This window comes from Musca vetustissima, unplaced genomic scaffold (assembly GCF_032173495.1).
Source record: "Musca vetustissima isolate MV318-11 ecotype Yass unplaced genomic scaffold, APGP_CSIRO_Mvet_v1 utg8193, whole genome shotgun sequence".
Taxonomy (NCBI): Eukaryota; Metazoa; Arthropoda; class Insecta; order Diptera; family Muscidae; genus Musca; species Musca vetustissima.
In genome coordinates, this window is record NW_026882893.1 from 140,825 (window position 1) to 212,913 (window position 72,089).

Genomic DNA, 72,089 nt, shown 5'->3' on the forward strand with positions numbered 1-72,089 from the left:
CCTAAAAAAGAAAGGCATAAAAAACCGTAGCATGGAAAATGTAAAAGCAGAAGAAAACGAAAACATAAATTCTGTAAATGCAATTACGCTAGCAACAACTGACTGGTAATGCTTATTGCCACTGCCATTCCTGCTACTGCTGCCAGCCATGCCATGCCGTTCTTAACTGCCTGGTACTTCACAAAGTGCTTTGGAAGTTACCTTAACAACAACATAACAACGTTGAAGAAGAACACATTTTTGTAGGGTCTAAGTTTCGCGTATGTTCGTTTTTTGGGACCAGGTCCTTATGTAGAGGTGCCTTTAAGGCATAAAAGCTTTGTAGGTGTAGGTGGGCAGGCAATGTGTTTTCCTTTTTATTCATTCCATCCCCCTCCTTTCTCCCATGATTATTATGATTATTATTGCGCTGCCAATGATGATGATGGGGATGGTGGTTCTTGCTTTTTCACAACGTAAGCATGCAAATCTAATAAACGAAAATGTTATAACATACTGAAGTTTTTTTCGGTATATTCCCCTAATACCAGCCTTTTCTGGTTTGTATGTTCTGTCATGTATGTTCTACCACCCAGAGTTTTCGTACAGCAATAGAATTGCTTCTTGAAGTCTATTTGTTATTGTTTGTTCCAGTGCTCCCTATTTTGCAATAAACTCTGGCCTCATATTTTCCTAGTTTTAATATTCGTTTTTCCAAAACAAGGTAGTAAGGTAGCACCATAATACTGAAATGTATGGCTATAAAATATTCGAGTGGGGAGATGTTAAGGAGGTTATGATATAAACTGCAAAAATGTCGCTACTCAAATTGAAAATTTCAAAAGCTACCAAGTACATTCAAAATATATAAAATCGATCGGGATACACATGACTTCTATTTTTGAAATTTCCTGATAATTATTTTTTGTGGGGATTGTAAATCGACATAGGATTATTTCGAGGCGATACAAACGGAATAGCAAATTTAATATGCGCTCTCCACCATATTTTGGAGTTTATAATTCAGGCAATCAATCTAGTTAAAAAATTTTAAATTTGTTTAAATTATATATGAAATCCGAAAATTATACCCCTTGGTTCAATCCTTCAATTGTATATCCCACAAAATTCGATTGAGACACCGTCAAAACATGTTTTTTGAAGGCTTTGACAAAATTGTTTATACCCTCAGCCTTATGTGCCTCATCAAAATATTGGTTTAGAATCGATTTAAAAATGTACGTCTGTCTGTTAGGCCGGCTGGTGCGTACTTATCGTACGAAGGGAGTAACCGATTTCATGCAAACTTTACACATCGTAATATTTCTACCAAACTTAGTTAAAGTTCGATGTCTGTTTGGCCGGCTGGTCCGTACTTATCGTACGAAGGGAGTAACCCATTTCATCCAAACTTTACACATCGTAATATTTCTACCAAACTTAGTTTAAGTTCAATGATGGGGAATATCTAGAAATTAGTTTTATAATTTAATGCAAACGGACTCTCTAATTTGAACCAAACTTTGCATAACCTATTTTCTTTATCAAGCCCAGATCAAATCCGAAGATGGGTCCCATTTATCCACTCCTTGTGGTACCTCCCCCCATAAAGGTTGAAAATGTTGAATATTTAAAAGTCCAAAATCAGGCGAATGGAGTGTCCGATTTGAACCATACTTTTCACAACCTATTATCTTTACCAAGCCTACGTCAAGTCCGAACATGAAATCTATTGGACCACTCCTGGTACCTCTCCCACAAGTGGCCAAAATGGTCAACATTTATAAATTAAATATTTGGCAAATGGAGGGTCCGATTTCAACCAAACTTTGCACAACATATTATCATTACCAAGTCCGAAGTTGGAAGATGGACCATGGTACCGCCCCCCACAAAGGGTGAACATTTTCAATATTTTTAAATCAAATACCAGGCGAATGGAATGCCTGATTTGTACTAAACTTTGTACAACCTATTATTTTTACCAAGCCCCCCTCCTTCTGGTTGCAAGGCGGATGGCCCATCAATAAAGAAATAAAAGGTCGATTGATGTTATGTTTCGGGCCCCTACGCACACATGCATACTTCGATTGCCATGGCTGTTTAAAAAACGACTCATTAAGCACCGCGATTGTAACTATTCAAAATTTCTTTGCAACAATTGGCACGAACATAAAAAAAAAAAACAGTTTTATCAAAATACAAAGCCATAGGGCGGAGCAGTATGAAGGTGTCGACCATACAACCACCATTGAATATTCAGTAGATCTAAAATTTGGTTCTCTGCAAATGCTCGCGACTGTTGTCCCATATTTAAACCTCTAATAATCCTAAACAATGATAGAATATATAGAACCCTGTAAAATTTGTTTCAAAAATCGAGCTGAAATTAATTTAAAGTTCAAAATATTATCTTTTTTGTGTTGGCAACTTCTCTTAGACCTGTTGTCTTGAAGAAAAATTTTATCACTTTCCACACCTCCAATTCCGATCATAAATGTGGTATATTGAGATACGATAAGAAAAGGAGACAAAAATTATTTATTATTTTGGTATAGACCAATCCCTTTCCCAGTAAACAACTTCGGGATATTCAGGTCAAAATTGCAACTTCTAGATCGATTAGATAAAAAAAAAGAAAAATATAAAATTGTTGGCCTATTTGATTCTCTAAATATCAATCGGTCATTATCAAAAAATATAGGTTTCGTCCCTTATGCGGTCAAAAGCCATAGGTGAGTATATCATTGACCCAGAAAGACAAATTCGACATAGGTCAAGTTATTGAGTTATGGCGTGATGGATTTTTTGCTGGTAATTCTTTAAGAAGAATAAGCTTTCTATCTTCTTTGTGGCTATTGCAGGATATTTTTGGGATGACATGTCTTAAGTCAAATCGAATGAGGAATACCTTTGTAATGCATCATTCTTCTACCTTGAATCCTTGTGCGTATTTTTCGTCCTTATTTTAACTTTAAACGTTCACAAAATTCATGTTCTCTTCATTTTTCAAATTCAAATGTCGATACCTATTCGTTTATCACAAAGCAAATTTATCGTTTAACAGGCAAAGCAAATTTAAAATAAATAGAAGCAAGGACCACCCCCAACAAAAAAACTCCAACCTATAGCAACCTTCCCCCAGCAAAAAATAGAGTATTTAAGGATTTTAAACAAATGTTCACAATTGCCAACAAAAATTGCTGCCGGAAAGATATCGTTTGTGACGAAAATGATGGGTAAATTTGCTATTTTCTATTACAAAAAAACATGCCCACAACACATGAATGGGTGAATGGATAAATTGGTGGCTGGGGTGGTGGCAGGACACAATTACAAATGAAAATACAACAACATCAAAAACCTCTTTAACCATTAAGACCCATTGAATGTTGTTGAACGTTTTTGTGGTTAAGTACGGGTAATCGAGCTTTTCCTCCAGCATTTTCTGGACTCTGAGAGAGTGTAGAGATGATTGTTTCCTTTTTTTAATGTAAGAAGGCCATGTTGCTGAGTGTGTGTGTGTACTTGCATGTCCAACAAATTACAAACAGAGTACAATGTACACATCCATCCTCCTCACAGTTACAGTCAAAGGTCCTGGCAAAGCAACAAAAAGGGGTTTTAATGCTGTTCTTTGTGTGTTCATGGCGTAGTGTGGAGTATGTGTATGTGTGCCTTTGTGTTTTATGGAAAGCCTGTGATTTGTTCCTTAATTTCGTAAATGTCCCTGGCACATGTGTTGGAGTGTTTAGGCGTGGAGATTCTGTGGTTAAATGCTGATCCTCCATTGAGGCATTTCCCTTGCAGCATTTATGGTGCTCTGTCCAGTGGCATGATTGTTTCCGGCCTAGACATGATTGAACGTATTACTGCTATACATATGTATGGCATAGCTGGGGGTAATTGCAAAATGTGTTGTGGGGTTAAGGATACGGATGCAAGTAATGCCTGGAATTTCAAATGTTTCGTTAAGAAAGAAATTGTTCACAGATTTGCTGAAAGGGATATGTCGAAGGTATTTGTGTGATGGGAATATTAGCACATTTTTCTTAGAAATACACCCTCAGGTTGTTTTTATTCCTCATACCCATTTTGATAATCTAAGTGATGTTGTTGATGTGGACTTTTTAGAGGGATGGTTTTGTGGGTGGATAAATTAAACGAAGAGGAATCGATGTTTTTCTTTTTTGGTATACTTCATTATGTAGAACAAGGCTTCGGATCATTAGCGACCAAAATATCTACCTCAAGCCCGGCTTCGATTGTTAGACATGCCCCTTTTCCATATGGATCCCAACATTTTTGTGAAAAATATTTACTCTTGAAAGGGAAGAGAGAAAAAATTATTTAGGAAATTCACGCCTTATGTGGAGCTTAAAAAAATTATTTAGGAAATTCACGCCTTATGTGGACCTTAAAAAAATTATTTAGGAAATCCACGCCTTATGGTGGCCTTAAAAAATGATGTAAACCTTAAAAAAATTATTTAGGAAATCCACGCCTTATGTGGACCTTAAAAAATTATTTAAGAAATCCACTCCTTATGTGGACCTTAAAAAAATTATTTAGGAAATCCACGCCTTAAAATTATTTAAAAAATAGTCGGAAAAAATAATTTAAAAAAATCTATGATTATATAGAGTTCGGAAAAAATTATTTAAATAATCTACGCTCCAAAGCCTCCATATCAATATAATAAAAATTATGCTGCCTTCAATATAGATATATCCTCAAAAACCACTGCAGAGGGTCACAGGAAGTCTTAGTTTTCTTTGTATCTCTAATAGATTCATCCAAATCCACACTTATTTTTAAAAAAAGATTCGAGGTATTAGCTTCACGTTCTCCCAACATCTTTGAGAAATTACAAAAATAGTCATGTAAAGGATGAAAAAAATACTTGAATAACAGCTATGAGACATTTGAATCACAATATAATCTTGCTTAAGAAATTTAGTATATTTGGGTCCTGAAGTCCTCGGGAACAGCACCAATCGTACAGTAATCACTTCGAGACCTAAAACCAAATTAAATCTCTGGTCTATTGTGAGCACAAAAAATCCCCCAGTGAAAGCCAAAACTGAAATCAATTTCACCACGATTGGCCCTGACATTGTTTATTCAAAATATTTTTGCAAAAACAAAAAATCGAAAAAATCAAATTTGATGTTTCCTGGAACCAACTGATAAGGACAGTTAAAAGTTCATAATTTGAAAAGAAACACGGGCTAGCGGGAAATTTTCGAACGTCATATAAAACTATATGAAAAAACTAATGATAACACATAATATATTTTCTTTTCGCCCCAAAATAAATTTGAAATCACAAATCAGATTTATGAAATACAAAATTTTTTTTATGGAATATCACTAAAGTTTAGATGATTTCAATCTCTCGCGAAAAAAATCTCATAACTGCAAATGGCATCCGTTAAACTTGTGTTGGCCATAAAAGATTTTATTATTTATTATTTTTTTTGTTTTAAAATTATAAAAATTTTATTTTTTTCAATTCAAAAATAAACGTTTGCAATTATGTTTCTAATTTCAGCCGTGTATGTGGACCGTGTATTCACAATTTCTTATCACTGTATGAATATTCATTATCAATACACGGTATTGCTATTGACCTTTCTAGCGAACATCTCAATTTATTTATTTATTTTTTTCTTAATATTTGCACATTTTAATGAGATAAGCTTGACTAATACAATCACACGTGCACGCACACACACACTCACAGTCTGAATAAATATTTTCTCGAAACGTTTATTTTAAGATTTACGAGCAAATATTAAAATTTTATTTATTTTAGAGTGTGAAGAAAATATTTGCAAAGAACAGCTATTAAAGCTGAGATATTTAAATTCAAGCTGTTTAAACAATGTGTCCTTATATGGAAAGAATTTAAAGGATTATTTTTCCTAAACAAAAAATAAGGAATGGCTTTACAATTTTTAGTCCCTGAAATATGAAGTCTTCTCTTTCGAAATTATGAAAATTTAGAAAATTGTTAAATTTTATTCATTTTGTGGACATTGGAATAAATTAGATTTTTATAAAAAATCCACATTGGAAAAAATTATTTTTTAAAAATACACAGACCACCTGGGATATACATTGGAAAAAATTATTTACAAAATCTACGCCTTATGTGGACATTGGAAAAATTATTTAAAAAATCCACATTGGAAAAAATTATTTCCACGCCTTATAAAAACCTTGAAAAAAAATAATTAACAAATCTACGCCTTATATAGTCCTCGGAAAAAAATATTTAAAAAATCTAAGCCTTTAATAGTCCTTGGGAAAAACTATAAAAAATCTACACCTTATGTAGTCCTCGGGAAAAACTATAAAAAATCTACACCTTATATAGTCCTCGGATAATTTTATTTCAAAAATCTACACCTTATATAGTCCTTGGATTTAGAAAAGAATTATTTAAAAAATCGACGCCTTATGTGGACCTTGGAAAAGAATTGTTTAAAAAATTGACGTCTTATGTGGACCTTGGAAAAGAATTATTTAAAAAATCTACGCCTTATGTGGACCTTGGAAAATATTATTCAAAAAATGTGGATCTAGAAAATAATTATTTAAAAAATCTACCTCTTATGTGGACCTATGTAGACCTTGGACCTAGAAAATAATTATTTAAAAAATCTACGCCTTATGTGGACCTATGTAGACCTTGGACATAGAAAATAATTATTTAAAAAATCTACGCCTTATGTGGACCTATGTAGACCTTGGACCTAGAAAATAATTATTTAAAAAATCTACGCCTTATGTGGACCTATGTAGACCTTGGACCTAGAAAAAAATTATTTAAAAAATCTACCCCTTATGTGGACCTATGTAGACCTTGGACCTAGAAAATAATTATTTAAAAAATCTACGCCTTATGTGGACCTATATAGACCTTGGACCTAGAAAATAATTATTTAAAAAATTTATGCCTAAATCTAAAGAATTATTTAAAAAATCTATACCTAAATCTAAAGAATTATTTAAAAAATCTACGCCTTATGTGGATCTAGAAAAGAATTATTTAAAAAATCTACGCCTTATGTGGACCTTGAAAAAAATTATTTAAAAAATCTACGCCTTATGTGGCCCTTGGAAAAAGTTAAAAAAAAAAATACTATTTGAGCCAAATTTTTTTATGAATTTTAGGCACAAGCATGGGAATCAGGGAATAACTGAGCCTCAGGACTGAATTTGATGCATATTTTTTTCAAGGACTTTTTGAGCCACCTTCGTGGATCTTCTTAATTTTCTTTTCTTCAGGAGCTGACGCGGATTTGGCTTGAAATATTATATTGATTTATATGGTACTACAAATCATAAACAATTTTCAACATATTTAAAAAAATTCAAATAAGAACTTTGAGTACTTCTGGTACTATTATAATAGGGATCTCCCCATATTATCAAATTCACTTACACCAACGAAAATATTGGTGAAAAATACAGGATGTTGAGTTCGATTCTCATTTAGGTTTTTGTCTGTATAACTACCAAATTCACACAGCAGTTTTTTTGTTTTGTTCATTTAAAATTATTTTAAAAATTAAACACACAAAATCGTTCTTTTAAATTCCCCCTCTCCATCTAATTATTTTTGCCAAGATAATTTTCTTGCTTTTGGCATAGCTTTTCTAAAAAAAAATAAAATACATACTTCAACATAATCCGCAAAATACTCCACATCATCATTTTCGCATTTAATTGATAGTGGAATTATAATTTTTTCGCTCAAAAAATAAAATAAAAACTAAATGAGATAATGGCAAAGCAATGCATTATCAGTAATCGGATTAACCTCAAAAGCCTGAAGGGTCATCAGCGCGAAGGCGATAAGACATTAAGGCCTGCAAAAAAAGCTATTTGATTTGAAAATATGAACAAAAAAACACATAAACTCACACTATGAAAGAAAAATATGTTCAAAAGCCGGGAATATTTGCAAAGTACTTTTTAGACTTTGTATGTTAAAAGAGATATAATATTGTGTTCGAAAAAAAATTATGAAAAAAAATCGCATTAGAAAAAAAACATCCGGCATTTGTAATTCCACAGGGGAGCCATTATTAGCTGCCAACATCAAATTAACAAATTTTTATATTTAATGAAATTTTTAGTAAAAGTAAAAAAATATTTTATCCGTATCATGGGAGAAAATTTTTCCGACTCTGTCCTCCTTGTTTTGGTCTCACAACATGGTGTTGTTGTTCTTGTAATTCTTGCAATACCAAATGAGTCCTTTGAGTAAAAAAAACAATATTTCACATAAACATACACACAGTTGCACACTCACACAGTGAAAGATCTAAGAAATATGCTTTGACGTCGTTATGTTTTCATTCCAGTGGCTTTGCTGAATGGCTGAGTAGCTCGAATGGATGGATGGATGGCTGGCATGGCAGACTGGCTAGTTGAATGTTTGTAAGTCCGTATGTATGTCTGTCCGCCTGTCAGTTTCCTGATTCTTTGTAGTTCGCTTGAATTTGTCTAAGCGAAATTGTATCAACAATCATCTTTTATCATCTTAAAGGCAACATCAACGGTTTATGTACACTGTGGCTAGAGGGCGGGCGGTGGATATGATCTCTATAAACATTACTTGAAGGTATAAATAAATATTTCAATTGGTTATAAAATTGAAAAGTAACATTTTGCAAAGACGAATTACAAAATATTAAAAAATAAAATCTACGCCTTATGAGGACCTTGAAAAAAAATTTTAATAAATCCACGCCTTATGAGAACATTGTGCAAAATTATTTAAAAAATCCACGGTTTATGAGGACCTTGAGAAAAATGATTTAAAAAATCTACGCCTCATGAGGACATTGAGAAAAATGATTTAAAAAATCTACGCCTCATGAGGACATTGAGAAAAATGACTTAAAAAATCCACGCCTTATGAGGACCTTGAGAAAACTGATTTAAAAAATCCACGCCTTATGAGGACCTTGAGAAAAGTGATTTAAAAAATCTACGCCATATGAGGAGCTTGAAAACAATTATTTAAAAAATCTACGACTTATGAGGACCTTGAGAAAAGTGATTTAAAAAATCTACGCCATATAAGGACCTTGATAAAAGTTATTTAAAAAATCTACGCCTTATGAGGACCTTGAAAACAATTATTTAAAAAAATCTACGCCTTGTGAGGACCTTGGAAAAAATTATTTAAAAAATCTACACCTTATGAGGACCTTGAAAACAATTATTTAAAAAAATCTACGCCTTGTGAGGACCTTGAAAACAATTATTTAAAAAAATATATACGCCTAGGAAAAATTATTTTAAAAAATCTACGGACCTTGGAAAAAATTATTTTAGCACTCTGCGCCTTTTGAGGACCTTGAAAATCCACGCCATGGAAAAAAATTATTTAACCACTGTCTTTCCATCCAACCACCTTCATATAAAATTACATATCGAAAATGGTGGTTCTATGTATATAAAATATTTTCCTTACAAACCACATATATATATATTTATTGAGTATGTGGTGTTTGTCTGGTTGTCATATATGTCAATACCTTGATGGATTAGAGTACATACTTCAGATGTAGCAAGAGTATAAATAAAAATATATGAGAACAGATAGATGGGTGTCCAAGGAATCTAAAATATATCTACAAGACTTAAGTGGTATATTTCATATTTTTAAAGCTTCTTATTTTTTTTTTAAGAAAAAAAAAAAAGAATTTCAAATACAAAACATCTTGATGCCATTTCTAAACTACTTAAATGTCAGTTATACGAGTTTCAATTTCTTCCAAGAAAAGCAAAAAAAAATACCGGCAACAACAAAAATAAATAAATCCCTCCCAGATTGTGAAAGTAAAACTGTAATAAAAAATGGAAACAGATGATAAGCCAAAAGGAAACATTATCCATCAAAAGGGATACAGATAGAGAGATATGGTAGGGAAGTACCAAGGAGGGTTTGAGAAAGTGTGGAGACAACATGTTTACGTAAATGTTGTGCTTTTTTGGTTTTTTATTTTCTTATTCTTGTCGAAAAAATAGATGAGATTAAAGATAATAGTAGATTAGAGTAGCTTGAAAGGAAAAAATATATATTGTTAACAAAGTATTTATTTGTTGTTTATATGTCCTTTTTTCCGAGATAAGACACACGAGAGTATTTTCTTTTCAATAATCATCTGCAATATTAAGAGACAAATGTGTACATAAAAAAGCCACTCAAAAGGTTTCAGAGGGAAAGGAGACAAAAATGTGGGATCGGTCCCTGCATGCCATGCCAACTATGTGAAAGGTAAAACTTTTGCCTTTGGCTATAAATTAAAAATACTTTTGCAATTAAATCACAAAAACCCAACAACTTTTCACAGTTCCGTTTCATCACATTCACATCCATTGGCGGGCGATTCAGAGACGAGCGATCAAAGTGAATTTCAATTAATGGCTCCTTTGAGTATTTTGTATACAGCATGTAATGATGGTTGAAATGTTTGAAATCATCATCGAAGTATTTAATTAAACACAAAAATACAGAAATAAAATCACCAACCAAATGTCGCTGGCTTGTCAACGTAATGGTCATAGCAATGAAATATTCCAAATCAATGACCATAAAATTTGAAAGTGGAATATTTGATAACCAGCAAAACGACTGTGCACCACCACAGCTATTCTTCAATGTATTTTTTAATAATAAAAAATAAAAAAATTGAAAATAAAAATTTCCAAATTTAAATTTGAACATCAAGCGCCAGTATTCGTTTTCAAGCAATGTCCTTGTGCTACTGGCGGTGACAAGCTGGCGTTAAAATGCCAATAAACTCATAACGATTAAAAGCCCAGTGCAATGGAAAATATTGCTGAGCAGCAACAACGAAAAACCGAAAGCAAGAACACACGTTTGCCTGTCGAGCTGTTAATGCAGTTGTGACAGCACAAACGGCGGTAGGTATGGTATCAGCTACCGGTCATAAACTTAGAACAATATATACATATTTTCATTCAATAATTTTTCCAATATCAATATCACACCCAGAGTTCCATTGAATTGTATTGTATGTCTTATATAAAGCTGAATCATGAAAAATACACACATACACACACAACTTTAGGTACAAAGACGTACCAAGTAACAACCAGATCGTAATTGATAGGTTTGTTAGCTTAAAACGATTTGTTTTCTAAAAAGGGGATTTTGATGAATGAATGCTGGTTATAAAGTAATTAGGACAAACAATCTATGCCTAGTGAGGACCTTGGAAAAAATCATTCAAAAATCTACGCCTTATAAGGACCTCGAGAAAAATTATTTTAAAAATCTACGCCTTATGAGGACCTTGAGAAAAATTATTTTAAAAATCTACGCCTTATGAGGACCTTGAGAAAAATTATTTTAAAAATCTAAGCCTTATGAGGACCTTGAGAAAAATTATTTTAAAAATCTGCGCCTTATGAGGACCTCGAGAAAAATTATTTTAAAAATCTACGCCTTATGTGGACATTAAAAAAATTATAAAACATAAATAAAAAATCTACGCCTAATAAGGTACTATTTGAGTCACAGTCCTGGGTGTTTAAGACTTTTTAGGGACTATCTGAGTCACATACTTCGATCATTTTAATAGTTTTTAGGGACCAGCTGAGTCACTTGAGCCGAAAAAAGCCCGAACGATAAAATAAACAGTCGGATTTCCAATAGAATGTATTCTGCTTGGAGAATTGAATATATTATTCTTCATAGAAGAGCTGAAGGTCTTCTTCGCCATAGAAGAGCTGAAGGTCTTCTTCGCCATAGAAGAGCTGAAGGTCTTCTTCGCCATAGAAGAGCTGAAGGTCTTCTTCGCCATAGAAGAGCTGAAGGTCTTCTTCGCCATAGAAGAGCTGAAGGTCTTCTTCGCCATAGAAGAGCTGAAGGTCTTCTTCGCCATAGAAGAGCTGAAGGTCTTCTTCGCCATAGAAGAGCTGAAGGTCTTCTTCGCCATAGAAGAGCTGAAGGTCTTCTTCGCCATAGAAGAGCTGAAGGTCTTCTTCGCCATAGAAGAGCTGAAGGTCTTCTTCGCCATAGAAGAGCTGAAGGTATTCTTCGCCATAAAAGAGCTGAAGGTTTTCTTCGCCATAAAAGAGCTGAAGATCTTCTTCGCCATAGAAGAGCTGAAGGTCTTCTTTGCCATAGAAGAGCTGAAGGACTTCTTCGCCATAGATGAGCTGAAGGTCTTCCTTCCATAGATAAGCTGAAGTTCTTCGCCATAAAAGAGCCGAAGGTCTTCTTACCATAGAAGAGCTGGTCTTCTCAAAGAAGGCCATGAGTTCTTCTCATTGAAGATCATTTTTCCAGATTCTCATGGAAGACCGTGAGGTATTTTCATAGTAGACCATGAGGTATTCTCATAGAAGATCATGAGGTCTTCTCATAGAAGACCATGAGGTCTTCTCATAGAAGGCCATGAGGTCTTCTCATAGAAGGCCATGAGGTCTTCTCATAGAAGACCATAAGGTTTTTCCAAACCACTCCATGAGGTCTTCCCGTAGAAGACCACGAGGCCTTCTCAAAGATGACCATGAAATCTTCTTTAGAAGACCATGATTTCTTCTCTTAGAAGACCATGATTTCTTCTCTTAAGAAGACCATGACTTCTTCTCTTAGAAGACCATGAGTTCTTCTCTTAGAATACCATAAGGTCTTCTTAAAGAAGACAATGAGGTATTCTCAAAGAAGACTATGAAGTCTTTTCAGGAAGACCATAAAGTATTCTGACAATGGGTTATTTTTCAATGGGGTCTTTTCAATGAGGACCCGATACCATGAGGTCTTATTGAGAAAGTCCATGAAGTCTTCTGAAAGAAATTTATGAAATATTTTCATAGGAGTAGAGGACTATAGGATCTTCTCACAGAAGGTCATGTGGTCTTCGCAAAGGGGATATTGATTACTTCTCTTAGAAGCACAACACATCTTCACATACTCGTATAAGATCGTGAAGGCTTTTCATAGAAAAATGTACCTCTTGTTTATCTTTGAGAAGTTTTCATTATTTTCTTTTTCTAGAATACATTGATGCTTTCCCACAAAATAGAGGTATTGTTGTGACCATGAGGTCTTCTTATGAAAATGTTGAAGTCTTCTGAAGGATTTCAAAGTCTTTTCATAAAAGATTAAGTGGTCTTCCCACAGAAGACTATGAGATTTCTCATAGAAGATCATGTAGTCTTCTGTTGGGGGAAATAGGGAATTAGGACTTAGAAGTCCAAAATACATATCTCACATAGAGAACGATTTCACGTAGAAAGGCAAACGGACTTCTTGAAGAAGACCCTGATATCCAAGATAAAGAGTCCTACTCACATATGGCAAATGGGTCTTCTCATAGAAGGAAAAGAAATTATTTCATAGCTGTCTGGTTGGCCGATTGCTTCTTTCCAAAACGAAAATTTTGTTGTGCTGGTGTTATCAAGATACTGGTTTTTATTAAGCCCATTTTTCTTAATTTTATCAACTATTTGCACTTAATACAAATATTAATCAATCAATTTCTTTGAGATTGTGCCTTTAGATCTAACAGAACAAATATCCCAATCATTGATTTTGGAGTCGCAAATTAAGTAAATATTTGTGATTCCCAAAGGAGACACGAAACTCAGCGAACCCTTTTTTGTATCAACTCTTCTTCAATCGATCCCAAACAAATAAACTGGGATTATTTCAATCTTTATTTACGATTATCACAACAACTAATCTCTCTAGCTATATATGTATTTATCTCTTAGTGAATGTCTCTGTGTGTATGTATCTGTGTGTGACATATGTGCAGCAGTTATCTAATAACTGCTCCTAAATAAACTAACGTCCATTTCATAATCGCTACGCTTAGATGTTGAACAGCACAACACAAAAGCAACGTAAACGTTTTTGACTGATTGGGGGATACTCTCTGTTGAATGTGGACTGTTGCTTTGCTAGTTGACAGGCTAGCTGGCCAATGCTGGACAAACAAACTCAAACACACACACACGAACACACTCACTCGCATAGCCGGTCACCGTTTGACTGCTTTCACCCAAAACGATAAGAAACGGTGACTGCATATGAAAAGTCACTGATAACACAACATTTCAGTGAGTTTTTCAATTGAGCTGAGCGGTGCTGAGCTGTGACTACTGGAATGGAATATAGCTGACAGGGCTAATCAGGGACTTGTACATCTACTTCTTCATCATCATCTGCTTGTTCTACTGTATATTTGCTTTACTGTGGATGTTTGCTGAGTCTTTTTTCCTATTTTCATTTGTTTTTTGCTTAATGGACAAATTGTTTAACCTCCAGACTGTGAAAGTGAACACAGGCACACTCACAAACATATGTAGTTGTGTGTTTGTATGTGTGAGATTAATTCTATTTGAAGACAATCACAGACACAGAGGACATAATCTCTAAGTTCCGATTATAGATTTGCCCCGTGTTGTTGTTCTTGTTTGCCGCTGTTAATTTCCCCTGGAATTATCAGTTCAATTTCACTGCAAAGTCTTTGCTATTAAATAGCTCAAATAGAAAGTCTAGAGGTTCAGTTGCTAAACGCCAAGGTCCGTGAAAGGTCCGTTTTTTTCTGGAAAGGACAATTTCGTTTGGATTTGGAGCAGTAGCAAAAAAATTAATAAATTCCGAAGAAAAGTGAAAGGACTTCAAATAGTACGTATGGCGAGAGAGTGTGTGTGTGTGTGATATGAAACAGGATATGGCTATATTGAACGGTGTTTGGTCCTTTGTATTTCAAAGGAAAAAAAACTCAATGAAAAAAAAATAATAATAAAAACTCTAAGAAAATAAAATTCAAATAAAAAATCCAATTCAAATCAAATGGAAATTTTTAATGTGACCCCTTGACACCAAAGTGCAAGAATTGTTGAAGAGTGTGTGTGTGTGTTTTTGTGAAAAAGGACTTCTTTATGCAATGATATTAACGGAATCAGCATTTGTGTTTAACACAAATCCTTTTTAACCTTTTTCCTATAAAAGAGGAGAACCAAAAAAATTGAAAACATGAAACAGAATGGAAAGGAAATCACAAAGCATTGAGAGAGTGTGAATGCATCGAGTGGGATGTATGAGTGTGTGTGCTTGTTGTGTAATTTTAAAGGATCCAAAGGACGAATGTGTCCTTGCACTAAATCTCTGTGTTACAAAAAAAAAAAAAACAACAAAAGCAAACAAACACTGAACTGAAAACATTTAAACCCACTAAGTAGAGTACTATTCGATTAGTGAGTGAACGAACGAACGAACGAGCGAGTGAGTGTGTGACTGACAGAGCCAGTGAATGTTGTTGTTGTTGGTCGTGGTGTAAAAAAGATCAAAAGGCATTAAAAAGTGATTCAGTGAATGTGCAAAATGAAATCGTTTGCCCACACAAACACACACCACACTGCCAGTCAAAGGCAATTACAAAAAACAATTTGCCCATAAAACCCAAAAAATCCTGCTATTCCTGCTACCCCTTCTTCCACTGCCTTAGATAGCTTTTTTATATGGCTGACCAACAAAATTTTCAATTAAAATCCTCGCCGAAACATAGGAAAAAATTAAAGTATTATCCACAGGATAAAATTCACACTCACTCGCACACGCACACACACAAGAACAGCTTAAGTGTTAATACCATGTGTGTGTGCGTGTGTGCTTCTGACAGGATATTTGTATTTGAATTGTTTTAGAGAATGAATTTAAAACATATTACTTTTTTATTATTTGTCAGAAAAAAAAATTGACAGCAAAAAAATTAAATTGAACGCAAATGCATTACCGGAAAAAAATCCGATTGTGATTTTGGCATCTGCAACAAACATCAACCACTAAATGGGAATATTTATGGCACAGTGGGGGACATTTTTCAAAAATTCACTTTCGATTTTTTATAAGAAAAAATTCTCCGGACTTCGAAATATTTTCGAAAATATGTTTGTTTTAAATATTTTTAAGGATCCACACAAGGCGTGGATTTTTTAAAAAATATTTTTAGGCATCCGTACAAGGCGTGGATTTTTTAAAAAATATTTTTAGGCATCCGCACAAGGCGTGGATTTTTTAAAAAATATTTTTAGGCATCCGTACAAGGCGTGGATTTTTTAAAAAATATTTTTTAGGTATCCGCACAAGGCGTGGATTTTTTAAAAAATATTTTTAGGCATCCGCACAAGGCTTGGATTTTTTAAAAAATATTTTTAGGCATCCGCACAAGGCATGGATTTTTTAAAAAATATTTTTAGGCATCCGCACAAGGCATGGATTTTTTAAAAAACATTTTTAGGCATCCTCACAAGGCGTGGATTTTTTAAAAAATATTTTTAGGCATCCGCACAAGGCGTGGATTTTTAAAAAATATTTTTAGGCATCCGCACAAGGCGTGGATTTTTTAAAAAATATTTTTAGGCATCCGCAAAGGGCGTGGATTTTTTTAAAAAATATTTTTAGGCATCTGCACAAGGCTTGGATTTTTTAAAAAATATTTTTAGGCATCTGCACAAGGCTTGGATTTTTTAAAAAATATTTTTAGGCATCAGCACAAGGCATGGATTTTTTAAAAAATATTTTTAGGCATCCTCACAAGGCGTGGATTTTTTATAAAATATTTTTAGGCATCCGCACAAGGCGTGGATTTTTTAAAAAATATTTTTAGGCATCCGTACAAGGCGTGGATTTTTTAAAAAATATTTTTAGGCATCCGTACAAGGCGTGGATTTTTTAAAAAATATTTTTAGGCATCCGCACAGGGCGTGGATTTTTTTAAAAAATATTTTTAGGCATCCGCACAAGGTGTGTAGATGATACCTTAGGTCGCACTTCCGTAGATTTGATGACATATGTGGGAAGTAGATTATATTTCATAGGTTAAATTTCTGGATCCAAAGGTTATACGAACATATCGACAATATCTCCATTGATCTGTGACAATTAATATCCTTTGAAATTTTATTTTCGAAAGCCATTTCCTTGTTTCAAAATTTCATAGCCAATATTTTTTTCGCACACCCACTAACCTCTTATCTCGTTTTTTTCCTTACAGCTTACCTCCCCATTCATCTAATGGAATTACAATTTTAAAATTGTGAAACAAAGAAGAAAAGCCAATTCGACCAAACCAAATTTTAGCAACATGAAGCTCAAAGCGCTAAGAAGCGCCAGCTTCCTATTGTTAGTACTAGTAATCTCAACAGCCTCGGCTGCCAGACAAAGTAAGTTTCCTAGCCCTCGAAATTTTAACACGGAAATCCCTTACCAAAAACAAAAATATTTTTTTTTTCGTTACAGACCCCCTCAAGAATCCCAAAGTCTGTGGTCGTCCCCAGTGTGATAATCAAAACAATAAATTCGGCTACAGCGACAATATCTACAAATACGAATACAATGCCCAGGTGACCACTGAATTTGCCGGCACCGGTGACGATACCTCCGATTTAACGGTTAAGGCTGATGTTGAGCTCCTGTTCCCCAAGCCATGTGAAGGTTTCTTGCGCATTACCTCGGCCCATTTGTCGGATGACAAAAATGGTGCCGGTGAACATGCCAAGACCCCTGCCTTGCAGCAAGATCTCACCAAGAACGTTTTACGTTTTGATTTCCATGATGGTCTCATCAATGAAGTTTGTCCCGATCAAACTGAACCTGCTTGGGTATTGAACTTCAAGAAGGGTATCTTGTCCGCTTTTCAAAATACCATGTTGCGTTTTGATGTTGATTTCAATACCACCGAAACTGATGTTTCCGGTACCTGTGGTGTTCAATATACTTTGGCTTCAACCGATAATGCCTTTGTTACCATTCGCAAGGAAAAGGATATTCGTAGCTGCCACAGCCGTTTCTCCACCCACTCGTTCTTGCAAACTGTTCCATACACCTTCAGTGGTGGTGACAATAGTGTCTTCCCTGTTTTGGATACTCAAAGTTATTGTAATGTAAGTAGAACTTTTATACTCTAAATTGGCCCTGATTTAACCTCAATTTTCCTTCATTACAGCTGACCATTGATAACCACATCTACCGTGAAATCAACTGCTTTGAACGTCATCAATTGATCCCCTTCTCGAAGAAACAATCTGGTGCCGTCACCACTGTTCACTATAGCTTGGTCTTCAAGGGAGAACAAAACTATAGCCCCGGTGAATTCTTGGATCAAAGTAAGTAACCCTGTAACTAGAACTTTGGTCTGAGATTATAATATCTCTTCCTTTCTGTCCTCCTCACAGATGCCAAGGACATCAAGAAACGTTCCCCACTCACCTTCGATCACACTCCCTCGGTTAAACCCACCCATGGTGAAATCAAGGCCTCTCGTGAACTCTTGAAGCAAATGTGTGCCGCCGGTTCCCCAAAAATCCAACGTGAATTCATTGATGTCTTCACCAAGTTCTTGCAGACAACCAAACACTTGGACTACAAAGCCTTGAATCAATTGTTGCAACGTTCCGGCAGCATTTGTGCCAATGGAAGGTAAGTTGTATAAACCTCAAATCTCATAACAGAATCCACAAATAATTTCCACAATTCTACCCTTCCCTTAGAAACCACGTTTTGGAATCCTTGCCCTACATTGGCAGCACCGCCTCCTACCAGGTGATGCGCGATCAAATCGTTGACGATAAATTCGATGAGAAAATTGCCCGCAGCTGGATGACTTCCATGTCGTTCATCCAAAGACCCGATGAGACCACCTTGGACACCTTCTTCACCATTTTGGAATTCTCCCGCAAGAAGGCCAACGCTGAATACACCTTGGGTGCCTCCGCCGTTGTCCACAACTACTGCAAACACCATGAAAACTGTGGCCAAAACAACAAAATCAAGCGCATTGTCAACCTCTTGGAAACCGAATTCTTGAGCTTGTACAACATGTTCAAGGGTGAGAGACGTAACCGTGAACGTATGGTTGTCATCTTGAAGGGTTTGGGTAACATTGGTGTCATCTCGGACAGCTTTGCCGCTCAACTCCAGGACATCATCAGCACCGAATCCAATAACTTGGAATTGCGTTTGGAATCCGTTTTGGCCTTCCGTCGTGTCGACTGCATGAAATACCGTCAATTCTTCTTGGACATCTACGCCAAATACAATTTGAACTCCGAAGTCAGAACCCTTGCCTATTTGCAGGCTATGCGCTGCCCTGACTACCAATCTGTGGGTCGCATCAAGCAAATTTTGCAACGCGAAGAAGTCAACCAAGTCGGCTCTTTCGTCTACTCCCACCTCAAGAATTTGGCCAAGTCCTCCTCACCCACCCGCATTGAAGTCCAAGGTCTCTTGCAAGCCGATGACCTCCCCGACAAATTCAAAATGGACATTCGCAAGTTCTCCCGCAACTACGATTTCTCCGTGTTCTTCGATGAATACAATGTAGGTGCCACCACCGATTTGAATGTCATCTTCGGAACTGACTCCTATTTGCCACGCATGGCCAACTGGAACTTCACTACCGAATTGTTCGGCCAATCTGTCAACTTCTTTGAAATCTCTGCCCGTGCTGAAGGCTTCGAACAGGCCATTTCTGGTTTGTTCGGTGCCCAAGGTCCCTTCAATGCCGAATTCTTCGGCGAGAAATTGGCTTTCCTCACCAACATGGTCAACCCCGAGAATCCCGAAGGTGCTGGTGCCCTCAACAACTACTTGAACTTGGATAACTTCCGTTTCAAGCGTGATGTTGAATCTACCCAAGATCATTTGGTCGAAGAGGTTGAAGAAGACAACTACAACTTCGAAGAGGAATTGTACAGACCCCGTCGTGCTGCCCCACCTGCCCGCAACCGTAAACAACAAGTCCGCAAGCAGGTTAAGGATATCGGCTACCAAACCGACAACAACCACGGCAAACAAAGTGCCCAAATCGGCTTGAGAATCTTCGGCAATGACGTCCGTTATTACTCTATGGAAGAAGCTATGGAATTGTTCGACCGTTTCAAGGACTTCGATCCCATTGACCACATCTCCAAATTGTTGAGTGGCCAAGAGGTTACCTTCAGCAAGAGCCGTGTATTCCTCGATACCTCCTACAATGTCCCCTTGGCTGTCGGTTTGCCTTTGGCCATCCATGCCTATGGTGCCTCCTCCGTCGATATGCGCATGTTCGGCAACTTCGAAAAGTTGGGAGCTGAAGAAGAACTGAACTACGATGTCAATGGCAAGTTCAAGCCTTCCGTGTCCGTCGATGTCATTACCTCCATGCAATCTGACTTCTTCTATGCCGGCACCGGTATCAAGGTCAAGAGCAACGTCTACTCCAACTCCGAAATTGAAGTCAGCTTGAAGATCCGTGGCAAGAACGATGTGTCCTTCACCTTCGATTTGCCACAAGAAACCAACGAAATCTTCAGTGCCCGCTCTGAACTCTTGGTCCTCTACAAGGACAAGGAAGTACCCCAAAAGGGTATTGAACACCGTCGCTCCAACAACACCTGCACCTGGCCTGTTTTGGAGAAGGCTATCGGTTTGCAATTGTGCTCTGACTTCAGTGTACCCGATGTCACCGCCGGCGGTGAAGACAAGGTTTACCCTGGTCTTTTGCTCAGCGGTCCCATGGAATTCAATGTTAAATTGAAGAAATCCGATCCTTCTGCCCACAAATATGTCTTCGACTACAAATTCGAAAAGAAGACCAAGGATGATTCTGTGTGGTCCCTCAAATTCCACACTCCAGGCTCTTCGGTCAAACGTGAAGCTCTTACCAAGGTCGTCAGCCAACGTGACAACTTCAAAGCCACCTTGTCGATGGTAAGCGGACGCTCCGAAGTTGCTGCCGGCTGCAATTACCAAAATCAACCCAACGATCGTCGTTTGGATGTGTACATGGACACCAATGGCAAGAGGAACTTCGACCTCAATGTCCAACTTGTCCGCTGGCAAGATCGCACCACCCTAATGTACAAACCCAAGATGTTGTTGGCCATCAATGGCGTCAATGTCACCGGTTTGATTGGCAGCATTCGTGTGAACGAAAAGAATGGCATCTCCCAGAATGGCTTTGAGCTGTCCTTCGAGACCAAGAAATTGCAGGCTGTCGTTAAGGGCGAATATGTCCAAAATGAGGTGACCACCTCCACCAATTTGTCCATTAACTATCGCTTCCAATCGAACAAGGTTGAGACCATTAACTTCGAAGCCAAATTGCAGAATACTGGCGATAAGTCCAAGACCGAATATCAAGGTAATGCTAAATTGACCTCCTCGGCCTATCCTAAATTGAACTTTATCGGTGATGCCACCTGGCTCAGCTTGCAAGGACACACTGAGGGTAAACTGACCTTCAACACCGGTCCCAAATTCTTGGACACCAAACAGGCTAGCACCTTGCGTTTGATCTTCGCACGCAACTACAATGAAGATCAGGCTGCTGAGGGTTCCCACACCAGAGCCAGTTTTGAAATTAAGGTACCCAAATCCAAGATGGACTACAAGATTTCATTCAAGTAAGTATGACAGGAAAGAGAGACAAAGGAGAGAGATTGATTGATTTTTTAACATAATTTGTTTTTCTTCTTGCAGACACGAAGAACGCACCAAGAACGGTACCGAACACAATGTTGTTTTGGGTCTACGTTACGCCCCCGAAAAGGAAGCCACCGGTTTGTTCTCCATCCACTTGCCCAGACGCAACCTCTTCGCTGTCGATGCCTACTTCAACATTACCGTACCCGAATTCGATTCCTGCACTGCCCGCTTGAAGTTGACCGAAGCCCCCGCCAAGAACTACCAAGTCAATCTTAGCGGTTCCTGGTTCACTGGTCACTCCGTTTCCGTCAAGGGTAACTACAAGGACAAGAGCTCTCGTGTCCAAAGCTTGCACAACATGAAGATCATTGTGGAGAGTCCTTCCTTCAAGCCAACCACTATCAACGTGGTATATCGCCGCAACCAACAGCTATTCTCCTTCGATGTCCAATCGAAATACGACAAGGATCCCTACGCCCTGACCGTGCAATACAACGAGAATGCTGCCAACAAGAACAGCAACGGTGAGTTGCGTTTGAAACTCAAGGATAAGGAATACTGGGCCATTGCCAAGCTGTCGGAACAACCCAAGTCTTTGCAAGTTGAAATCCATTTGGACAAATTGCGTGATATCCACATCAAGGCCAATGTCGTCGATTTGGACAAACGTAAGGAACTGAACTTCGAATTGAAATGGGATGCCAACCGTGATCCTGCCCAACGTTTGGCCTTGTTGGTCGAATTCAACAACCCCGGCAATGATCGTTATGATGGCAATGTCATGATCACCTATCCCGATCGCACCATCAGTGCTGGCTTCGAAGCCTTTACCGGTGGCCCAGAATACCATGGTTCGGCCCGTCTTAGCTGGAGCACCAATGATTTGATCACTTTCAGCTACAACGTTGGTCTGATGCCCGGCAAGGAAATCAACAACTGGGTCCATGCTGAACTCAACACTCCATTCCAAGGCTGGCGTCGCAACAGTTTGAAGGCCGGTCTCTACAGCAGCGATAACTTGTGGTTGGCCAACTCCACTTTGCTGTGGGCCGACAACCAAGAGCTCGACCTTACCTTCAAGGCTGATCACAAAATGCAAGGTCCCGTCATTAGCGTTGACTTCTTGGTCGGCGTTAACAGTACCGTCAAGGGCATTCCTGAGGCCAGTGTTAAATTGAGCCACTACCAAGACAAGAAGAAGTACGATACCTTGGTCTCGCTGATCTACTCCGGCCCCGTCGAACTCAACGAATACAGCATCAAATCCGTGTGGGAGGTAACCAAGAGCGGTCCCACCGATAACATTTCCGGTACCGTCTTGATTGTGACACCCTTCGAAGGATACCGCAAGGGTGGTTTGGCTGCCCAATTGAGCCTGAGCGACAAGCACGACATTAAGGGTGCCGCCACTCTGGACTTTGAAAACCGCCAATTCACCTTCAACGTTGATGGCTACATTCGCAAGTTGGCCGACAGCAAGTTGACCATCTACATCACCACCCCCTTGGAGAAATACCGCAACTTGGAAGCCCGCTTCGGTTTGAACGAGAAACAACGCCACGTTGTTGCTGAAGTTCGCTCCCCTGATGGTGCCTTGGGTGTTGAGATTTTGGCTGACTTCGTTTCGCTCATGGACTTCGATGTCAAATTGAGCGTTGCTACCCCCATTGAGAACTTCAAGCAGGCCGCCGTCGTTGCCAAGGTTAAGCCCACAACTGTTGATGTACGCGGTACCTACAACAACGCCACCTTGGGCTTCACTGGTGTCTGGCGCATGGACAGCGTTACCGACTTCGAATACTCTTACACCGTCTACACACCCTTGGCCGGTTTCGAAGAGAGCGGCTTTGTCGCCAAATTCGTTGCCAAGGATGAATTCGTTTTGGAATTGCACGGTCGCCTGGCCCAACACAAGGGTGGTGTCAAGATTAACGGTCATCCCAAGTCGAAATTGTTGAAACAATTGGGCGGCAACAAGGTCCAATTGGAGGTGTTGTACGATGACGATTTCCGCCCAACCGGTGTTGATCCTCGCGATTACGATCCCAGCCAAGTCGACTACAATGAATTCATGTCGTACACCGTTAACTTCGAAATCGATCCCGTTGTCTTTGACAGCATCCACGGTGGTGTTGATATCCAAGAGGTTTTGGACTTCTATTTGGTTGTTGGTCATGTCCAATGGCCTGAGGGCAGAATTGATTTCAAGGATCGTCTATACTATCCCGACTACGTTAACGCCTTGAATGTCTTCACCGTGAACACTCCCTTCGAATCGGTACGCGAATTCAAATCCATTATCCAATACAGCGTGGACTTGAACACCTTCACTTTCTCTGAGAATGTTAAATTCGTGTTGCGTGACAGCACTGCCGAACCTAAGATCACCTCCCTACAAGTTGAATACAAGAAATTGACGGATTCCGTTAAGCCCAACGAACACAGTGTCGAAATTGTCATCAAGACTCCTTTGATTGTCTTGTCGGAAATGAGCGTAACCGGTAAACTGCAATTGGAGGAGAATGTCTATCGCGGTAATATTACCTCACGTACACCCAGCACTTTTGTTACCTTGGCTGCTGCTTTGGAGATCGAAGAGAACTTCACCGAATCCTCGGTGGACTTCATCTTGAACACCGATGTTGTACCCTACTACGCCTGCCGTGCCTACTTCAAGAACGACTTCAACGATAAGGACAACACCGTCGACTTCCAATTGTCGGTCACCGACAACGATGTCGTCAACGAAATCAAGGTTGGCACTGCCTGGCACAAGGACCCCGCCCACTTGGTTGATGTGAAGGGTCACATTTCAACCACCATGTTGCCCTTGAAATTGGCCGAAACCTCCTTGAAGGTTCTCACCCAACCCAACCCTGAATTGAGCTTCGATTTGACTGTCGTTGGACGCAATGGTGAACGTGTCGACTATGGCACCCGTGCCAGCAAGAAGAGCGATGCCATCGATGTTGAGGTCTGGACTCCCATTGAGGACTTCCGTAACATCTCCATGCACGGCTCCCTGACCCAATCGCCCAACAATCCCAACGAATACAGTGTCAGTGGTAAATTGTACCGCAACACCCACACCTACGGTCTCAATGGTATTATCAAGATGGCCAATGGCTATCCTGCCGATACCCGTCTACGTGTCCAACCTGCTGCTGGTGGCCCTGATGGTGTCATCGAATTCAGCGTTTCCGAACCTCAAGGCAATAGCAAGGGCTACAACTTCCAATTCAGTGCCATCCAAGAGGGTAAGATGTGCCAGATTTCTGGTGGTTACTCGGCTAGCGATGAAGCCGGAGTTGACTTCTCCATGTTGGTTGAGTCCTCCGTGCCCGAATTGAAACGCATCAACTTCAATGGTCAATTCCGCCCACGCGGCAAGGGCCACACCGTTGGTGATGTTGCCTTGGAAACCCCCTGGAAGGAATTCGGTATTGAAAATGTGAAATTGCACTCCGACTTGAACCTGAAGAAGGATGGCGGTAAGGTGGCTGGTGAATATCGCATTGGCGAAAATGTCGGTCGCGGTAGCTGCTCATGGACCTGGATTTTGGCTGAAAACATGCAATTGGCTTTGGAATCGCATTTGCAACGTCCCAACACTAAGGCCCGCAATGTCTATGCCAGTGCCAAGTATTTGAATCCCAAGAAGGACTTCCAGAAATTGTCGACCGCTGTGAAAATGGACGTCGATTCACAATGGAAATTGGAAGCTAACGGTACCTTGAATTATCGTTCTCAAGATGATATTCAAGCTGCTTTGGTTACCTCCTTGCCTAAACCAGTTGGTGATACTCACAATCTGAACTTCCGTTATCGCGGTAATTTGATTGCCAAGAAGGGTGTCAAACCGGAATTCTTCATTGAAGGCAAATACAAATCGAAGGATGCTCAGAAGAATTGTTTGGGTCGTGTATCGTACAAGAATGCTACCGATTTGCAAGCTTTAGCTCATTTGGAATGGGGAGAGAAGAAGGATGTTTCCGTCGTTGAAGGTGATTTCCATATGTTGAGAAAGAACAAGGTACGCCGTGAATTCTATACGAAATTGGTGACACCCAAATACAAGGATGAGGATACTTTCTTGGTGAAGGGTAGCTATGATTTGGCTGATAAATTCCATAATGTTATGTAAGTAGAAGATGTATATTTCTTTATTAGAAATTGTGTAGCGGGTCATCAGGGGTAGGATTGAAATTTTTCTAGAGAAAAAATGACAAAAAAAAAATCCTCAGGCCCTGAGGAACGTTTTTTTAAAAGGAAGAATCCTGAGCAAAGACTTTTTAACAAATAAGACTCCTTTAGAAAAAATGTCTGCTACTAAGGATGAATTTGTTCTTTTATAAAAATACCATGGAATCCTACACCCATAACGAAAAATATCCTGATATAGGCAGGATTATTTTTTTTCTATATTTTCCTATACAAAAAAGAACCAAGGTGGAAGATATGATTTTTCCAGATCTAGGTGTATAAGACTATTTTCTTCCTATTGAAAAGTTTCTTAGGGTCTGAAGACTTTTTCAAGGCCCTGGAGAAATATTTTATTCTGCATGAAAAATTCTTCGATCATAAAAATTTGTATTTTTTTCCTTAAAATGTTCTGCAGACCCTGAATCTATAGTTTTTGGTGGCCTTACAATTATTTGTTTGTTTTCTATTCTTTTCAGTGCCTCCATGGCTAGTCCCGCCTCCAACCAATTGGCTGATTTGAACATGGCCTTCAGAGATTTGAGCAATATGCACGGTTATATCAATGCCTCCACTCCATTGCCCACCATGTCATGGTTGAAGACTGAATTTGATTTCAATACCAAGGGGTAAGTAGCAAAAAAAATAAAAAATAAATTTCCGGAACAGCTCCTAATAAAAAATCCTCCTCTTTAGACCCAAAACCACCCGCCATGCCCAGGCTAGCTGGCCCAACGATAAGGCTTTCTTCAAATCCCAGAGTACTTTCAATGAAAAGGCTGGTCAATCGGAGGCCAAGGGTAACATTGAAATCGAAGTTCCCTTGCTAAGCCGTCATCGTGCCGAAATCGAATATAACTTGCGTGAAAAGAACGGCAATGACAATGGTTTTGTTAAGGCCAAATATAATGATAAGCAAGTGTTGAATGGTGTCTACAAATCGGTTAAGGATACTAAGGGTTCCGTGACCACTGTTACACGTGATATCACCTTGGAAAATGAAATGAAACCTTTGGGTATTAAATATGTGAACAAGCAGGATAAGGGTAAACCTGAGGAATTGGTCGATGTTAAACGTTTGGAGGTATATGAACTGAAGAATGCTGCCAATTTCAAGTTGTCCGGAGAATTGACCCATGTTACCAAACCCAATGGTCATGATGTTAAATTGGTGGCCAGCCATCCCAACCGCACTGTGGTATGGACCAGCAGCTATGACAAGAGTGAACCCAATAAGATTAAGGGTAGCAGCCGTTTGGAATTGTCCGAAGATGCCTGGTTGGCCTACAATTTGGAATTGACCAATAAGACTACGGTAAGTTGAGAGAGGAGGAGGGAAGGACGAACAGGGGGAAAGATGTGAAGAAATGGAAAATAATAATTGTTTTATTTTTGTTTTCGTTTTTAGGATGGTGTGGTTTCTCATGCCTATGTTGTGGGTCTCTCCTATCCCAAACGCAACTTGGCCACCGAGGGTACCTACACCGTTACCGACGACCACCTTGTCTCCGATGCCGTCTTCAAGTGGAACAACTATTTGGACGATGACATGAAATCGGTACGCACCGGTCTCGACTGGAAGAAACAACCATTGACCGAGGGTGTTGATTTGGACCATCAAACTGTGGTGTTCACCATTGGCCATCCCTACCTCGAAAAGGACATCACCATTAAGGGTAAATACTATCGCGGTGTTGTTGAGCTCTTGAATACCAATCTCGTCATTGACTATGCCAATGATGAGGCCCATGCCATTAAAATGGGTGCCCTGATCAAGGACTTGCAAAAGGAATTGGGTCATGCCAACTACACCCTGCAGGTGTATGCCAACCATGAAGCCTCCGACATTGATTTGCAATTCAATGGCTCGATGGCTGCCAAACCGGCTCACTACAAGACCGAGGCCACGGCCAGCTATAAGAAACAATATTTCACCGAAAAGAGTGGCCAGTTGTTGGCTCTGCTCAATCTCGATGACAAAGAATTTGAGTATATTGTAAGTATCTTAGCTAGAATACGCAACTTTAAATATAATAGAACGTTCGAGTTTTGAAGTCTGAAGTGTTGTAAAACAAAACAAAAAAACGAATTAACGAGCGAAAACAAAATGAAGAGATCGAAAATCTAAATCTAAAATTTGCGAACAAAACAAAAATAATGACAAATTGTTTAACAAAAAAAAAAAAAAATTAAAAAAAAAAACGTAAAATTTGAATATAACTATACAAATTAATTAATAATATACATTTATTTTTTAATAATAAAAACAAACAAAAAATTAAAAAAGAGAGAATTTAATTATAAAAATTAGAATAGTCAACATCCCCCGAATGAAAATAAAAAAAAAAACAAATATTTCTCAATCTCGAAAATGAAATCACTCTCAAAAAAGAAGAAGGAGGTGGAGGAAGAATTATAGGTTTAGGTTGTATATTTTTCTATTTCCCATAGCCCAGACATGGATAAATTTTTAATAGCCCTATAATTAAAAAAAATAAGTACACGAAATTGATATCCCGAAGCTCTCTAAGACTACAAGGAGGTGTAAACACAAAGAGATGCAACCAAGGAAATAAAATGCCAAAGGAATGATTGAAAATACATTTTTAAAACAAGGCAAATCCTGGCCTAGCAAAGCAAATATTTCAATCCACAAAAAATTACAATGTACCGCAAGTGAAATAAATTCTCCGCTGGCATCACACCCGACAAGTGTCTACGACGAAGCTCACTTCATGTCTACTGAAAATGTGAAATCGAACCTCACTTTTATACACTTCAGCTTATCAGAGGAAAATTATGAAATGCATTGTGGTGGTGAATATTAAAAAAATATAATAAAAACCTTGAACTTGCTGCAATAATAAAGCCCTTGAGATTTCAAGGTTATCAGGAAAAGGCAATAACAATAATGCTGAGGCAAACAAAAACTTTCTAATCAATGGGGTCAAATTTTTAACAACAACAGCATAAAAATTATCATCTCTGCAAATGCATTGCCTTAATGAAAAAAATAGAACATTTAACAGCTTCAAATCCGGATAGACTGGAAATCCAGACAAATAATTTTCAAAATAACATAAATGAAATTCATAGATGGATTATGGCGATGACCTCTTCGATCACATAACATAACAATAATGATAACAAACAACTTAATTTTTTTAAAACAGATCTTTTTTAATATTAAAAAATAAAAATAAAATTTTAAAAATAAAAAAACATTGTATTTGTTTTACTTTTTTTAGGGTGAATACATCTTGGAGAACTGAGAAAAAAATGCGGGGGGTGTTGAGCTTTTTTTAATTTTTTTATTTTATTTTTATTTTTGATTTAAAATTTTTATTTTTAATTTTTTGTTTTTATTTAAAAAAAAATAAATTGTATCCTTCATTTGCTTTTCGGCTCACTTCACTATAAAACAACAACAGCTCGAATTTTCGTTTAGTTTTTAAATAAAAAATATTAGGGCCAAAAACATCAAATTTATATAGAACATATTTTCAAAATAGAGATAGAAGAGTGAATTAAAAAATCTAGAATTAGTTCAAAAATAAAATAATTGTCAAGGACGAAGGAGGTGGATCAAAAAAGTTTGCAAGGAGCTAAAATTTAGAAATATTCAAAGAGTATTTTTATATGAGCCAGAAGCACAGATATGTCAAAGAATATTTTGTGTAAAGTATTTGTAGAAGGAGCTAAAATTGTGAAATTACAAAAAAAAAAATTTGGAGATAGGATTGTAGTTTTCAGAAGAAATAATTTTCAAAGAACTAGAAGGCTGAAGGTTTTATATATATTTTTAGAAGTAGAAGAGAATATTTTGATTTTTTTACTATTTTTAATTAAGGATAAGAAGCGTCGGTGTTTCAAAAATAATTGGATGTAAGGCCTAATTTTTTTAAAGAGAAATACGCATGGATTGTGCTATTAACAATTTTCAAATATTTAGATGTTGATAGAGTTGGTTGGAATCTTGAATTTATTAAAGGTGCTAGAAGGATCGGATTTTAATGAATATTTTAATAGGCAAATAGTAGCAATGACTTAAAAAAAATAGGAGAAAAGGGGAGGACATTTAATTTTTTTTTTTTTTTTGAAGACGAAGAATTTTAATTTGGAATATTTTTTTTATTTTTTGAACTAGAAGAGCCGAGTTTCTAACATTTTTATAAACAATTTTTTTTAGAAATATAAAAGAGAGTTTTTAAGAAAATTTCTCAACGTAAATGTGAGGGTTAAAAGCAATTAAATACTTACTGAAGTTTGGATTAAAAAAACTCATTCTTTATAAAACCTCAAACACAAACATCAAACATCGGAAGGTTAGTTCTTTATAGGAACAACAGTCCATATTTTAGGGATATATAATATGTATGAGGCTAACGTGTTGATTGTTCATTAGGATTAAATTCGATTTTGTTGCATCTATCCGAACTTTAGGCGTGTTTTTTTTTTTTGCCATTTTGGAGCCATTGTCCGAATAATAAATAGGTTTTTAAGAAATATTATATTTATTTATTAATAGATATTTTAAAATAACATTTAAATTTTATTTTTGAGCCTCTGGCAAAACTATAAGCGTAAAGAAAAACGATGAAGAAACTTGTTTTAAATCAAAACGCATTTTTATACCCTTCACCACACTGTGGTACAGGGTATTATGTCTTTGTGCATATGTTTGTAACAGGCAAAAGGAAACGAGATAGACAAATGGTTCCTTTTGAGAATATGCGAAGAATCACTTTCTGACTCGACTTATGCATGTCCGTCCGTCTGTCTGTCGATGTTAAATTTTAAACACAGTACAGGTCGCATTTATGATCCGAATTGGATGAAATTTGGCACAGGCCACTTATTTCGGCCAAGGACGAACCCTATTAAAATTGGGAAAAATCGGTTCAGATTTAGATATAGCTCCCATTTATATTTTCGTCCGATTTAAAGTATATGGTGTACCAAAGTCCCTATATATCATTCGATTTGCACGAAATTTGGCATAGCGTACTGAATTAAGCATAGAATGAAGTTTGCAAAGTTTCGTGAACATCGGTTAAGATTTAGATATAGCTCCCATATATCTTCGTCCGATTTAAGGTAAATTGTGTACAAAAGTCCCTATATATCTTTCGATTTGCACGAAATTTGGCATATGGTACTGAATTAAGTCCAGAATGATGCGTGCTAAGCAGCACGTAATAAAGCCTAGCGTAATAAATAAAGCCTAGAATGATGTGTGCAAAGTTTTGTGAAAATCGGTTCAGATTTAGATATAGCTCCCATATATATTTTCGTCCGATTTTAGGTAAATAGTGTACCGAAGTCCCTATATACCTTTCGATTTGCACGAAATTTGGCATAGCGTACTGAATTAAGCATAGAATGAAGTTTGCAAAGTTTCGTGAACATCGGTTAAGATTTAGATATAGCTCCCATATATCTTCGTCCGATTTAAGGTAAATTGTGTACAAAAGTCCCTATATATCTTTCGATTTGCACGAAATTTGGCATATGGTACTGAATTAGGTCCAGAATGATGCGTGCTAAGCAGCACGTAATAAAGCCTAGCGTAATAAATAAAGCCTAGAATGATGTGTGCAAAGTTTTGTGAAAATCGGTTCAGATTTAGATATAGCTCCCATATATATTTTCGTCCGATTTTAGGTAAATAGTGTACCGAAGTCCCTATATACCTTTCGATTTGCACGAAATTTGGCATAGCGTACTGAATTAAGCATAGAATGAAGTTTGCAAAGTTTCGTGAACATCGGTTAAGATTTAGATATAGCTCCCATATATCTTCGTCCGATTTAAGGTAAATTGTGTACAAAAGTCCCTATATATCTTTCGATTTGCACGAAATTTGGCATATGGTACTGAATTAGGTCCAGAATGATGCGTGCTAAGCAGCACGTAATAAAGCCTAGCGTAATAAATAAAGCCTAGAATGATGTGTGCAAAGTTTTGTGAAAATCGGTTCAGATTTAGATATAGCTCCCATATATATTTTCGTCCGATTTTAGGTAAATAGTGTACCGAAGTCCCTATATACCTTTCGATTTGCACGAAATTTGGCATAGCGTACTGAATTAAGCATAGAATGAAGTTTGCAAAGTTTCGTGAACATCGGTTAAGATTTAGATATAGCTCCCATATATCTTCGTCCGATTTAAGGTAAATTGTGTACAAAAGTCCCTATATATCTTTCGATTTGCACGAAATTTGGCATATGGTACTGAATTAGGTCCAGAATGATGCGTGCTAAGCAGCACGTAATAAAGCCTAGCGTAATAAATAAAGCCTAGAATGATGTGTGCAAAGTTTTGTGAAAATCGGTTCAGATTTAGATATAGCTCCCATATATATTTTCGTCCGATTTTAGGTAAATAGTGTACCGAAGTCCCTATATACCTTTCGATTTGCACGAAATTTGGCATAGCGTACTGAATTAAGCATAGAATGAAGTTTGCAAAGTTTCGTGAACATCGGTTAAGATTTAGATATAGCTCCCATATATCTTCGTCCGATTTAAGGTAAATTGTGTACAAAAGTCCCTATATATCTTTCGATTTGCACGAAATTTGGCATATGGTACTGAATTAGGTCCAGAATGATGCGTGCTAAGCAGCACGTAATAAAGCCTAGCGTAATAAATAAAGCCTAGAATGATGTGTGCAAAGTTTTGTGAAAATCGGTTCAGATTTAGATATAGCTCCCATATATATTTTCGTCCGATTTTAGGTAAATAGTGTACCGAAGTCCCTATATACCTTTCGATTTGCACGAAATTTGGCATAGCGTACTGAATTAAGCATAGAATGAAGTTTGCAAAGTTTCGTGAACATCGGTTAAGATTTAGATATAGCTCCCATATATCTTCGTCCGATTTAAGGTAAATTGTGTACAAAAGTCCCTATATATCTTTCGATTTGCACGAAATTTGGCATTTGGTACTGAATTAGGTCCAGAATGATGCGTGCTAAGCAGCACGTAATAAAGCCTAGCGTAATAAATAAAGCCTAGAATGATGTGTGCAAAGTTTTGTGAAAATCGGTTCAGATTTAGATATAGCTCCCATATATATTTTCGTCCGATTTTAGGTAAATAGTGTACCGAAGTCCCTATATACCTTTCGATTTGCACGAAATTTGGCATAGCGTACTGAATTAAGCATAGAATGAAGTTTGCAAAGTTTCGTGAACATCGGTTAAGATTTAGATATAGCTCCCATATATCTTCGTCCGATTTAAGGTAAATTGTGTACAAAAGTCCCTATATATCTTTCGATTTGCACGAAATTTGGCATATGGTACTGAATTAGGTCCAGAATGATGCGTGCTAAGCAGCACGTAATAAAGCCTAGCGTAATAAATAAAGCCTAGAATGATGTGTGCAAAGTTTTGTGAAAATCGGTTCAGATTTAGATATAGCTCCCATATATATTTTCGTCCGATTTTAGGTAAATAGTGTACCGAAGTCCCTATATACCTTTCGATTTGCACGAAATTTGGCATAGCGTACTGAATTAAGCATAGAATGAAGTTTGCAAAGTTTCGTGAACATCGGTTAAGATTTAGATATAGCTCCCATATATCTTCGTCCGATTTAAGGTAAATTGTGTACAAAAGTCCCTATATATCTTTCGATTTGCACGAAATTTGGCATATGGTACTGAATTAGGTCCAGAATGATGCGTGCTAAGTTTCGTGAAAATCGGTTCAAATTTAGATATAGCTGCCATATATAGTTTTGTCCGATTTTATGTAAAAGCTGCACCAAAGTCCGTATATATCATTCAATTTGCACGAAAGTTGACATAGGGTACTGAATTAGTTCGACAATGATGTGTGCTAAAAACTAAATTAGGGTGGTATGTACCATTATATGGGGGCTACCTCAAATAGTGGACCTAGAACCACCTTTAAGTATACCGATCGTAACATCTCGACTAGCTGAGTCGATCTAGACATGTGTGCCCGTCCGTCCATCTGTCCATTATTATTTGTAAAGACGATACAGGCCACAGTTATGGAACAATCTTCACGAAATTTTGCATCAAGGATGGGTTCTGGCCAATGAAGACCCCTATTGTTTTTGGTGCAGATCGGTTGATATTTAGGGGATGATATGGACCGATTACTTAATTTTTGTCGGTTTTTCTGGTCGCTCCAGAGGCCGTAATGATGGCCTGAACATCGCGAAATTTTACAAGGAGAAGGGGATCGGGCCAAAGAATAAGGACGCCTGTTTTAAATTGTTAAAACATCGATACCAATTATATTTTCGAACGTGCTCGTATGTGGGAGTTACACTTAAATATTTACAGGTGCTTGCGTATTCATATATTAGTTAGTAACCTATTACCACACCAGAGGGCGGAAATATAGCACTGTGATCTCTTTGAAATTTTCCATCAGGTTCCAGTTATGGTCAAGGACACCGCTTATAATTTTCGGTGATGATCAGATAATAATTTTGGGATCGATTTTTCCATTCGATCTATAGGCCACAATTATAAGCCGAACATCACCATACAACCCACGGCGAAGGAAATCTGTACAAGTAATTAGAAAGGCTGTACTAAATATTAGTAATATTCGGAAAATATGTCAGTGTAAGGAAGAGGTTCTGTTGACCTCTAATCGGGGAAGAGGGTGCAAATATCACGAAATATTTCCCAGGCTCGAAATAAACATCCGCAGAAAGTTAGAACTCCATGCTAGTTGTGTAGGGTATCGTATGGTCGGCCCCGTCCGACTATACTTCTCCGCTTACTGGTTTTTAAATATTTTTTTTTCCGACTTCGGACATGTGTGCATTTTTTCATTTATTTTTAATTTTTAGGAAATTTTGAAAAGTGTCAAACGAAATTCTCAACTAAGTGGACTCGTTGGTTAGTTAAATACTTGATTTGTTACAAGCGACATTTGGGTATAGAAGGTTTTTTTCTAAAGGAACTATAAATATCCCTAACAAAGCACAAATGACTACCACTAGGTGAACAATGCTATATTTCCCCTCTAATAAATATTTGTTTTTGTGAAACAACAAACTGGAATTACGCCTGAATTTACCAATATAGAACTGTTTGAAATGTGGATCAATAGTAAGCATGGAGGCAATAGTAGATTTTTACGGACAAACGAAAACTGAAGAAGTTTTAAACTATTTTGTGGAGTATCGGAAAAAGAAGCTAGATTTCAGAAATTGTCCAAAATTTAAGCTTACTACCTTTTTATATTCAAATTTACAACCCTTCATTTATTTGATACGATGTTTAGGCCCTATAAGAAAAAAACTTGACTTTTCATAATATGTTTTTGATATCTTTAATGTAATTTACAGTTATTCTGTTATAATTAATATTTTATCTTCTTATTTATGTATTATTTTCATTAACAAATGCTTTTTGATTTATCCCCCAGCGTGTAACTCCATCACGTAGCGTACGCCTGTATGGTAAACCCTACATTAATTATCCCATTTATGGTTTGAATGCCTCCGTGTGGGATACTCCCGAAACTAATAACACCGGCTATATTTACATTGATCTGCTAAACAAATATCTACGAGCCGAAGTCAATTTAACCGAAGATGATAGTCAAAATTTGCAAATGGTTGGCACTATACCCGATTCTCGCAGCGCCTATTTGGATATTTGGCGTAACTATGAAGAAATTCGCATAATCGATGTCACTTCCTATTTGAAAATGAATCATTCGCGTTTGGTAACCGGGCGCTTCCATTGGCGTCCACAAGTCAAGGAGGAATTGAAAGAGAAAATATTCACAGTTAGTTCGGGCATTTACAGTTCCTTCTCGGATGGTTTAGATTTTTGGATTAAGGCCATCTACACAGAGGCTGTGGATTCCATTGACATCATGTGGGATACGGCTAAGCGTTATAATAATGCCTTCTTTGATGATCTGCGGGAGTTGTCCGAATTGGAAGATGACATCACCGAACTGAGGAATTTCATCAATGAATCGTATGAGGCCAATGATTTCTATATTAAGGATGTTATCAGCTTCCTTTTGGCCATACTCGATGAATTGGCCATTAAGGATCACATTGAGTCGTTGCCAAAGATATTCTCGGAAATCTGGCAATCGATGGGTGAATCTGGTAAAGCTTTACGTGAAAGTATCAAAAGGATGATTGAGAACATAAAGAGGTCCTACAATGAGTTCTTGATTCACGTGGGACGTTTCTTCCGTGGTGAAGGTTTACAATATGTATCCGAGCTATTGGAACAGGGCGTACACAAATATGATCGCTTTGTCAAGGATCTGCATATTTCGTTTATTAAATATGTGGAGAATTTGTGGTCAAAGGCCTGGGCCAATCTCACCAATTACTGGAAGGGTGTATTCAAGCGTATCGAACCACATGTCTTCAAATTCATAAGTCAAATTGAATCCGCTTTGTGGGATCTAAGCAAGGAGCTTTTCGATTTCATTTACAAACGAACAAATGAATTGGCTGAGTCCCCGTATTTCAATAAGGTATCCAGTTTTACCCAAGATGTGGATCGTCTATATCGTGACATCAAATCCCATGATGCCATAACAAATATTCGAAAATATTCGGTGATTATTTGGAATTTCCTCAAAGAGAAATATTTCAAATTGGTACCATTCGGCACGGAACTCAACGAAGTGTTGACAGAAATTTGGGAAGAAATCAAGGAGCTGCAAAAGATCGAACAAGTGGACTTTGTCGTTCAGAAATACAATGAAATTAAGGAGAAATTGGAATGGGTTGCCAAGGAATTGGAATTGGAGACACGTCTACACAAATTGTATGCCCTGCTATTGAATAAATTGCAAAATTATGCCAACAATGCCTTGGAAACAGCCGATAAATATCGTGAAGCGAAAACCAAGTTTATATTTGATCCTGAGGCTGGCATGATGGATTTGGAACAGAAATTGCCAATGTCATGGCATGCATTCAATGAAACGCCACGTTATGAGGAGATACCGGAGTTGAGGGTATTGGCGAAGATACAAAATGTCTTGACCAGTACAAATTCATCGCTTATCCGTTATATCTACAATTTGAAATCACATTTGGATCCGAAGACATGGTTGCCACCATATTATTGTAAGTATTTTAAAAAATATATAAAATTGAAATTACAAAAAAATACTTAAATCGACTGGAAAAAATTTACCTTTATTCTATAGGAAAAATTCCAAATCTACAGCAAAATTAGTCTTGGGAACATTAAGGTTATTTTCTATACAAAAATTGTCCTCAGGAAAATATTTAAAAACAATTGGAACTCAATTCTCTGAGGATTTAAAAAAAATCGGACTTCTGCTATCTGAGAATTTCCGATCTCAGTTTCGATCTTATCTCAGTTCTCTGAGGTATATTTTTCTATAGAAAAAAATCCGACCTCAATTCTCTGAGGTATTTTTTTCTATAGAAAAAATCCGACCTCAGTTCTCCGAGGTACTTTTTTCTATAGAAACAAATCTGAAGTTTTTTTTCTACTGGAAAACATCGGTCCTCAGTTCTCTGAGGTACCCGAAAACATTTTTTTCTCTAAAAAAAAAATCGGTCATCAGTATTCTGCGCATTTTTTCTGTAAAAAAAATATGACCTCAGTACTGTGGAACATTTTTTATCTCTAAAAAAATTGGACCTTAGTTATCTGAGACATTTTTCTATGGGAAAAGACGAGGTTTTTTACAACAAAATCAGACATCAGTTCCTGGAGGATTTTGTTTTTTCTAAAGAAAATAAAGTAGGTCCTTTTTTGCTATAAGAAAATATCGCACCTCGACACCACAGGAAACTATGTTACCTCAGTTCTTCGAGGATTTTTTTCTATAGAAAAACAAATCGGACTTCAATATTCCGATCACTTTTCTGGTTTCCTTAGAGTTCTATTTTTATTTTCTTGTTTTTTTTTCAGCCCGTGCCTTGCTTATCGATTCCCGTCACTACATGACCTTCGATCAACGTTTTGTCGGTTTGAATCTGCGCTTCGAGGAGATGACGGATAATCAACGCAACATGCAGTGTTCATATTTGTTGAGCCATGATTTCTTCCAGGGCAATTTTACGCTGTTGTTGGAACCATCGGTAAGTAATCGATAGAAAAATATCGAAAAAAAATACCCGACACCTTATCGTTTAACATTTTGTTTGACCTTTGACCTTTAACACCTTTATTGTCACCTCTATACAGGTAACTGTTAGCAGTCGCGATGTTGTATCTACCCGGAAACTAAGTTTCATTGCCAATGATCAGCTAATCGAAATTGATTTGGGTACTGATGTAAGTAGAGAGAGAGAAAGGTGAAAGATAGGATATCGATATCTAATTGATTTTTGTCTTGCAGAGCATAACCATCAATGGCGATCCCACATATCTATTGCCCTTGAAACTGGGTGGAGTCACCATAACCCGCGATTTGGATATCCTCACAATAACCTCAGATACCGAATTCAGTTTGAGTTGCAATGTACAATTCGATTTGTGTTGGTTCGAGGTTAGCGGTTGGTACTTTGGACAAACAGCCGGTCTATTGGGCACGATGAACAATGAGCCCTTCGATGAGTACACCACTTCGTTTAATAATATTACCACCGATTTGAGTGAATTCACCGATTCATGGAGTGTCAATGGTTGTAAGCAAAAAATGAAACCTGCCACAGCTCAGATGATTGTGGCGCCTGAAGTCGGTGCTATTTGTGATCATTACTTTAAGTCCGGCATGTTGTCGGCCTGTGCCGATACTGTGGATCCCAAGCCATTCTATGACATCTGTTTGGATTTGGGTGGCAATTCGAATGAAGTGAAACAGGGTCATCCGGCCAATAAGGGTGCTTGTACAGCGGCCTTGGCCTACATTGAGGCCTGTGCCAGTGCCAAGATTCCGATGAGGGTGCCGGATAAGTGTATTTAGTAAGTTCAAGGAAAACTACGATTCTAGGAACCGACTTTAATTTTATATATTTTTTCCTTACAGCTGCCAACTGACCAATGGCACCTATGTACCGGAAGGCACCTTTGTGGAGTTATCCGCCCCAGAAATACCACGCAGCAGTGATGTGGTCTTCATTGTAGAGGCTAAACCTTGTAATGAGAATCTCAAGGAAAACAAAAACATAATGACGGTGGTCTCCACCCTGGAGGAACAGCTGCAGGCCAATGGCTTGAACAATAATCGGTAAGAAGGGCCTTAACTACGAAGTCTTTTGAAAAACAATTCTAAATTATATATTTTATTTCGCTACAGTTATGCAGTGGTAACCTTTGGCGGTAAAGCACCCTTCGACACTCCACGCAGCATTTATTATGAGAACTCTGTGTTCACCCATGACTATCAGAAGTTGGAACAATACTTCGATCACATCAATACCAATAATGGCACCAACAGTGACATCCTGCAGGCCATTTCAGTTGCCTCACGTCTCGACTTCCGCCCGGGAGTATCGAAAACATTTATCCTACTATCCTGCAGCAATTGTGCCGCTGGCAACATGCTCTTCGATTACAGTTCCATTTTACAATTTATGCAAGAGGAGGGGGTGAATCTTCACATTCTAGCCGATACGGAATTTGAATTTGAGAAGACGCGTAAATTGCGACACTTCTTCGGTATGGATCGTGAATTGGTCTATTCGAAGCGTTTCCCCGAAGGAGATGCCGACACTCGTCACGCTCTCTACATTCCAAAGAGTAATTTAGGTATTTGCACTCCCTTGGCCATGGAGACAAATGGTTCGGTGTTCAGTGCCCGTAAGTTACAACCCGAACGTAAATATCCCATTAAGAGATTGGCCACGATATTTGCTAAACGTGTAGCCAAGAGTGCGGTACCATCCGAGAATTATACATGTGAATGTTCGGGCCATAATAGTGGAGTGGCATATATGGCATGTACACCAAGTACATACCCCGTGGAGTCATCGAGTTTGGATGATTATGTAAGTATGGAATAAACCGAACAGTTCAGGGTATGAAACTCTGATTTTTTTTCTATAGAAAAAAATATATCAGAGAACTGAGGTCGGATTTTTTTCTATAGAAAAAAATACCTCAGAGAACTGAGGTCGGATTTTTTTCTATAGAAAAAAATACCTCAGAGAACTGAGGTCGGATTTTTTTCTATAGAAAAAAATACCTCAGAGAACTGAGGTCGGATTTTTTCTATAAAAAAACCTATTTTTACGAAACGATATTTTTTTACAAATTTATCCTATATTCGATATTAAAAATATATTTTAATTTCTTTCCTTTCTTCCAGGACAATGAATTCAGTGATTGGGAATGGGATGAAGAGGATATGAACGAAATGGATCAATAATGTGATGGTTGAAATTTCAAAAAAAAAAAAAAAAAGAAAGACCCACCTTTCCGCCTCCATTTCCAAAGAAAAAGAAGAGGCCAAGCATTTTTTTAAATATTTTAAAAATAAGAATCTACAACTACAACAAAAATATAGTTTTATTATAGGTTAAGATATTTTGTATGTGTTTTTAGTAACGGGTTTTATACCATAGATTTTATTTGTTATACAACAACGACAACAAAAAAACAATATTATAACAATAATAATAAACAAAAATAAAATAGAACAGTTAAGGGAAAGCGTTTGAGAAAAAAATCGTCCATGGCAAAGACACAAACCCAAAAGGTAGGTAAAGAAAAGCTTTCAATATTCGGAAAGCTTTGGTAATACAATTTTTCCCGCACTAGTGGCTCTGCAACTTATTGGCGGTTTGGGGGCTGTTGACGAATTCTGTATCCAATATCCACTTGGCCGTTGATACAACATTGCTGCCTTTTTTGTTTCTTTCCGGTTATGTAGGTAGGTATATGATTACTTGTTGTAGTGTGTGTGTGTGTGCTGGGTCAAGTATGTGCATATGTGTGTATGTATACGCAGCACAGCTAGCTAGCCCTGTATTGTAATTGAAATAAGTTCGTTAAACTTTCAGCACCACCACATTTCTTTGGTGATTGTCACCGAATGTTATTTCCTCCTGAGTGTATCCCATAAATTGTACTCCAAGCGTTCATAATGTTATGGGTTTTTAGGAATTTGTTCGACAGAGCCTCCAGGGGGTTATTCCAAAGGAAGAAAAAAGTAATGCAAAAGGGATTCAAGGAGTTTTTTCCTTTTAAATGTATCAAAATCAGCACGTAAAGCAGCAAGCATTGACAGGAGATGAATGACATACTTCGCATATAAGATACATAAGTTGCAGATACTTGAGGTCATATTTAATACCGTAATGTATATATGTATGTGTTCCAGTTTTATCAAATAATTGGGTCAGCAATGTTGAGGGGAATTTAAAAAATCAGTTTTTACCCAAAATAAAAATAACAATTTGGTAAGCCTCACTGAAAGCTTCATGGGTCCTCAAAGAGTCTTGATGGTTTACTATTTTGTTTTCCTATTTCTTAACCTCCTCTTTCCCCACTCTGTCACCCTACTTTTCAGGCCATTAAATATTCTATTTTTAACTCGGAATTTGTTTTCAGATTTTGCATATTTTTACCCCCTTCATCATCATTGTGTCAGAGATAATTATTAATAGCCGATTAATTATTGTTCAATGATTTGTTAACAACAACAGCAACAACACAAGAAATTGATAGAAAAAAACTATAATATTGTGCCAAGGCAAATTCTGCAACAGCTAAAACAATGCCGCTGCTGTTATTGTCATTGATGTCATCGTTCTTGGATGGGTCTTCGACAAAAAAAATGAAAACAAGACACTGAAAAAACAGCGCCAGTGACAGAGGTCCGACCTCAGTTCTCTGAAGTATTTTTTTCTATAAAGATTATTTTTAAATCGCAACCTCAGTTCACTGAGGTATTTTTTTTTTCTATAGGAAAAAAATCATCGCAACCTCAGTTCACTGAGGAAAAAAATCTGACCTCAGTTCTCTGAGGATTTTTTTCTATAGAAATAATCAGACCTCAGTTCTATGTAGATTTTTTTCTATAAAAAAAATCAGACCTCAGTTCTCTGAGGAATTTCTTTTTATAGAAATAAATCAGACCTCAGTTCACCGAGGTATTTTCATCATCGCAACCTCAGTTTACTGGGGTATTTTTTATAGAAAAAAAAAATCATCGCAACCTCAGTTCACTGAGTTATTTTTTTCTATAAAAAAAAAATCATCACAAAATCAGTTCTCTGAGGTATTTTTTTCTATAGAAAACAAATCATCGCAACATCAGTTCATTGAAGTATTTTTTTCTATAGAAAAAAAACAGACCTCAGTTTCTGATTTATTTTTTTCTATAGAAAAAACAGACCCCAGTTTCTGAGGTATTTTTTTCTATAGAAAAAACAGACCCCAGTTTCTGAGGTATTTTTTATAGAAACTGAGGTCGGATATTTTTTCTGAGGCATTTTTTCTATAGAAAAATATCCTAGGTATTTTTTTTCTATAGAAATATGAGGTATTTTTTTCTATAGAAAAAAAGTCATCACAAAATCAGTTCTCTGAGGTATTATTTTCTATAGAAAAAAATCATCGCAACATCAGTTCATTGAAGTATTTTTTTCTATAGAAAAAAACACACCTCAGTTTCTGAGGTATTATTTTTCTATAGAAAAAACAGACCCCATTTTCTGAGGTATTTTTTATAGAAACTGAGGTCGGATATTTTTTCTGAGGCATTTTTTCTATAGAAAAATATCCGACCTCAATTTCTGATGTATTTTTTTCTGTAGAAAAATAACTGACATTAGTTTCCGAGGTATTTTTTCGATAGAAAATTATCCGAAATTATCCGTATTTTTTTCTATAGCAAAATATCCGAACTCACTTTCTGAGGATTTTTTTTATAGAAAAAATCCGAACCTTTAAAAAATTATCTTCCTGAATTTTCCCATTAAATTTTTCTCCCAGTGTTCCCCATACAAAATAAATAATTTGTATTTTTGAAAAAAAAAATATTACACATTAAAGACATTGGCAACAACAAAACGCCCACATAAATCGGATGGCTGTTGTCTTTTAAGCAGATATGGGACCTAGGCGAGCGTATGTACGTACGAAAGTTCGTCGTATGCGTCCATATAAATCTGAAATGTTTATTGTTTTTCTTTTGTGTTTCTATAAAAATAAACGTGTCAGCTATTCCTACAACTGTCACAAATTATTACCCGCCACTTGGCAGAACGGCTCCTTCTCATCGTCATCAGCAGCGGTGGTTACCAATAGATAGATTCTGGTTATTGAACAAAAATATAACAACAGCAGCAGCAGCCACAAAAAGACATCCATCCGACTGCCTCCGCCTCCGCCTCCGCCCCCTCGACCACCTCATTATATTTGTAAGCGCAACAAAAAAAAAAAGACTATCTAAAGAGGCCAACTCTTAGCCACAGCCATAACCATCAACGTCATCATCATCACCGTCGTCTTATTACCCCTCAGCCTACCTACTGCCATAACCGATACTTTTTCATACCGACGTTGGTTGGTAATCGAAAACACTCATCTCGACATGTCATCATTTAAGAAGACGTGTGTCGACATGGCCTGGCGTCAGCCACTTACAAAATATTTACAACCCTTTTAAGTTTAATGAAGAGTAAACTAAAGAGAATAAAATTGTGGTGGAAAGGCGGTGTAGGGGCGGTTGGAAGAGATAGCGAGTGTCGAGCTGGAAGCAAAACAAAACAAAACAACTTAACACCATAACAGGAAACGGAAGAAAGCCTGACACTAAAATCATGTCTTTAACACCAACCACTGCCACATAATGTTCAAGAAGTTAAAGGTGTTAGATAATGACGACGCGCGCTCTTGTCATGTCTAATAATTACGATGATGGTGATGATGACGACGAGGAAGATCATAGCGGTCATGCTGTTGATGGTGCCCTTATGGCATACGAAAAAACTTTATATCGTACCATCGATGTTGGGTTACTTTTTGTTATTTGAGATTGTTAGTGCGTGGAGTGGGGGAAGGAGTTCAATAATAACAATGGGATTTGAAACCTGTAAACCGATTCTGACAGGGTTTTATGTGAAAGATAATGATTCCGACCGTCCTTTAGTTCCTTTAGTAATATTGCCTCAGAACAAATGGTCCTAACTGACCCTTATCTCCAAGATAATGGTCCTGACTGGTCCTTATCTCCGAGATAAATGTACTAAGTGGTCCTCATAGAGATAACGGCCCTGCATGACTCTTATCTCAGAGATAATGGTTTTGACTGACCCTTATCTCGGAGGTATTGGTCTTAACTGACCCTTTTATCGGTTATAATGGTTCTCACTGGCCCTTATCTCGGAGACAAGGGTCCTGACTTGCCCTTATCTCAAAGATAATGGCCCATATCTCAGAGATAATGGCCCTGACTGGCCCTTATCTAAGAAATAATGTTCCTGATTCACCCTTATCTCAGAGATAATGGTCCTGACTGCCCCTTATCTCAAAAGTAATGGTCCTGACTGGGCTTATCTCACAGAAAATGGTCATGATTGGTTCTGACTTGCCCTTATCTCAAAGATAGTGGCCCTTATCTAAGATATAGTGGCCCAGACTGGCCCTTATCTATGAGATAATGGTCCTAATTGACCCTTATCTTAGAGATAATGGTCCTAACTGACCCTTATCTCAGAGATAATTGTCCTAACTGGGTTTTTTCTCGCAGATAATGGTCATGATTGACCCTTATCTCAGAGATTATGGTCTTGACTGTCCCTTTTCGCAATGATAATGCTTCTGACTGGCCTTATATCAGAAATAATGATCCTAACTGAAAATTATCTCTCCCCAATGTCCCTTATTTGAGAGAATGATGGATGATATCCTTGTTCAACTATTATCTGAGTGGATTTCTTCGTCTTTTATGGACATTACATCCATAAACTTTTAATGACCTGACTATCACAATCTTCCTGTATCCCATTGTGATAAGAATATACAATCGTATACCATTCAACGAAAAACATCCATAACAATTTGGAAATCTATTTACTTTATGACTGGCTTGGGATACATAAATCGAATAGCATCTGAAAGATATCGAAATCTGTTACATGATTCCAACTACAACAAAAATTCCATTTATTTTCGTCAATAGGAATAACAACAACAAATCGTCAATTGCTAAGGCTTCATTCCTTCGTTGTTATTTTTTCTTGTGGATTTTTATGACATCTTTCATTTTGTGTGCTGTTTATTCTGGAATGGTGGAGAACATAGCTGCACATAGTTGACGTTTATTGTGGCGCCCTCCGAACCATTCACTGTAAAGGTAAGCAAACAATGGAACTACTCCAACATATTTCTACTTCAGCTAACACAATTTTTGCGTAACGCAGACATTTTTTTCCAAACTTGAGTGTGGCACTTCGACTGCCAGAAATCCGGGGGAGTATACATGCAACATGTACCGACAAAAAGTAGCAGACACAGTTTTTTATTGTCCTGAACACATTTTGTCATTTCTGCCCCGGTTTCCTACCCTCCTCCTCCAACAAAAACATGCTCTTTAAGCTTTATTCGTAAAGCCATACTAGAGATTTGTCTACTTTTCCCCCATTTCCATGGACAGCATTTTATTAAAAGTAGCTAACATTGCCATGATGCAGGAAGGAGAATGTGAATGAATGTATGTGTATGTGTGTGTCTGTGCGGACTAAGTGAATGCAATGTTTATGTTTACCACTTACTTTTGACTAACTTACGACATGTAATCCTCAATCCTCTGTCAATCCCAGTAGAGTCGGATGCCTATACAGTTGGATGATGTCCTGACATGTTGTTCTAATTTATTTATTTAAATGGATCTACGTGTTACAGGTGTTCTGCTGCTGCTGTTGTTGTTGTTATTGTTCATACGTGCTAAAGCAATGTTGGAAATTGCAAAAGGGGGAAGAGGGGATTTTATTAAAGTCATTTTTAAATAAAAAATAAATATGGAATGAAGACAGCGAATCTGACAGGCACCTGGTTGGCTCTAATAATGATTCTGACTGGCCCTTAGTTCAAAGATGATGGTCATGATTAATGCTAATCTCCAAGATAACGGTTGAGACTGACCCGAGATAATGGTCCTGACTAGCCCTTATTTCAGAGATAATAGTCCTGACTGGCACTTATATCAAAGATAATGGTCCTGAATGTCCCATATCTACTAGATAATGGTCCTGACTGACCCTTATCTCCGAGATAATGGTCCTGATTGACCCTTATCTCCGAGATAATGGTCCTGACTAGCCCTTTTCTTACAGATAATGGTCCTGACTTGCCCTTATCTCAGGGACATTGGTCCTGACTGACCCTTATCTCAGAGATAATGGTTCTGACTTGTCCTTATCTCAGTGATAATGGTCCTGACTGGCCCTTATTACAGAGATAATGGTCCAGACTGACCTTTATCTCAGAGATAATAGTCCTGAATGTCCCTTATCTCAGAGGTAATGGTCCTGACTGGCCCTTATCTTAGGGATAATGGTCCTGACTGGCCCTTATCTCAGAGATAATGGTCCTGACTGGCCCTTATTACAGAGATAATGGTCCTGACTGGCCCTTATTACAGAGATAATGGTCCTGACTGGCCTTTATCTCAGAGATAATAGTCCTGAATGTCCCTTATCTCAGAGGTAATGGTCCTGACTGGCCCTTATCTGAGAGATTATGGTCCTTACGGGCCCTTATCTCAGAGATAATGGTCCTGACTGACCCTTATCTTAGAGATACTAGTCCTGACTGGCCCCTTATCTCAGAGATAATGGACCTGACTGGCCCTTATCTCAAAGATAATGATCTTGATTCGCCCTTATCTCCGAGATAATGTACCCGACTGGTCCTTATCTTCGAGATAATGGTCCTGACTGGCCCTTATCTCCGATATAATGGTTCTGACTGGCTCTTATCTCCGAGATAATGGTCCTGACTGGTCCTTATCTCTTGAGATAATGGTCCTGACTGGCCCTTATCTCAGAGATAATGGTCCTGACTGGCCCTTATCTCAGAGACAATGTTCCTGACCAGCCCTTAATATCGCAGATAATAATTCTAAATGCCCGTATCTTACAAGTAATCATCTTTTTAGTTATTTTAGTGTTTCAAAATCCCCTTAAAGGACATTTTATGAGATTTATGGTTTTCTTTTGCTTATCTCAACAATGTCAACGCATTTCTTATTCATGATTTGATGGTAATACTTTATGAATTGAAATTGTTTCTTGGCAAAAACGAAACTGCAAATGTCAAGGTTAAAAAGACATTGCCAAGGAATGACAAAATTTCAACATCTGTGCACATTCAATCAACTGAAGGCAGCAATGAATTTAAAATTCGCAACACATGAAACAAAATTTTGAAATATTTCAATTAAGGCAGTAAATCTGAAGATTTGGTATTTTTAAATGTTTCCTCCCCATCCTCCATCACATTTAGAGATAATCCCAAGGAAACAACCACCACTCCACACTAATCATGAAATACCAACATTTCGATGTTTTCTATTCGCTCTATAAATGTAACGTGTCCTTTTCACAAAATGTTTTATTTTTAGCAAATAAATCAATATTTCGCTTTACACCTGACTGAATTTTTAAACAACAAAGAAAGAAATTGTTGGATAGCTCGAACAGTTCTAGAAGGTGGATACATCTAAGCGACAGCCAGACCAATGTCACAAACAACGGGCCCTCATCAGCAGCGACATCACCACCATCATCATCATCAACGGATACAAATAGAATATCCTGCCAATGCCGAAATAAAATAGAAATTCTGCTGATCTGCTGTTTGCCAATCACAGGTGACAAACAGATGTGGATGGAGTATTTTTTCTCGGTATTTTTGAGTGACAGCTACAAGCAAACTGTCACTGTCCTCCAAATACCTAAATACACACACGCCTGGTATTTTTCAAACAAACACCACAATGTTTAGAAGATATAGAGAAAGACACACCGACAGACGGACGGACAGACAGACATACATCCACCGGGGCTCCATGAGCCAGCAAGCAAACAATTTCCGCACCAAATAACTTTTATAATCTAAATTAATACCACAGCCCCAGAACTAGGCAGATGGGCTAGTAGTCAAACGAACGAACGTGGCATACACAACTGGCTTCGATGCCATTTCTCTAACCCACGAATTCATCATTGGCAGCATCCTTGAATCCTTGAGTTTCAAAGATGAATACTTTGTTATGTTGTTGCTGTTGTTGTTGGTGTTACTGTCGCTGTCAAGTGTTTGCGGGTACTGGATTACTGGCTAACTGGTATAGCAGCCAGCAACGATGTTGTTTGTCATCCTGCACTTCAGAGTTCATCATCATCAACATCATCGGAGGAACTCAGTTTTATGGAAGTGGAAACAAGTTATGAAAATTACCAAAAATATATAAACCAACAAAAACAACAATAAGGATACCACCAACAAAGAAATAAAGGAAAACAAACTTTAATGACTAGCTACTGCAAGCAGGCAAGCAACCCTTTTTGTGAATACTCATCAGCAACAAACAATAACAACAAAACAAAAAAGCATCCTTCCATACTAATGATAATTTCCAGTCAACTACCCAACTGCTTAGAGTGATGAATATCCCATGCACGTGTATTGCCAGTCAGTTCTGAGCTGATTAAAGGATGTACTGATACATTTTGAATTTTAAGTTTGATAGATATGAGGGGGGTATGAGGATGAGAAGACTGGCAAAAAAAATCCAATAATGGCCAGTAAGGAGGAATATCTCGAGGCAATTATCTCAGAGCTAACTAACAGTAAAGGCCATTATCTCGCTGATAATAACTAGCAAAGAACATTATTTTGTAGATAAATACCGGTAAGGACCATGATCTGGACGATGAAAGATCGTATGATATGCGTCAGTCAGGACCATTATCTCTGTGATAAGGGTCAGTCATGACTATCTCTAAGATAGGGGCCACTCAGGAACATTATCTTTGGGATAAAGGTCAGTAAGTATCATTATCTCAGAAAAAGAGCCAGTGAAGACCATTATCTCGGATTAAGGGCCAGTAAGGACTACTATCTCTGAGATAGGGGTCATTATCTCTGATATAAGCGCTATTTTCTATGAGAAAGATCTATTATCTCTGAGATAAGGACCATTCAGGACCATTATCTCTGAAATATGCGTCAATCAGGACCACTAGCTTTGAGATAAGGGCAGTCAGGATCACTATCTCTAAGGTCCAGTAAGAACATTATCTCTAAGATAAGGACCAGCCAGAAACATCTCTAAGATAAGGGCCAGTCAGGACCATTATCTCTTATATAAGGGCCAATCAGGACCATTATCGCTCAGATTAGGGCCAGCAAAGACCATTATCTCTAAGACAAGGGCCAGTCGGGAGCATAAGATGTACCCCATAAATCTTTTTTAACAGAAAAAATTTTCAAGGTCTTTAGTACCACTAGGGGGAATTTTAAAGAATATTTTCTCAAGGAACATCAGAGCCACAATGCCTGGATGTTTAGAGAATATTTTTGAGGGCCAATAAAGCTTTAAGCGCAAAATTTTTAAAGAATTTTCAAGGACCATCTGAGCCATTTGGCGTAGATTTTTAAAGAATATTTTTTTTTAAGAACCACCACAACTCCTAAGCGCGGATTTTTAAAGAATACTTTTTAGAGGATCTTCAGATCTTTAAGCGTGGATTTTTAAAGAATATTTTTTTCAAGGATCTTCAGATCTTTAAGCGTGGATTTTTAAAGAATATTTTTTTCAAAGATCTTTAGAGCTTTAAGCGGGGATTTTTAAAGAATATTTTTTTCAAGGATCTTTAGAGCTTTAAGCGTGGATTTTTAAAGAATATTTTTTTCAAAGATCTTTAGAGCTTTAAGCGTGGATTTTTAAAGAATATTTTTTTTCAAGGATCTTTGGAGCTTTAAGCGTGGATTTTTAAAGAATAATTTTTTCAAAGATCTTTAGAGCTTTAAGCGTGGATTTTTACAAATATTTTTTCAATGATCTTCTGAGCTTTAAGCGTGAATTTTTAAAAATATATGTTTTCAATGATCTTCTGAGCCTTAAGCGTGGATTTTTAAAAATATTTTTTCAATGATCTTCTGAGCCTTAAGCGAGGATTTTTAAAAATATTTTTCAAGGACTAACATAAACCCTAAGCGAAAAGTTTTAAAGAATAGTTTTTCAAGGACTAACTGGTCTGGGCTGGTTTGGAGCCTTTATCGCCGAATGAGGAATATTTTTCAACAGAACTATAGGTATAAATTTTTACGCAGCCAATTTAAGAACCATGAGAACCTTAAACGTAGTTTTCTCTTAACGAATATTTTATTATTTCCCCAAATTAAATACCTCTACCTCGTTTCCCCCATACCCTCTTCTCACGACAACCCTTTTTATTTGAAAACCAAAAATAGGTTAAATAAACAATCTTAAGGCAACAACAATGATATCCACAAGTTCTAAATATATAAACTCAAACATATTCCCATAAATATACTACCACTTCGTCCTCACACATACATAAATAACAGCCACACAGCACGTCTCACTCACCCCTCTCTCGAACATAATGAAAATAAGCTTATTTTTGGTTGCATTATGGTTAGAAAAAGGTTACAATCCTTTCACAATCCAAAAGGATTATTTTTTGGGGGAGTAGGATACGACGATACATGCTAACACACCATCACACACACGCACTCACTCTGGCACATAAATGGAGTACGAAATGTAAATTCTATAAGGGATATTGAGGCTCCAGCCAGAGGAAGACAAAACAGGAGATACAAAAATTCGAGGAAAGGGTTTTATTGCATGGAAGGCTCAATGTCATTGTGGCAATAAAAAATTATATTGGCCATAATAGAAAACCAAAATCAAATGTTTTAAAATCTAAAAATGTTGCGAACACAATAAAAGACATGTTCGATGTGTTTCTACAACAATATACAGTGGGGAACAAAATTTTAAAAATATATATTTTTGGGCCCATATCCCTCAAGACACATATCAAAGAAAAGTATGGATCTTTCATTTTATTATTAGGAGGTTCTTAGGCAGAGTGGAGCCAAAACAGAGTGTATATGTAAATTTATTTCATTCCGGATCTCCAATTTTGCTTTTCACTGTAGCTACTATTTTAAGTAGGATATGTACATAGATATTGGCATGTTATAAACAAATTTTGAAATTGTCTTACATAAATCCATAATACTGATTTACCTAGAAATAAGAAAGGAGAAAATTGGGTTGGGGTAGGGTAGGCCAGGACAGTAGTAACAAAAATTCCTCCACCATTTTTTATATTATTCAATATATTTTTTGTTACAAATTTTGCTTTATATATTGAACTTTTATTGATTAGATGTGTTTTTTCGTCTACGTGGGCAATTGTTCAACCTCAGCCCGCAACACCTCCCTCCCCAATTTTATTGGACATATTCGGTGTTTCAAAAATTCCTTTTGGCTAAAGGGCACTCGAGAGGGAGTTTCCCTCATTTCCATTGCTTTCAATATCGTGTATGTTTTTTTTTCCTTTTTGGTATTCCTTCTCGCTTTGTCTTTTTTTGTTTTCGGTCTTTTGTTTTTGTAGGTGAAATGGAGGTTAGCTAAGGACAAACATTTGGAAATGTTGATGAAGTAGAGAAACGACAGAACACGAACATATTAAACGAATATTGAAAGTGAAAGTCAGTCGAAAAGGCAAGCAGCAGGCGTTTTGCTATGTGTGTCTGTCTGTTTGTTGTAAGTAACAGAAAAACGTTTTTCTTTTCGTTTTGTTACGTTCTAGTTTTTTTATTTCACAAGTATCGCATATCCTGTTACAGTCACACACACACCCACCAACCCACCTATATACACGTTTAGTGTATATGTATGTACCAACGCCATGTCATCAATATATACCAACAAATACGACCACCACGACATTCATTCTCACTCACATCGATAAACTGAGAAACGTGATTGAAAATAAAATTGTGAATGGATTTGTCTGCGCCTGCTGGCGTAAAAAAGTCTATCAAATATATTTAATTCATTTGTTGTTTTTGTAATTTTTTTTCTGCGAGCCAACATAGTTGTTGGGATTGGACTGAGAACCCAACCCATGGAAATATTTACAGTATAAGATATCAAAAATGCCAATAGAAATGATGGCGTTTCATCGATATGAGATCAGGATATGCTGTCAAGGACCAACAGAACCCTAAAGGTTGAATTTTCTCTTGAATAAACAGATGTAATAGCTGTTGAGCCGTTAGGCGTGGATTTTTTAAACAATATTTTTTCGAGGACCATCAGATCCACTAAGCGTGGATTTTTAGAGCCACCAAGAGTGGAGTTTTAAAGACTATTTTTTTAGAGCCAACAAGAGTGTTTTTTACAAAATATTTTTTCAAGGACCATCAAGCCCCTACGCGTGGATTTTTTAAGAATATTTTGTAAGGACAATCAGGCCCCTACGCATGGATTCTAAAAGAATTTTTTTCAGGGGCCATCAGAGCCACTAAGCTTGGATTTTTATAGAATTTTTTTTCAGGGGCCATCAGAGCCACTAAGCGTGGATTTTTAAAGAATATTTTTTAAAGGACTATCAGAATCACTAAGCGTGGATTTTTAAAAAATAGTTTTTTCAAGGACCATCGCAGTCAGTAAGCTTGGATTTTTAAAAAAATAGTTTTTTTCAAGGACCATCACTAAGCCTGGATTTTTAAAGAATAGTTTTTCAAGAACCACCAGAGCCACTAATCGTGGATTTTCAAAGGATATTTTTTCAAGGACCATCACAGCCACTAAATGGATTTTTAAAGAATAGTTTTTTCAAGAACCACCAGAGCCACTAATCGTGGATTTTTAAAGGATATTTTTTCAAGGACCATCACAGCCAGCTAAGTGGATTTTTAAAGAATATTTTATTCTGAGATCCACAAATCTCAAACCACAATAGAGTATATTTCATATGCCGATAGAAATTTTCGAAAAGACATTTCCTCATCGAGGGAAGACCAATCTTCTATCTGTGAAAGAAGTTATATATTTGTCAGAAGTTTTAACAAGAGAAGATTTGAAAAATATTTTTTGAAGGTATTGAATAAATAAGCGTGGTTTTGAAAATAATATCTGTTTTTAAATATTTTTGAAAGACTAATAGTCAAATAATAATATCCAAAAGGGTGAGGCTCATTCTTGGTCCAACTATGTCAGATAAGGCTAGGTTTTTGGAAATTCGTACTAGAACTAAAGTACTAAAAGTACTAAATGTGGTACTATTTGCATTTGGCGAACCGATAGAGCTGAAATTAGGTTCACCGATGGAGTGTAGAATGTATATAGCAAAGGATTTTTGTGGACATTCGTCCTATAAATACCCGAAAAGTACTAAAATGTATGGAATTTGGTACAATTTCATAGCTTGTAAAAACTTGAAATTTGGAACGTAAATTAACGTTGAGAAGTAGGGTCGATATAAGTAGGTGGTTTTGAGAGCGTGTATTCATGTATTCGAAAAGTACTAAACTGTACTAAATTTGATAAATTTTTATTTTGGTGAAGCTGATGGAGCTGAAATCCAGAAATTTAAATTTAACATTATCGTCAGAGTGAAGGATTGAGATATGTATGTAGTTTTGGAATTTTTTACATATGTGTACGAAAAGTACTAAATCGTACTACAATTGGTACAATTTGGATTTGGTTGAACCGATAACCGATAAGATTACTACTGCATTGCATAACTGATGTATGTTGGTAGTTTGGAAAATTCGTACTTATGTGTACTAAATTTGGTGCTACTTGAATTTTGGGTGATCCGATACAGGTCGAGTCCTAAAGTTTTGGGAATTTCTACTAATTTAAATTCTGTACAATTTGGATTTAGGTGAACCGATAGAACTGGAACACTGACATTTGAAAATAAGATAAGGAGTGTAGGATATGGGGGGTATGAAAGTATTTTGAGAAATTTGTACTTATGGGTATAAACTGGTTCTAAATTTGTTACAATTTGGATTGGTGGACCGATAGTCATGGACTCCTGAAATTTGAGATTATGATTGGGGTATGTGGGAAGTTTCGGAAATTATGATTCTTAAGGTAGGTAGTTGAGGAAGTTTTTATTATTTATAACACTCTACATAAGGACAGGTGTGAATGGTGTGCCTATAAAAGGTTAGCTTTCTATCTATAAAAGGTCATGAAAAATGTATTTATTTTGTGTGTGATATATACATATGTATTTACTTAGTTAACAATTTTCTACTCACCTTTCTATTTCCGACAATCTTTACTCCGATTGAGCTGTAAAGAAATAAGAAAAAAATGTTTAGTATATAATAAGTATTATAGTAGTTCTGATATTATAGTGTGAAGAAGTCTTTGCCGAACATTTATCATTCAGTTCAGCTTATCATAGATCACGTCTTACGCAAAAAGTTGTTTTTTTTTTTTTGTAAATATACAGCTGAAAAATATAAAAAATGCATTCAAAACGGCTGGCTTCTTTATCATAAGATTTTCTTTTGAAAATAGAGACATACGTCAACTAAACAAGCCGCCTTAAACAGACCAAATATGGCGTCTAAAAGACCATCAAGTATTTTTAATATTGACGTCTTCTGATATTCTCTCTAGAAGCCTACAGAAGATCTTCTAAAAACCTCGATATGTGACTTCAGAGTAAATCTTGCTTTTTATTAAGATTTTTTCTGTATTCAAAATGCTGAGCATAAATATTAAATATTTGGTTTGTCACTGTACGAATTATAACAATTCGTTCCGATATCATAAAGCAAAAAATTGTTATTACTGTAAAAAGTTGGAAATTTTTGCAGGATCTGGAACAAACCAAATGTTCTCCTACTTGCTATAAATTATTTTCATATGAAAATTGGTAATTTTTCAAATTACAATAATTACATATCACCTAATAACTCAAATTATTTTCTAAAAATATATCCTTACACCTTTCATACCCCAACCTATTATTAACTGGTCAGTCATTCATTGACCCCACTCCTCCCCCCATTGAATTCAAATTGAAATGAAAACCGAATGCCATAACAAAATTTATATTTACATTTAATAAAAATAAAAAGAAAATCCCACACCCAGAAAATTGACATATGGTAACATAGTGTGTGTATGGCTGTGTGGCGTCAAGCCAGACGACAGGTAAGTAAATCAACACGGCTGCTAACATTGTGGTCCCGTCGTTCCCCACACACAGATATATGTATATACCTCGGCACATAAAGTATTTGAATTATTAAGATACTGTTTGAATTGAAATTAAATTAAAAGTTTTTCCCTCTCGGGTCCCCCACGATGGCATACAAACAGTTGTATATATATAAATTTAATTTATTGATTGTTTTGTCTACCGGTGGTGATGATATTGTTTTTCTTGTTGTAGTTTTTATTATTTTACACTACTTAGAGGGGTAGGTATTTATGATTTGTTAGAAAATGAAAGTAAAGGGTAACGTTGTTTTGATTTCAGAACTATATTTACTATAACAATCGAATTTCCAGACATGCTTTTAAAATCTTTTGGGGTGAATATTTCACAGACAAAAAATATGACTAACAAAATACATCAAAAGGAAGACCCCTAAAACTTATTCCATATATTATAATCCACCAAAGCGAAAGCATCTAAAAAGAACACTTACAAGTCCTCTATCCATTAAGGAAACCATTTAGAACGAGTGGTTTTTATTAAGGCTCAGTCGGTACCAGGGTCAACCTAAGAACCTACAAACCTTAAGACAAAACACGAGTGATTACAATTTCAATCTTTATTATAATACTTTGGATATCGGATCGTTTATAGCCGGCTGGTTGCCATTGGTTCTAGAGTACTTGGTCAAGTGATGTCGGCTCGTTGTTGATCGGACGGTTGGTATTCGGGAGGTTGCTGTTCGCTGGTTACAGTCGACTTGAAGATACTCGGCTAGCAGAGGTCGGCCCCTTTGGAGCTGACAAAGATATTAAAATTTACTAGTATCCGAGACTGCGGACGAGCTTCGACACTAGTAGTTCGCCAAGGTCCGAGATCGACCCTTTCGGCATGCAAAAGTGTAACATATATCCGTACAGTACTAAGAAGTGAATGAGAATTATTACTTCAAGAAAAGTGCCGATAAATGCATTGAAGTTGAAGAACACAAGTAATAATGCCGGGCTTAGGATTACTGTGAGATGTTACTTACTACTAAATATTGAGGTGGGTTGCAATTAATTTGTGTAGTACAGTGGTGGGTAGTACTTTAAAAGTCCTCCGAAATGACTACGAGCCATAGCCTTTTTATACCACAAGCGGACGTCTAACGAGAAAGGTCCCCGAAGAGGGACATTTAAAACATATTGGTTTGCCTTCGAAAAAGGAATTTGGTCCATGGAAGGCGACTAGAAGTATTCTGTCCACAGTGAGCTTCTAAAAGGACTTTTGCATATAGGAGGCTTCTGAAATCTCTGAGAGGTCTAACGTGCATAAGAGATCCGTGAAGTTTCTTCTTACCATCGACACTGAGTCCTCTGAAAGATGTTCGGGAAATATTTTTACTTTTGAAGTCATCTGAAATTCTGCCCATAAAAACACACTGAAAATCTTCTGGAAATAGAAGACCCCTAAAATAAGTTTTTATGGAGTCAAAAATGTCTGACAGATTTCCGGCTCATATAACCTGACCATAGGAAGCCACTGAAAAAGTCTTCCAGGCACATCAGGCTTCTGAGGGGTATGAAGGACCACAACTGGCTTCTGAGAGGTCTTGGGGCCAAAATACCTCTATAAGTCAAGTCAACAGCCAGCCTTAGAGAGATTTCAGTATCTGACAGTATTTCGATTTATATAAGACCATACCATAGGAAGCCACTGAAAAAGTCTTTTTGGCACATTAGTTCTCTAAGAGGTCTGAGGGACCACAGCTGCCTTCCGAGAGGTATGAGAGGCCAAAAGAACCATTGGAAGATTTTCTTCTGAAAATAAGAACAACGTAGGTTAGATAGATGTCGTCTAAAAAGCATTCAATTTTTACTAAAGGTCTTCTAAAAATAGAAGCCATCAAATAGGTTTTTTTGACGTAAAAAAGGTCTTCCTACAGTTTTTGAAATTCTCTAAATGAACTAAAGTTTTTGAACATAAAATACCTCTAAAATATGCTATAAGACTTTCTGAACAAGGTGGGCTTGGTAGCAGTATAGTCGGCGAGCGAAGCAGTATTGTCGAACGGGGCCGGCCATATGATACCCTACACAACTTCCACGAAATTCTAACATTCTGTGTATGTTTATTTTGATCCTGGACAATATTTCGTGATATTTGCACCCTCTTGCCCGAATAGAGCTCAGCAGCACCTCTTCCTTACACTGACATATTATCCGAATAATACTAATATTCAGTACACACCTTCTAATAACTTGTCGAGATTTTCTTCACCGTGGGTTGTGTTGTGATGTTCGGTTTTTAATTGTGATTTAAAGATCGACTCAAACAAAAAAAAAAATACCTTTTGGCCCGATTCCCTTTTCCATACCTTTTGACCCGATCCCCTTCTTCATTTAAATGGCTGCACAAAACTATAATACCCTGACAACATACTTGTTTAGGGTATAAATATTCTGGGCACACCAGCCTTCTGACACTTCTGAAGGACACATACGATTTTCAAAGCCTCTCAATGATTTGAGACATTAAACACTGCAGTTTTTTTCTAACAAAAGGTATCTGAAATGTAATTCGGACATATTTGATTTTTCCAATAGAACAATAGGGTACCCCCATATTCGACCCCTTTCGCCAACTATAGCCACCCAGCCATAGCTTTTGTTTTTCCATTGTTTACTTTCTCAATGTGTATAATAATTTAATTTGCCTTTCCTTAATAGTAATAGCGCAGCAACAATAACAACAACACCATCCACATCAACAACAATGACAATAACAATAAACATTGAAACAGGACACTCCTTGGCGGTATCAAGCAATGGATTTTTCATGGCATGGGTGGTGGCTGGTTGGTTGTCCACAATGAAGGCCAACAATGCCATGCAGCAGGCAGGCAGCACAACATACATTGGCAACAATAATGGCTGCTGCTGCCACTACTGCTCTTGTTGTTGCTACAATTCTTCTTTAAATGAACTTTCGAGGACAATTGACACGTTTGGTTGCCATGTAACCCCTTACTTGATGTCTTCGCTCTCATGTCCCTCTCTCGTTCTCTTAACGATTTTGTCTTCTGCGAATGAAATCTAAGTAACGAACGAAAAAAAATGAAAATCGAAAGGAAAAAACTTTCCATGTGACTTGTTCCAAAAGCGAAATCATGAAGTGTGGCAGGGTCGAACTATTTGACTATGTTCGGTGGTTTTGCGTTGTGTGCAGTTCATTGTCTTCCTTGTGATTACAATGAAAGCAACGACAGCATTTTTATTTGATATGATTCTCTTTAATTCTATTTACACTCGAATTCTAGAGCAAGGGTATAATCTTGTGCTGGTGGCTGGGGGTCATGACCAATGGCCCTGAACTAATCGGGATGACAAAAATTGGTAAATATTTTATGGGAGGTCAACCTATATAATTAGCCAGAATCTTCGTTTATAGTTGTCATGTGCATGATTTGGAGGGAAGGGAAAAAGTCCATAAGGATTATTTCCATTCAAGGAGGGAAATTCAGAATTAAAATATAACAAAAGACCTTCTAATAATTCTAAACAACATACATTGATTGGTATTTCCACTAAAAGAAGACAATGTGACATGACAAAGGATATAACGCCAATGCGACTTTGTATTCAAAGTCTCAACAATACCTTACCTTTAAAATTCTCCAAGAAAAGTAGGATTCCTCTTTCAATACCTAACCTTTCAAATTCCCAAGTAAAGTGGGATTCCTCCTCCATGGCTTAAAGTACGTTGCTATTTTTAAAATCTTTAAATAAAATATTTACATTTTAAAACACTTTTAGTTTAATCCAACTACAAAATTAGATCCCTATAAATAAACCTATGTACATGTCACGGCATTTATGACGTACTATAATCACATTTTACACAATTGAAGGTATAAACCATTGACCTACAATAAAAACTACGTACGAACCAAACATTTTTACCTATCGATACATGAATGAATTTTACAACAATTCAATGGATGAATGAAACCCCTAAGACTAGAACAGGATTTTAAGAAAAGAAAACTAACACATATGCATCATCTTCATACCATGTGGTTATAGCATTTACATCGGTGTTTAATACGTTTATCAGTACGTATTTTTTTCAAAGAATCGAAAACAATGTTAGGGATTTTGACGTCAATTCGAAACAGAAACATATTCAAATATTATTTACGTCAATTTGTATTTTTTTATTGATGGGCAATTATTGCAGGTTGTCTGCAATTAAAAATCGAACTCATAGTCTGGACTCTAAGTCCAAAGTATATAAATATAGGATATTACGTAGTATATTCACCATCACTAAAATCCATAGATTTAACATACTAAAAAGCTAATCAAAACATCTTAACTTTAAACTGAAATTAAAGTATCCATATATGCAGCCTTTTTGAATTGGAAAAGGTCTGAACAAGTCTTCGCAAACGGGCCTAATTGTTGTATTAACGTACACCAAAGAGCAATAATATTACCACCTAGGCAATCAGGGATCTATACATATAAAGACTATATTTAATTTCTCCTTAGGAATCATTAGGTACTTTTTAAGGACTACATAAAATTTAGAATCAATAGTGTATGATATTTATAGAGAAGAAGATAGCACATGACAGATCATATAAATACCAAATTCGGTTGAAGAACGCGCTCAAGAACCCCAAAATACCGAAAATTGGGGGGGTACCCTTTAATGGGGGCTACCCGATATAAGGGTGGGCCTATATTCATAATTTTTAGTGGAAAGATTTGATCCCCAATAAGAACGCAATAATTTCAGCGAATTCGATTGAAAAACGCTCTCCAGAACCAAATTTAAATCGGACGAACATATAGACGGGAGCTATATCTAAATCTGAACCGATTTTCATGAAACTTAGCACACATCATTCTAGGCTTAATTCAGTAGGCTGTGCCGAATTTCGTGCAAATCGAAAGATATTTAGGGACCTTTGTGCACCATTTACCTTAAATCGGACGAAAATATATATGGGAGCTATATATAAATCTGAACCGATTTTCATAAAACTTAGCACACACCATTCTAGGCTTTATTCAGTACGCTGTGCCAAATTTCGTGCATATCGAAAGATATTTAGGGACTTTGGTACACCATTTACCTTAAATCGGACGAAAATATATATGGGAACTATATCTAAATCTGAACCAATTTTTTCCAATTTCAATAGGGTTCGTCCTTGGGCCAAATAAGTGACGTATGCCAAATTTCATCCAATTTGGATCATAAATGCGACCTGTACTTTGTTTACAATTTAACATGGACAGACAGACGGACATGCATAAATCGACTTAGAATGTGATTCTATGCATATTCTCAAAATGAACCATGTGTCTATCTCGTTTCCTTTTGCCTGTTACAAACATATGCACAAATACATAATACCCTGTACCACAGTGTGGTGAAGGGTTTAAAAACTCGGCCATTAGAAACTAGATGTTTTTGTTATCCTGTGATCACTAACGGTTTTTCATAAAAGTCAATGTTCCGATTTTTTTTCTATCCAAAAATCTCCCTGTGCGCATAGAAAAAAATTTACTTCGGTACATTAAATGTTTAATTATGTGGGTTCCTTGGAACAGTTCAATATTTTATATTCCCAGGATTCTAAGCATTGTCAGGAAAAAATTCAAACTTGGAAATAATATGATTTTGTCTTTAAGAAAAATATGTTCTTAGGTTCCCAATAAAAATATGTACAAGAAAGTTGATTTTGGGGAAATAAATCTTTTGGCTCCTTGGGATCCTGTATTCTATAGAAAAAATTATCTTAGGTCCTCAGGTTTTTATGTTTCCAGAATTTTGTGGCTTTTCTGTTAAAACCCTTATAACCTATAGAATTTCATTCTCTGCAGAAAAAAAATCTGTCTTTAGGTTCTCAATAGAAAAAAAGGTACATCGGTACAAAAAAGCAAGTTTTTTTGGAACGTAAATCTGCAGGTACCTTAGGGTAGTTTATTATAGGAAAATATCCTTAGGATTTGATCCTATGTATTTTTTACAGTTCCAGAATATAAGTTCTCTGTTGCCTTAGGATTTTTTCTATAAAAGAACATACTTTTTTAAATTCTGTATGAAACCCAGCCCTTAAAATCCCGATGATATTTATTTAAGATTTTTATACCCTCAACCGTATGGCTAATGAGGGTATTTACCCTTGCAAAAACGTGCCTTATCAAAATATTCAATGTTTCTTTGAACCAAATCCGTTGCAGGCATTTTGGTTACGATTTACAAATGTCCATGTGTCCCCGTCTGGTCGGCTGTATCTCTCAATATATCGTAATATTTCTTTCAAACTTAGTTCAAGTTCGAAGATGGGGTATAGGGTCAAAATTGCGTTATAAATAATTTTATATTATCATTACCATGCCTATGTCAAGTCCGAAGATGGGACCCATTGATCGACCACTTCTGGTACCTCCTCCACAAAGGGTTAACATTTTAAATATTTACAAATACAATATTAGGCAAATGAAATGTCCAATTTGTACCAAAGATTGCAAAACCTATTATCTGTAGGTATATATCTGACACTGTTTTACTTGTTATTGCAAAATTTTATTAGAACTATTTGTACTGAATGGACTCTCGGGAACTTTTTCTAAAAATGATTATCTTTAAAACCCTGATCTACCGAAACCCTTATTTTGAAAACAGTTATGGAATTTTCTATAAATAATAGGTCCTCTGGAACCTGGAATAGGTCCTCTATAACAAAACTGTCCCAAGGACAGTTTCCAGATTCCCTCAGTATTCTCTGAGATTCCCTCAGTATACAAAGGATTTTTATCTGAGATTTTTTACAGATTTTTTTCTATAAAAAATTTAGAAAATTAAGAATTTTTAATGTATTCTGCGTTTTTTATCGCTTCTGGAAACTTTGACATTTTTTATATATAAAATTTCCAGATTCAGGTCCTCACATTATTTTTAATTCCAGGATTCGATGGCTATTCTGCAGAAAATATCTCCAACCTTAGGATAATTTGGAAATCTGTTCATATTTTCTATAAAAATAAGACCTTTGAAACCTGCGGATTTTTTCTATTAAAAAACTGGTCCAACGTACACGTTTTTTATATTCTATAGAAAATCCCTGTTCTATGCATCCTTAAGAAAAACGCAGATTTTTTGGTCATTTTTATAAAGAAGTATGCAGTTAGTGACCATAGGGAATGTTTCTGTAGAGGTTTTTTAATCTCAAAATTTTTTATAGAAAAAACGTCCAGGAGATTTATGATTTTATATAGAACTTTTTATCGATAAAAATTGTTCTCAAGATCCTAAAGATTTTTCTACAGAATATAGAAAAAAATAAAATGTAGTTTCCTCCTATAATAAATCTTTTCTCAGTGACCTGGAGAAATCCATGATTTTTTTTTCATAAAAATTATAATTAAAATATAGACCAAGGATATAACTTTGAGTGAGTTAAGAGGACTGGCCAATATTTTAATTTTAATGAAAAATTCCATTAGCTCGCATTAGAGCTTACTTGGGTGGTTATAAGACCAATAGGTCCCATCGAGAATTCCGATAATATTAAGGACTATTCGTTTTTCGTTCCTGAGGTTTAATTTTTTATAACAATAATTGCCGAAAATTGTCTACAAAAAATATCAACTCAAATTTGTTCTTAATGACCATTACGATTTAAATTTCTCACAGCTATTCCGAACTCAATAGAAACCAAAATTTGCCAATTTGAAAAAAAAAACAAAAGCAGCCAAAAGTCGATGCTCATAAAAGATACTTTAGTTTAAATATGTTTTGAACTCTTGACATGCAACAAGCTAGGGACTTTGACACCAATTGTTTGTTAGCCATGTTTATTCTTTGAAGACACATGACAAGTGCTATAAGGGTAAGCGGGTGATGGTGGTGTGTGTGATGGTACGTGTGTGCCATATAGTATCTATGGCAATACGGAGGCGATAACTATTTCATTTTTTTGTTTTTCTTTTTTGTCTTTTTCGGCTAGCTTTTATTGACCTGGTCACCTAAGGCGTCCAAACGACACCAACACATCTCTTGAAGACAAACAGACAGACAAAATAAGTGAAATATGAGCATTGAAGTGCAACTACAACAAAAAACAAACAACAATTCAAACAATGACAAAAGACGTTCAATGTTCTTCTCAGGTTCCCTAAAAATAAACAATTCATTTTTTTCCTTTTGGCTCAAAGAAATTTGGTGACATATACACGTGTACTTCATGTGCAGCATGTACGTACACTATGAATGTGTGTTTTTCTTCTATCCAAAAAAGGGGTTGGGCCTCGAGATGGATACTTTTGGAAAAATAAAAGGCGTAGAACAAAAACACGTTTTGTTTTGACTATGTCTAAGTGATTCTTGGCAAACGAAGAAAATGTCAAGCTATAAAATTTAGCGAAAATGAATGCTGGCTGTTTGCTTATATTGTGGTTTGTAGCCTTACACATTCTATCAAATAATACCAAAGAAGAAAAAAGTTGGAAGTGAGCTTCCAAAACAAAAATTGCGAAACACATTCTGAAACATCTTAAAAGAAAAAAAAATAAGGCATGACATTGAAAGAAATACTTCGCACGCAGTTCGTGTAAACTTTAGGCACTTTAGAAATGCTGTATACACACATATAAATTTACAGAGGAATTCCAGTAGGTCATACAAAACTCGGATATACCCTACACCAGCAAATGCTGGTACATACCACTTCCATTGAATCTAAGTGAAACAAGGAAACATCTTCCAATTCATTATCAGCTTCCCATTTAACAAATAAGGCATCCTTGTGATTTGCAGTCATGTCCTTGCATAATTGCTTATTCCATGATGTTACAAACGAAACGACAAACCCTGTAGACCCTACCAACCCTTGATGCAGGTTATGTATGTATTCGGAGAGAACAAAAATATAATACCAAGATTATTGCCTAAAGCCTTTACAGTGGTTGTTATTGTTGGCCATTAAGCCTATTTTTGTAAGTGAGGAATAAAAAAACGACAAGTATTCGTTATTGCTTAACCCCCCTCCTACCCATCCTTCCTGGCTGTGTTATAACATTCATCGTCAGACACAAAACTTTACTCGTAAAGCCGTCACAACCAACATTACCATCATCACCATCGTCGTCGTCATTCTTTTCCTATGGCTTCGGCAAGACCAGTAGCATCATCAACGTCATGGCTACCCCATAGCTTAGCGACATCATCACAGGAACAGAAACAATATTGCCGTCGTCACAGCCTCTACAATAATGCTGATGATGATGTGTGGCAATGTTGTCGCATTGTAAATAGAAATACACATATATGGGTTGCAGTATTATACCTCGAACTGTATTGAATTTTTTAGGCCATAGAGAAGAGTTCTGCGGAATTTTATAGGCCATTTAAGGGTAGATGGGACATAAAGGTTAACGAGACTAACAACGCAAGATATACAAGTTGTTCAAAGGAAGAAATTCGCAGGATCATAGGGCATATTCAATTCAACGGAACCTAGGAAACTGTCCAGAGGCCCAAATAGAAAAAAAAAAACGTCAGTGAATTGTGGTCGGATTTTTTCCATAGGAAGAAAAATGCCTCAGTGGACTGTGGTTGTATTTTTTTTTTCTATAGAAAAAATCCAAAGAACTGACATTTCTTTCTATAAAAAATACCTCATTTAACTGAGGTTCTGAGTAAAAAAATATAGGAAAATATACCACAGAGAACTGAGGTCGCATTGTTCTATAGAAAAAAAAATACCTCAGAGAACTAAGGTTATTTTCTATAGAAAAAATACTTCAGTGACTGTGGTTGCGATTTTTCTATCAAAAAATCAGAAAATTCCGCAGAGTAAATATAATTGTAGGAGATTTTGATCGGGCTTATTTTACTAAACGATTTTTTATTTAAAATATCAACAAATTTGCAATTTAAGAGAGTCCTATTCCGGCTTTTCTATATGTTTTCTTTTCAGCGGTAACATCTGTTCAGTGGGATTTTTCTATGAAAAACCTGAAAAAAATATTTTGTTTAAAATATCAAAAAATTAGCAATTTAAGAGAGTCCTAAAAGTAGATTATAAAATATTCCGGCTTTTCTAAAGGTTGTCTTTTCAGCCCTGATATCTGTTTTCAATTGTACCCTTCTGTATGCTGATTATTATTTCGCTTGGAGTCACCATTCTTTTGAAAGTGCACCAAAAATCGCAAACCCATTTTTGTTGTTGTTAGAAATAATTTAACGAAGGGCTAGTAAATTGAATCTAATGGCAACAATAGAATTAGGTAACAAATTGTACTAAAGGGTAGCTAAACAAATTATCACACTTAGATTAAAAAAAAATGAAAGGATACTCTTCATATAATAAATACTATCCTCAGGATAGTGAACATTTTTATTTTTTGGCAAATAAAAATAATTCCCAGGAAGCTTTCCAATAAATAAATCCCCAGGGGTCTGAGTAAATGTACTCGTAGAAGATTTTCAGGGACCTAAAGACCAGGCAAAAAGGTTTGACTATAACCAACGTAGATTTTCTATAGAAAAATTTAGTACCGTGAACCTGAACCTGAAAAAATCCGCAGAGGCCTGCGTAAATGTACTTGATACCTCAGTGAACTGAGGTTGTGGTTTTTTCTATAGAAAAAATACATCAGTGAACTGAGGTTGAAAATTTGTTCTATAGAAAAAAAAATACCTCAGTGAATTGAATTTGCGATTTTTCTCTAGACCTGCGTATATGTACTTGTGAGAAAAAAACACCTCAGTGAATTGAGTTTGCGACTTTTCTAAGTTTGCGATGAACTAAGGTTGCGATTTTTTCTATAGACAAAGTACCTCAGAGAACTGAAATCTAATTTTTTCAGTTCACTTTAAAACTATGGACATTGTACGTCCTGTAAAACAACATGCCTACAGTGTAACGCCACTACCAGTCTTTGAAATATTTCCATCCAACCACCATTGACACACATGAACGCCACTGCAGCCGCTGCTGTCGTTTTATTTTATTTCACTCTATGAAGCTGCTTTATGTGTGTGCTCACTTTTATTTACAGAAATCGTTTAACAAATATTTTTTTCCCATTACACACACATAACCTTGAAACATAACACCAGTGTTGCCACCAACCCACTTCAGTGACAAGCACAGTAGTGAACCATTCCAGCACACAGCAGAATAAAATAGGCAGAAAAATATTCTTGGCCAAAAAGTAAAAGCAAGGAGGGCGAGTAGGAGAACACACTGATGCTGTGTCGAGGCTGGATACAATGTACAAAAGATATATATACGGTATTCAATGTAAAAGTTCGCTACCTCAACTAGATACTCGTTTGTTTACTCCACACAGCGAACACAAAAACATTTTCCAAAAACACTGAAAACCTCACTAGGCTGTGATGAGGGGGGATAGTCGTATGCCGTAACAAATGAATAGCTGGTATTTTAACCTGTTATGGCTGCTGATGATGGTACTTTAAGTTCTTCGTTGGTTATGATGACGCTGCCACTCCGACAGTGATGACGGCGATGCTGATGATGGTAATGTTTGTCGGATATTATGAAGTGTTAAAGGTAATACTACAAATGTTGGTGCAATCGTTCACCATTCCGCCTCCCCCCGATACAACAAAGGAAACTATTGAAACGTGTTTTTTGTGCGTTTTACAATGACCATATTTCATCAACACCACCAACAACATCACAAATTTGATGTTGGGTTCGACGAAAGTTGTTCGAAATCTATGCCGCAGCTTCTCTATGTAATTACGCAATATATCAGGCAGGCCTTTGTCACAGGGAGAGACTGAGAGAATGACTGCAGTGGAATGCAATTTCACTTGCCTTTAACCCCTCAATTGACGTCATTCATTTGGTTATGGTAAAATACGAATATTTGCACTGCATTCAGTGCAGATTTGAAGGCAAAAAAACATTGGACTCGCACACACACAGTCACATTGACAGAGAGGGAAATAAACCATTTAAACATCGGCCAGTAAGTTGAAACAAATGGGAATATTAATTAGGTCACAAATTGTGGTAAAGGGTAGCTGCACAAATTATCACACTTGGTTTTAAAAGAGGTCGGAGTAAATGTAATAATAGAAGAATTCGATAGGACTTTTATTACTACACGATTTTTTATTTAAAATATCAACAAATTTGCAATTAAAGAGAGTCTTCAAATTAGATTAAAAAATACTCCTGCTTTTCTCTATGTTTTCTTTTCAGCGCTAACATCTGTTTTAAAATGTACCCTTCTACATGCTGACCATTATTTCGCTTGGAGCCATTGTCCTTTTGAAAGTGAACCAAAAATCTCAAACCCTATTTTGTTGTTAGAAATAAATTTTACCAAAGGCTAGTAAGTTGAATCCTCTATAGAATTCATTATTGCCATTACGACCTAATATAATCAGCGTATCTTTTTCCACTATTCCATTTCAATGACCCTTTACTGTATACCTTTTTTTCCAAAACAACTCTATATCTAAAAAAATAGTTAACATTTGTTTTTACATATCACAATGATTGTGGCTGGTGGTGGACAGGAATGGCACTTTACAAAAACAAAAAAAATCTGTGTAAATGTTTTCGTTTTTGTGGTTTCAAGTGAATTCTTTGCACAAATGGCAATGAATGCAACACACCATTCAAGTGTGTTGGAAATGATGTTTACCGCCTGTGGGGTATTAAAGAATCAATTGTTTTTCGGGTGCCATTCACACAAACTCACACACAGTCATGAAGACAAAAGGATATAACATCGAGTTGCGAACTTTGACGACAACGCAATTCATTTCAATGTTTTGGTCAACATAAAATACAATGGCCGGTTATACGAATCATTTTGGCATAGAAAATGGAATCGGCAGTAGAAGTAACATTGCTACAATTGTTAGTTTTTGTATGACGTAAAATAACAATTCATTTACCACATTAATCTATTGGTAAATATGTATTTTGCATTGCACTGTTGATTGTTCTGCAAACATTGAAATGCTGGAGAATGCGAAATAAAGCAAGTGACGTCTATTGTGGTTTTTGGAAGGGCTTCGGGTAATTAGCATTTGGAGACTAATATTTGGTGCATTTGGAATAAAGTACTAGAATTTGAAAATTGATCTGTCAATTCTTCAATAAAAACACAGAAGCCGAGTCCGTACTGAAAACACGAACTTTTATTATGTTAAAAATTTTGGCGATCGGAATAGGACTTTCACCATGCTTATTTTTATTAAAATTATGAACAAATTTGCAGTTTAAGAGAGTCTTAAACAAACATTAAATGCAAAATAAAGCAAGTGACGTCTATTGTGGTTTTTGATGTATAATTAGAATTTGGAGACGAATAATTAGTAAATTTGGAAGGAAGTATTATAACTTGAAAATTGGTCAGTCGATTATTCAATTCCAAACAAAAAACCGTGAGAAGACATGTCCATATTGAAAGCAAGAATTTTAATGATCGGATCGGAATATGCTTAGTTTTTATTAAAATTATCAACAAATTTGCAGTTTAAAAGAGTCATAGGTTTGTAGTGAGTTACTTTTGTTCGTTCCACCTTGTCTATATACTTTCTTCTTATTTCTTTTTACTTCTCCAGTTACATGCTAAAACGAATATTTGTTTAAAAATTTATTAGTTACGGATATAATATTTAAGTTTAAAATTTACATATTAGATTTTGAAGTAATATTTGACGTTATGTGGGTTAAAATACATTTCTACACATCATGTTCTCTAACATATGTACCCATTTTGTATGCGATCACTTCCAAATAAAGTTAAAAATTATTTTTTTTACAGAAATGGCTGAAAGCCACCATTCAATTATGACGTAATTGAAACAATTAAGCGGTTAATCACTGCCTTTAAAGTAGTGTTTGATTTGCTCAATACAAATACAGTGTATGTATGTGTGTGAATGTGTCAAGTGTGTGTGTTCGACGTTGTTCACAAAAATGTTTTCTTACTATTTTATGTTTTTTATTTCTGTAGTAACGATTTTTATTCATTTGTCAGTCTGTCTGTCTATCTGTTACAGACATTGTGCGTGGAACATAACATAAAAGTTATGTGCCCCCATGTACTCACACACAAAATAGCAGTCATACAGCAGTAAGGCATAACCCCAAACATAAATATGAACAACAGCAGCAACAACAACAACAACCATATGAAATAAATTAGAAACAAAATCTGACAAATGACAGACAACTAAATGTTTGAAGTAATTTATTTATTTTTTGTTTAAAGAGAAAAATATCGAGGCGCCACATGGAATTAAGGGGTTAAGAGTTTGAAAAGGTAAGGATTCAAAGCATGAAGTCTGATTCAAAATATGTCAGTTCATGTAGTTCTGATGAACATAAATTATATTTTTGAAGTTTTATCAAACATGTTTTAAATTATAAAAAATTAAGTCATTTCTAGGTATGCTACAACTCTAATGACCTTTACTATTAAACCTAAGTTAATTCGGCCAATGAACGAACTCCATCGTTCAAATGGAACTACATGAACCAAAGCCCCAGTTTCATTCATTCATTTGGCAGAATAGTTCCCTTTGAACAACCCAACTCTAATCTCTAACCTTTTCCTCCATTAATAAAACCCACTCGTTATTTTTTCCACATTCAGCATACAGTGTATGACTGCCTCAATATAACTAAAATTGTGAGTCAGTATTTTCTGTATGCGTGTACGGCTAAATTGTCGCCAAGAAGCCCAAGACCGACAAAAAAAGAGTGATTTGTTTTGGGAATTGAAGTGAACGCAAGTGTGGGTTGATGAAATGTATAGTGGTGGCACGCAACAAATGGTCACAGCATTCATCTATACAAGCCACCAGCCTCAACAACCCGTAGTAAAGTTAGTAAACCAACGAAATGAAACAAACACAGCCGACGACAGTGAATTAACTTTATGTGCACTGAAATAGGCAACGAAAAATCCCAAATGTACCATGCCGAGAAGCAGCTTAGGCACACAATTGTTAATTATATCACGTTACAAAAACTCTAACAATAATAAAAACAAAAATCATAATTATTTTAAATAGGTCGCAATGTGCAAACAAATATTGTTTTATTAAGTGAATAATATAAGATTTTATAAGGTCCTCGATAGAGAATATTTGTAATGGAATTTTTAGAGATTTACTGTAGGTACAATTTTTTCTGGATCTAAAATACATATTAAGTAAATTTTATGAGATAAAATCCCCTAACAGTTATTTTAAAGACCCCACTTAAAAGAGGTTTTCGGAAGATTTTAAATGGATATCTAACTTACAATACCACAAAAGCATTTTATTTCAGAGTCTCGAGGGAGTACTGATTATTACTAGTTTTAAAGGTACATACTGGATATACGGTGGATGAGAACATAACTTCTAATTGTGAATGAACTGTTTTTTAAAACCCTAAAGTAACGAATTCCTAATTATAGCACTTCGGCTCGATATATATTTTATGTGGGGGCTATCTCAAAATAAGGGCCTATATAAAACATGAAGAACCTGCACCGATTGTATCGAAATCACCAATAGCTAGAGCAAAAATAATTGATAGACTAAATTTTTGGGATTTCACATTATATTCAACGTCAGATATTGGGCGCATATAATACTATTTTATAACCTTTTAGCTCTGGAAGAACTATATAAGAAAATATAAATGCATATACAAGTTTTTCTGTCTATAGACGATTTGTCAAAGGCCTGCTTTCAATAGAAGACTTGTACTACTTATCATGTCCATTCACCATCTAGATTAGCTTTCTCGTTTATGAAGAACCCGTAAATTTTTTCTGGATACCAGGTGTAGATCTTATCCTGAAATTTCTAACTGCAATATTTTTTTTATTAAATGTATCAACAAATTTGCAATTAAAGAGAGTCTTAAAAATGTGCTTTGAGTTCTTAAAAAAAATATGGTCTGGGAAGGTAATGTTGATGGTCCCTTGCATGTGGAAAGTTATTCTATTCATGGAAGATCTGCGGAAGTTTTAACTACACTATTTTTCATTTAATGTATCAACAAATTTCAAACAAATTCAAAAGAAACTAAATATGTGATTTAAGTAGTTTAAAAAATATCCCCTAAAAGAAACTATAGAGACAAATCGTCTAAGCCTGCTTTCAATAGAAAGCATGTAGTAAGTCTCTGTCCATAATGACACAAAACTTTTGTGTAAAAGGGACTGCAATCTGCAGACTATCTAATGAAAGTCGTAAGTCTAAGATCTTCTGTTTTACAAGTTATTCTGTCCTTAGAAAACTAGTATATGGTCTATAAAGATAATGTTTGTAGATGGCAAATCTAACGAAGTTATTTTAACTATCGAAGATCTGCAGAAGTTCTGACTACACTATTTTTTATTAAATGTATCAACAAATTTGCAATTTAAAAGAGACTTAAAATTTGATTTCAGTAGTTTAACAATCTTTGCAGCAGGTTATTGTATTGTAATAGGGTTCTTTGAACTATCTAATAAAAGTCGTATGTCTTCTTCTGTGGAAAACCTCCTGCGTAAAGCGATTCTATAGCTTTACGAGCTATTGTATTCATATAAAATTTGTACATGATCTATAAAGATAAGATTGATGGTCCTTTGTATATGGATCTGATGAAGTTATCTGCTCTGATAAAGTTATTCTATCTGTCGAAGATCAGCAGAAGTTTTTACTGCACAATTTCTTTATTAAATGTATCAACAAATTTGCAATTTAAGAGAGACTTAAAAATTGATTTGCGTAGTTATAGCTTTTCTATCTTTTGACGATCTGCAGTTCTAAAAGTCTCATGCTTGCAGGTGATCTGACGAAGACGTATAAGTTCTTAATTTTATGGTATACTTTTAGATGATGACAAAATTGAATACAAAAAAGCCCAGTTTTCGAAATTTGATACATTATTTTTCGTCTAAAGACTTAACGATTTCCGTTGAGGATCCAAATATTGCAAAATGATCCCGGGACTCAGGATTTAGATCCGCCGAACGTTCAAGGTCTGTGGTAGTAGATTAGGCTATCATATGGTGCGCGCTTACTGTCTTTAATTAGCTTATTAATTTTTATACTTATATTACTCCTGAAACACTGTGTCAAAAAACTGTGTGTAACTAAAACCCTGCAAGCAATTGGAAGTGAGTTTCTCACTCCCTCGCCCAATAAGTCACTTCCCCGTCACTTCTTTTCGGATAAAAGGCGATAGTTTGTATAACTACAATAACAAAACTGTTCTTCTCTACTTTATATCGCCTTTGAGTTA

General features: G+C 36.4%; 1 protein-coding gene across 1 annotated transcript; it reads left to right on the forward strand.

Annotated features, from left to right (window-relative positions):
* The first annotated feature begins 17,127 nt into the window (after window positions 1-17,127).
* On the forward strand, window positions 17,128-39,995 carry LOC133329598 (uncharacterized). Its single transcript, XM_061538070.1, has 16 exons — window positions 17,128-17,211; window positions 17,288-17,931; window positions 17,994-18,153; window positions 18,223-18,466; window positions 18,538-21,432; window positions 21,509-25,594; window positions 26,134-26,283; window positions 26,351-26,969; window positions 27,063-27,650; window positions 35,080-36,760; window positions 37,581-37,750; window positions 37,857-37,946; window positions 38,011-38,576; window positions 38,641-38,841; window positions 38,911-39,601; window positions 39,922-39,995. The coding sequence occupies exons 1-16, from the start codon at window positions 17,133-17,135 to the stop codon at window positions 39,979-39,981; spliced, it is 12,924 nt and encodes a 4,307-aa protein (XP_061394054.1). The 5' UTR covers window positions 17,128-17,132; the 3' UTR covers window positions 39,982-39,995.
* The last annotated feature ends 32,094 nt before the right edge of the window (window positions 39,996-72,089 follow it).

Excerpts from the sequence above, each read along its gene's own strand:
- LOC133329598 (XM_061538070.1), top strand. The coding sequence starts at position 17,133 with ATGAAGCTCAAAGCGCTAAGAAGCGCCAGCTTCCTATTGTTAGTACTA. Across the intron at positions 36,761-37,580 it reads ATGGTTGCCACCATATTATT|CCCGTGCCTTGCTTATCGAT; the intron begins GTAAGTATTTTA and ends TTTTTTTTTCAG. Across the intron at positions 37,751-37,856 it reads CGCTGTTGTTGGAACCATCG|GTAACTGTTAGCAGTCGCGA; the intron begins GTAAGTAATCGA and ends ACCTCTATACAG.